This window comes from Rutidosis leptorrhynchoides, chromosome 9 (assembly GCF_046630445.1).
Source record: "Rutidosis leptorrhynchoides isolate AG116_Rl617_1_P2 chromosome 9, CSIRO_AGI_Rlap_v1, whole genome shotgun sequence".
Classification (NCBI taxonomy): domain Eukaryota; kingdom Viridiplantae; phylum Streptophyta; class Magnoliopsida; order Asterales; family Asteraceae; genus Rutidosis; species Rutidosis leptorrhynchoides.
This window is the reverse complement of record NC_092341.1, coordinates 27629809-27701897: the sequence shown is the minus strand read 5'-3', so window position 1 is coordinate 27701897 and position 72089 is coordinate 27629809. Positions and strand designations below refer to the sequence as shown.

Here is a 72089-nt window from a genome sequence, read left to right as displayed (position 1 = left end):
AAACTTGCTACCACTATCATCCTCATCAGACTCCTTGACCTCCTTGGCCATTAAACACAGCTTCTTTTCTTGAGCATAACCAGCACCATCATCATCAGTATCACTATCAGAGGAAGACGATGAGCTAGTTTCATCCCAATCATGATGCTCAGCAACTAGAACCTTTTCTGGCTTCTTACCCTTCTTATCAGTCTTAGCACTTTCCTTCATCTGAGCTTTCAGAGCTTTGTACTTGTTTTTGTACTTATCAGCTTTAGAGAAAGAGTTAGCATGTGAAGTTGGAGGTTTCCTGGACATGCACTCAGCTGCAAAGTGTCCAACCTTCCCACAATTATAACACTCAGATTTAGGACCTTTGAATGATTTGCTGCTAAACCTAGCACTTGGTTTCTTACTCCCTTTGTATGACTTGCTGGTTCTATTACGATTGAATCTTTTGAACTGCCTAGCCAGCAAGGCCATACCTTCAGCAAACCCTTCTACATCACTTTCATCATCACTTCTTTCTTCAGACCCAGTACCACTATCCACATCACTCTCAGCTGTCTCTTCTTCTGCCAGCAGCTTTTGAACCAGTAAAGCCTTTTGAGCTTTCTTTTTAGCATTAGCAATGAGAGCAGTATCATCAGTTTTAGACGATTTTGAAGTGGTGGGGGCAGACCTAAAGTTTTCTTTCAAGTTAAGTTCAAATTTAGCTTCTGCCTTCTCATGGTTCCATAAGGAGCTATAGAGAGAAGACAAGTTAAAGTTTGTTAAGGTCTGAGTGGTTTTTAATGGGTCAGTTACAGGTTTCCATTTAGCAGGCAGTGAGTCAATGAATTTGTTTACTTGTTCAAATTCTGTATACGTGACATTCAAGGTATTCAGGTCAGCAATTAGGGAGTTAAACCTAATGAAGGTTTGCTTAAGGGTTTCATTCTTGTAGGCAAAGAACATTTCATATTCTCTTTTCAAAGCTATCATTCTGTTCTGTCTTACCTCACCCATACCCTCATAGGTAACATCTAAATAGTCCAACATAAGCTTAGCATTTTCTTTTCCCTTAATCAGTTTGAACAATGTGTTAGGTAAAGTTATAGCTAACAAGGTTCTGATCTTAGGGTCAAGTCCAACACGACCTTTATCCTCAGCATCCCATCTAGAAGGAGTGAGAATAACCTCTCTGCCAGGAACAGCAGGAGTGTTAGTAGTCGCTGGTACACTGCCAATAGTCTCAGTAGGAACGAATAGACCATTTGTGGCAATATCAGGCATGAGTGGGTCAATAGACTCAAGGTGAAGCATGAATCTTGCTTTCCAAGTTTCATACTCTTCTTCATCAAATTTGGGTGGTCTATTGGATGAGCCATTTTCAAGGTAAGCTGAATTGGAATAAGCAGCCATGGGAGAATTCAGATCCAAGATATTAATTATCAAGACTGAAGCTCTGATACCAGTTGTTGGTCCCTTAATAACAACAGGAGTATTGTAGAGGGGGGGGGGAGGTGAATACAATTACTTTTCAATTAACTAAACAGTTAAACTCGATTATATATTCAAGCATGCAAATTAGATAGAGTCACAGGTAATTTTCAACGGTTATTCTTTATTGATTGAATCACAAAGAATTACAACTATCCTTGGCGGAATGATAGTTGGTTGATACAGAATACCTAGATTATAGCTAAGAGGTAAACTAAAAGCTATTACACGTTTAGGACTCTAAATAATGAAACCCACACCACTAGTTGATACAACAGTGAATACAACAATATATAGTAGTCCTATTGTCCATGTAATTAATCTATTGTCCACTAGTACATTGGATGCCTTGTACTTGTGGGGACAATTGTGTCAGAAGGCGTGCTCTCCTTCTTTCCTCTTAGGTAGCTATTTGCAGGAACACACCAATTCGGTTTGGCACTACCATTTGATTTAAACAAATGGAATGTTGTGTTCCCTAGGTATGAATAAAGTATAACACATGTCTGCACATGCGTTCCACTTCTGCATTCCCACGTGGTCTTGTAAGGTCACTTGTCAGCCACCGACTCCTGTCCTTTTCTGTTCAACTTTGTCTTCGACTTCTGTTGAATAGTGCGTTGATGTAGACCACTCTGGGAAACTACCATGCTTGTAATGGAGCATGGTTGTCTTGTGTTGTATGCTGCTATCCAGATCTACTGGTTCTTCATATGCTGAGTCACTTGATATTCTTAATTAGCTGAGTACTCATCCTGTGCTGATTCGGAGAATACATTCTACCTTATGCTGGTAGAACAGCCAGCATACTACACACTCGACACAGCTATATTAGTTGACTGTACATAAACAACATAAACAAACTTGTGCTGGCTGCACATAATGTAACATCCCGCGTTTTTCCGTTAAATTTAATTTTAACACCGTCTTTTTTTTTTTTTTTTTTTTTTTAAAACATAATCTTTCGTATTTAAATTAATAGTTTCCGTGAGTAACGTTCATTATATTCCCGCTATTTAATTTTGACATCACCCGTTTACTCGAGCGTTTTAAAAATATTTCGTTTGGTTAATTCCCGCACCCGACTACAAACATGAGGGACTTAAGTTGACAAGTGGGCAAAGTGGTGACTAGGTCAACTAGTCAACCACTTCACCTCCTCCATTCATTTTCACCAACACTTTCACCCTCTTCCTCCCTTTTTCTCTCTACTTCCCTTTTATGAACACAAAACCCTCAAACACAAATTCATCATCTAAAACCGAATCATGGAGCAAACATCAAAACAAATTGTACTTTTGGAATCCTCGTTTCATCCTCTTCGATTTGATACTAGTCTCATGGCATGGGGTAAGAATTTCTCATGAAACCCTAACTTGTTAAATTCGTTTTTAGACTTGTCAAGTGGTTAATTAGTGTCTATGGCTCGTAGGGATGTCGTGTATGTAATTTGTATGCTCGTTCTTCGTGTTTTGAAAATATGACATGAACACCCAAATGGGTCTAGCTTAATCTTGAGTTTTGGTTGCTCAAATGATGTTATAAGATAAAGTGTATGTGTTAAAAGTGTTAGTTACTTCATTAGCTTCGTTTTGATATGTTGGATGATGAAAAACTAGCTCAATAACATGAAATGTGTTTTTGGTGAATCGATTATCATTTTGGTAGGAACTTGATGCGGTTGAATGCTAGTTGAGACACTTGTTTGAATGTATGCTAGTTAACTAGTTAAATTGTATGCGTAAATAGCTTCGAAATGGTGTGATGTATGCTAGCGTTTGATTAGTGAATCATAAGTCTCATTTGTGTCGAAATTGATTTTGAAACGATAACGTGGCTAGTGATTTTGACGTAGTAAATGTTTATTGAAACTTGGAATATGCGTCTAGTTGCAATGTATGCGTTATTACCTTCAAAACGTCATATCATTTGTATGTTAAAAGTTCCCGAGTCATAAAATGCGTTTCTTTGATTTTTGGTTGAAAATGATGAACTTTGATGATGTTTTCGATTTGGAAATTGTCGGTTATGATCTATGAAAAGTGTTTAGATGTTTTCCTTGTCAAAATACCTTTCCGATGGTATAAGATACATGTTTTGAGTGTTTTCGGTGCATGAGATGTGTTAAATTGTATTTTGGTTCGTGACTTGGACCATTTTTCTGCAAACTGCATGTTTCCCAGGTATTGCGCGCCGCGCATATACCCGCGCGCCGCGCAAAACAGAAATCCCAGATATTTGCCCCCTTTAGTTGAGTTCTGACCCGGATTTACACTAGGGTGCGCGCCGCGCAACCCATAGCGCGCCGCGCATATGCCCAGCTCATTTTTGTTTTTATTTTTCCTTTCACAAAATGTTTCCCGCTTAACCGTAACTCCGATTAACATGAAACTTGGCCATTCTGCTCATAAATGATTTCTCATCATGGAAAAATTGTCGGATACCCGACCCGACCCCGTTGACTTTGACTTTGACCAAGTTTGACTTTTAGTCAAACTTAACCAAACGATTATACAATCGTTCTAACATACTTAACTACTTGTATCGTGCATGAAACTTGAAAAATTGATTCACATGCTATATTAATCGAGTCGTAACGAGCCATAGGACTAATTGAACATCTTTGACCGTTTGTGTTTACCGTTATTGATACAACCTATATGTTTAGGTCAAGACTAGCTTTGTCTTTGCACGCGTCTACTTGTTGAAGTACTTTATTAACTCTTGCACTCAAGGTGAGATCATAGTCCCACTTTTTACTCTTTTTGAACTTATATTTGGGATGAGAAAACATAAACGATTCTTTTGAACTAAGTGAACACAAGAACGGGAAAACAAACATTCTACTTACGAGTTTAGAACAAAAAGCCTCAATTCGATTATCATTAGTTACACTTGACGGGTGTAAGCGAGAACTTATGTTATATGGCCATATGGGTTGACAACCCTCATCTTTGACGGTTCGCTACCATCTACGGATGAAATATATTTTCGAGAATCAGTGTTTGTTCTAGCACTATGGATGGGGTATACAATGGATGGAATGTTAAGCTTTGATAATTGGGTGCTCGTGAATATTAACTTTTAGAATGTACTACTATTATTTCAACTTTGCAAATCTTGTGGTTCGACTTACTTTACTTTTACTCACTTACTTAAACCTATGATTTCACCAACGTTTTTGCGTTGACAGATTCTTCTATGTTTTCTCAGGTTTATACATGGCTACTTGATACATGCTTCCGCACTCTTTGATTACTTGATTGGAGTCTACCATGCATGCATACGCTAGGGATAGCATTTTTGGATTCAAACTTTTGTCTACTTACTTACGCTATTTATAGCAACTGTGGTTTCAAACTAATTATGTCGCAAGTTATTTCATTCATACTTTATAACTTTGTAAACTTAAACTTATTGTCGATCCGTTTGTTAAACTAAACTTTGTACCTTTCAAATGAACGCGACATAATTTTGGTCAAACGAGTCTCATATAGGGACTACGACCACGCAACGGGACCTAAGTTAACGACGCCGTCAATAACGGTTTTGGTCGGGTCGTTACAAGTGGTATCAGAGCGTTGGTTGTAGGGAACTAGGACGTGCATTAGTGTGTCTAACAGAGTCGTTAGGACGCATTAGTGAGTCTAGACTACAACCGGATAGTTAGCATTTGCATTATGACATACATTTGCTATAGATAGCACTTACTTGACTACCTGTGCATTATACTTGAATCATTCTTAGGAAGAATTTTTAATGGTACCCAACCTTCATCATACGAGCTCGTATTCTGCCACCTTGGTTCGGGAACTCTGACTCCATGGTTGTTATTCACCCCATCTCATCTTACTATTCATAAGTATTGTAAAGTCACCGTCACTACTCTAGATGAGTATCGTCATCACTGTTTATCGCTACGGTTGCGTACTACTCGTTATCATGACTCGTTACTCTTTTCGTACCTAAATACATTATTGTTTGAATCGAACCGATTTGACGTGAACAATCATTTATACACTTCCCACGGGGAAACGCTTCTTTAGAGTTGTAGAAACTCTTTCGATTTAATACGAGTCACGTTTGAAACGTCGTTACATTTTGTTCATTTTAGATTTTCGCGATGACACGAACTTGAAACTATGGAGTGATGTGGGAATGGAAGTATGAGTTAGCGTAATATAACTACACTCGATCAACGTAGTTATATTACGGTAAGACATACCAAAGTTCTAGTGACGTGTGATGGTGGTTAGACTCGATCAACCTAAACACCACCATGTGCCATGTACATGACTTCACCTTTTCAGGTTTGGACATCCGAAAACTCCGAGAATATTTATAACAACCATACCGGGGACACACCTTCAATTATTGTCAAATTATATTTATGCTTCCGAATGAATTACCGATTCCATTCGACTTCAACCGTATGTCGCACGGGTATACTAGCTCGTCCTCGCGCAGTCTTATTGACTAACTACAATTTACTCGTTATGCTCACATCGGGGCGGAAACTTCTCTTGCATCACCCTCGTACTTCCGGTTCAGGAGGTCCTTATTCTAAATTCTCAATGGAGAGCGACTCTTCACGTCATACAAGTATTCGCCGCGAGGGTGGATAGTCCTAGCAATCGTTTTCAAAACCCGATAAGAACTTGCCCCGACGAACGTTTTTGGAAACCGATAAATCTTCCGCGACGCAAATTTTCTTGAGAAACTTGTCCTAACAAACTTGTTCAAATATACCTTACGGAATGTACTCCGTTTCGGACCGAGATCCTCGTTTCACTTCTAGATTTTGGAGTGCCTCACAAAAAGTCTCGGGACCACGTTTAGACATGAGTACCGCACATCAACCACAACCCGACGGACCGAGCAAACATACGATTCAAACCTTGGAAACCGTAATACGAATTTGTGTGATCAACTTCAAATTTACTTGAGAAAAGTTTTTGCCTTTAACCAAATTCTCTTACAACGATGGTTATCATTCAAGTCTTAACGTCACACTTCTCGAGGACCCGTATAGCCGTAATCGTCGTTTTCTTAATTTGTTGAACCGAAGTAGGTGACAAGCGAACCACCGGACCCGAAATCATTCATGAAACAACCGGAAAATTTTTCAATTCCAAGAAAGGCTCAAGGCGGATCGTAGTCGCCAAAAGAACTATGCCGATGTTAGACGTGAACCTCTCGAATTCCAAGTGGGTAACCGCGTCACTTTAAAAGTCGCACCTTGAGGAGGTGTAATCCGTTTCGGAAAACGTAGAAAGCTAAATCCGCGATATTTTAATCCTTTTGAATTCTTGGGGTGTTTTGGACCCGTCGCTAGCCGTTTAGACTTTTCCGACTCATTTTGGGTCTCCGTTTATCCTACATTCGATGTATCAACTCAAAGACGTGTTTTGCGAAACGAGAACTTGTTATCTCCTTTGATGAACTCACTATCGACGATAACCCTCACTTCCTAGGAGGACCGGTTGAAACCATAAATCGTGAAGCCAAACCTTAAAACAACATATGATCCCGACCGTCAAAATTCGTTGAAATACCTTAGGACGTACTTCTCCCTCACTCGTAGAATTGGCAACGCAAGATCTCGAGGAAGATTCAACAACTACTACTTCCAACTAAATTTCGGGACGAAATTTCTTTTGAGGCGTGGATAATGTAACATCCCGCGTTTTTCCGTTAAATTTAATTTTAACACCGTCTTTTTTTTTTTTAAAAACATAATCTTTCGTATTTAAATTAATAGTTTCCGTGAGTAACGTTCATTATATTCCCGCTATTTAATTTTGACATCACCCGTTTACTCGAGCGTTTTAAAAATATTTCGTTTGGTTAATTCCCGCACCCGACTACAAACATGAGGGACTTAAGTTGACAAGTGGGCAAAGTGGTGACTAGGTCAACTAGTCAACCACTTCACCTCCTCCATTCATTTTCACCAACACTTTCACCCTCTTCCTCCCTTTTTCTCTCTACTTCCCTTTTATGAACACAAAACCCTCAAACACAAATTCATCATCTAAAACCGAATCATGGAGCAAACATCAAAACAAATTGTACTTTTGGAATCCTTGTTTCATCCTCTTCGATTTGATACTAGTCTCATGGCATGGGGTAAGAATTTCTCATGAAACCCTAACTTGTTAAATTCATTTTTAGACTTGTCAAGTGGTTAATTAGTGTCTATGGCTCGTAGGGATGTCGTGTATGTAATTTGTATGCTCGTTCTTCGTGTTTTGAAAATATGACATGAACACCCAAATGGGTCTAGCTTAATCTTGAGTTTTGGTTGCTCAAATGATGTTATAAGATAAAGTGTATGTGTTAAAAGTGTTAGTTACTTCATTAGCTTCGTTTTGATATGTTGGATGATGAAAAACTAGCTCAATAACATGAAATGTGTTTTTGGTGAATCGATTATCGTTTTGGTAGGAACTTGATGCGGTTGAATGCTAGTTGAGACACTTGTTTGAATGTATGCTAGTTAACTAGTTAAATTGTATGCGTAAATAGCTTCGAAATGGTGTGATGTATGCTAGCGTTTGATTAGTGAATCATAAGTCTCATTTGTGTCGAAATTGATTTTGAAACGATAACGTGGCTAGTGATTTTGACGTAGTAAATGTTTATTGAAGCTTGGAATATGCGTCTAGTTGCAATGTATGCGTTATTACCTTCAAAACGTCATATCATTTGTATGTTAAAAGTTCCCGAGTCATAAAATGCGTTTCTTTGATTTTTGGTTGAAAATGATGAACTTTGATGATGTTTTCGATTTGGAAATTGTCGGTTATGATCTATGAAAAGTGTTTAGATGTTTTCCTTGTCAAAATACCTTTCCGATGGTATAAGATACATGTTTTAAGTGTTTTCGGTGCATGAGATGTGTTAAATTGTATTTTGGTTCGTGACTTGGACCATTTTTCTGCAAACTGCATGTTTCCCAGGTATTGCGCGCCGCGCATATACCCGCGCGCCGCGCAAAACAGAAATCCCAGATATTTGCCCCCTTTAGTTGAGTTCTGACCCGGATTTACACTAGGGTGCGCGCCGCGCAACCCATAACGCGCCGCGCATATGCCCAGCTCATTTTTGTTTTTATTTTTCCTTTCACAAAATGTTTCCCGCTTAACCGTAACTCCGATTAACATGAAACTTGGCCATTCTGCTCATAAATGATTTCTCATCATGGGAAAATTGTCGGATACCCGACCCGACCCCGTTGACTTTGACTTTGACCAAGTTTGACTTTTAGTCAAACTTAACCAAACGATTATACAATCGTTCTAACATACTTAACTACTTGTATCGTGCATGAAACTTGACAAATTGATTCACATGCTATATTAATCGAGTCGTAACGAGCCATAGGACTAATTGAACATCTTTGACCGTTTGTGTTTACCGTTATTGATACAACCTATATGTTTAGGTCAAGACTAGCTTTGTCTTTGCACGCGTCTACTTGTTGAAGTACTTTATTAACTCTTGCACTCAAGGTGAGATCATAGTCCCACTTTTTACTCTTTTTGAACTTATATTTGGGATGAGAAAACATAAACGATTCTTTTGAACTAAGTGAACACAAGAACGGGAAAACAAACATTCTACATACGAGTTTAGAACAAAAAGCCTCAATTCGATTATCATTAGTTACACTTGACGGGTGTAAGCGAGAACTTATGTTATATGGCCATATGGGTTGACAACCCTCATCTTTGACGGTTCGCTACCGTCTACGGATGAAATATATTTTCGAGAATCAGTGTTTGTTCTAGCACTATGGATGGGGTATACAATGGATGGAATGTTAAGCTTTGATAATTGGGTGCTCGTGAATATTAACTTTTAGAATGTACTACTATTATTTCAACTTTGCAAATCTTGTGGTTCGACTTACTTTACTTTTACTCACTTACTTAAACCTATGATTTCACCAACGTTTTTGCGTTGACAGATTCTTCTATGTTTTCTCAGGTTTATACATGGCTACTTGATACATGCTTCCGCACTCTTTGATTACTTGATTGGAGTCTACCATGCATGCATACGCTAGGGATAGCATTTTTGGATTCAAACTTTTGTCTACTTACTTACGCTATTTATAGCAACTGTGGTTTCAAACTAATTATGTCGCAAGTTATTTCATTCATACTTTATAACTTTGTAAACTTAAACTTATTGTCGATCCGTTTGTTAAACTAAACTTTGTACCTTTCAAATGAACGCGACATAATTTTGGTCAAACGAGTCTCATATAGGGACTACGACCACGCAACGGGACCTAAGTTAACGACGCCGTCAATAACGGTTTTGGTCGGGTCGTTACACATAATATTTTAGTGTAAATAAATTACAGTTTTGTCATAATTAAATCCTTAATTATTTTGGGGACTCAACACTAGGAAATATTAAGATTAAATGAATCTTCATATTTCTTCTTCTCGTCCTCAATATTCTTCATAAACTCATCAGCTTTCTCATTCCTCGCCTTTTGCTTCTCATAGAGGTACTCGAGGTTATCATAGAGGTTAGTAACGCGGCTGCTGACTGCGTTGTTATCGTACCCCTTTAGAGCAAGCTTCTTGTTGACTCGATTTCTTTCCATATCTAACCAGAAATCAACATTCTCCTTGAGATGAGCAAGCGATTGCTTTCCCCAACGGGTGTTACGTTCTTCCTCATACTTCACCAACTTTATCTCTTTCCTTAACTCCGCATTCTCCTCCAAAAGTTTCTTGATTACTAGGTCCTTTTCATCCATTCGAGCCTCGATCCTTGAAATATGGCAAAGCAAACCATCGAAGTTTTTCTCGGTAGTCGTTCGCAGATTCATAATTTCACACATGGCGTTATGGTTATCGTAAGAAGGAGATCGGGTTCTTTTCTTAGACAGGCCATCTTCATTAAAATCATCAGGGCGTTTCCCCTTGTCTTCTATTCTTGGGGTTGGGTAGTAGTCGGGAGACTTAGGTAAAGTATTCGGACTATAGTTTGGTGAGGGAGGACCACCAAGACCATAAGGTGGGCTTTGGACTCGTCTCGAAGTTGAAGAGTGTCCAACACCTACTTCGTTGGTAGGTTGAAAGCGAGCCATTTCTTCAGAAGATTTGAAGAGATTCATTTTATTTGGTTGATTAACGCTTGAGCTTGACATCCTAACATTAGGAAGGAGACTTTGATTAGAATCTTTAAGTCAAGTTTATTAAAGCATGATTGTTAAGATTATAAGGCAATCCTAAGTGCTTTAAGTCTAAGGCAGGAAAGGTTATAGTTTTCTAGATTGCTAAGTCACCCTAGCTAGCAAATAAGGCACACATAAAGATGCAATTCTGGTTCTCTATAACAGCCTGGTTATGCTCTGATACCAATCTATCACACCCCCAATTAGGGCCTGGGTGAATGTGACATTAATATCAAATAAACCAACATATTATAATATACGAGAAAAATACTAAATGATAAAGATAAACTTTATTGAGTACGCAGCGGAAAATGAATGTCGTTACAATATTGGGAATTACAATAAAGTAATTGTTTTAAATGCAAGAATAATAAATGCGATATCTCTTGATCCTAAGTCCAAGTAGCATCACATAAGCAGTAAGTAAATAAGCTTGATCAATCGGCACCTGAGACAAACATGCTAAAGTGTCAACCTAAAAGGTTGAGTGAAGTTCATAGGTTTAACAAATAAGTTTGACCGTTGTTTTAGACCACAAGATTTAGTTTATAAAGTTGATCTCGCAGGGATCAAAAAGTTATGCAAATTCGTGATATTTAGACTAAACGTTCAAAGTTTTCCCCAATGACAAGTTGTGTCTATACTTGTCGGTTTAATTTCATTATTAAGTAATACAATGACTTGGTCAAATGTATCTGGGACGTTACTCCCGATAGGCCTACCCCCAATAATTAAGAATGCATTTAACGAGCAATTAAAAATATCACTGTAGGGACTTAGTCAGACATAGCCGGGTATAGCATAGTTTAACAGTTGGTACTTGTGTCTAAATTGTAAATAGTAAAAGCAGCATGTGTCTCACCCCAAAAAGTTAAATAAGTTGCATGCAATAAAGAGTGGGTCTATGAGTTCACCTTAGTAAGTAGGAGAGAGAGTTATTCCTCGAAATAGAAAGTTTGGATGGATGAGCAGAAAGTCAACCTAATGATATTTAAGAGTAGTTAAGTGTTTTGCCCAAGTTTAAGTTAAGTATGAAAGTGTTATAGTTCGTTTTACTAAGTTTCCATTCCTAGTAAGTTTTCACTTTTAGAAAGTTAGTGTTGAACACTAGTGAGTTGTTCTTAATAAGTCTACCACCTATTAAGTGTGAAAATAACTAGGTGTATGATTACTATAGTCGGGTTTGACATTGTGCACCATACTCAAACATCTATTCCACCACCGAGTCACCAGAATGACCAATTGTTACCGGTTGGCCCAGGATTTCTTGACCAAAATCTAAGTTTGGCATTCGTAATCCACAAGCATCCCATAGTGGTACCAAGGATCACCCTAGGCCTTAAGTAGCGTTGACGTTCGAGTAATCACACGTTATCGTGAATGACTATGGTAACCTTGTAATATAATATAAAAAATAGTATATTATATGTGTTAGTACTATTATAAGTGTATAGGTGTTAGTATTATATAATAGTACTAGGGTTTTAGTTAATTAAAGTAATATTTAATATTAGGGTTTAGTAATAAATGATTAGGGTTTAATTAATGTATTAGGATTTAGGTAATATTAGGGTTTTAATAAATTAGGGTTTTAATAATTAGGGTTAGGTTTAATTAGGGTTTTAATATATATATATATATATATATATATATATATATATATATATATATATATATATATATATATATATATATATATATATATATATATATATATATATATATCGTGTATATGTATATATATATATATAGTATTATTATTTTTTTCATATATATAAACCGTATATATATATATATATGTATGTATATAAAAATATTTTTTTACATGGTTATATATATATATATATATATATATATATATATATACATATATATATATATATATATACATATATATATATACATATATATATATACATATATATATATATATATATATATATATATATATATATATATATATATATATATATATATATATATATATATATATATATATATATATAGAAAAGCATTCATATGAGAACATTCTCATTTTTAACTTTTGTGAGAACAGATCTGTACCATCCATTTATTAGATCAATGGTTATAAATATTAGGGGCCATTTTAAGATTAAATATAATTAAAAAGGGTAAAGTGGTAACTTAACTATTAAATCCTATTAACTACTCCCCTAATATTTCGGTTATTCCTATCGTTTTCATTTAACGCTAGCAAAATTTATCTGTCTCGAATTTATGTTTTCTTAATAATTATTAAGGATGATGACATTAAATAACGAGAACTTCTCTAACAAATTATTCTAGTCATCTTTTACATGGGTTTAATCATTTGCAAACGTGTTTTACATCAATCGAGAACTTCTTTTAAGGAATATTGTTATCTATCACTAAAATGAATAATATGTTATGATCGTACTAATATGTTATCTATCATGTTTATGAATTGTCTGCAACTGAAATATCCATTTTTAGTGCATTCATATGTTGCAAAGAATTTAGTTGATGTTCTCACGCATTCATAACTCGGATGCAATTATTTGTAGTTGCAAACTTTCCCATGTTCGATCGATTTAATTGTTCATTTCCTCGAAAGCATCCACGTGTATCGTTCAAACTCTCAGTGCATTCACGTAAATCGCTTGAATTCTCGGATGCATCCAGGTTCACGTTTAAACTCAGAAGTTCACTACTTTCATAGGAGAACCATCTGATTTTGATTTTGAGGTTATAGGTTCTTTTATTTGGATTATAATATACAAAGTTTGAATTGATTTTGTTGAACAAGTTATAACTGTGAATATTCAATGATGATTTGTTTTGTAAAGAATAGAGGTCGACGTATCTTTATTGTCAATATATTACTTGAGCATGGATGCCAGACTCGATCATCCTCTTTCTTCATAAAATAGTCGTAATGTTTTTGTTTATAATGAATGAGATACACAAAGAATTAGGGAGTTTTTAACAGAATAAATCTACGGACGATCACTTTTATTTTTACTAGAAAAATGTTGAGTATTGAAAGCCTAAAAGATAGGATGCGCAAATTACTTATATGCCCATGTTCTCATTTTATATATATGTGAGAACATTCTCATGGGAATGCTACCCTATATATATATATATATATATATATATATATATATATATATATATATATATATATATATATATATATATATATATATATATATATATATATATATATATATATATCGAATATGTATATGTATATGTATATATGTATTTATTTTGTTTCCTTAATTAAACACAAACCAATCTTCTAACATTTATCTAGGGTTTAAAGATCAAACACTCCTTCTCCCCCTTTTTTTCGGTCGATACACATACATACATATTAATTTTTTTTTTCTTTTTCATGTATATATAAATCTATGTGTGTACATGTATATAATGTATATGTTTATGAATTAATCAAGATTGTATCATGAACATGAATTTAAAACAAAGATCAAAGATTATGTAAATAAGTTTTTGGGTTTATGTTATACCTTGAAGATTCGAAGATGATTAACAAAGAAAAGATGAAACACTTTGAAGATGAAGATCAAAACCTTGAAGATTGATGAACACCTTTGAAGATCTATGAAGAACTTTGAAGAACGCGAAGAACGACTTGAAGATCACTTGAAGAACTTGAAGGTGGTGGTGGTGGATTTCGATGGTGGTGGTGATGGTTTCGGTTTGTTTGGCCGAAAACAAGAGAGTGGGGAGAGAGATTTGGGAGAGAGATTTGTGAATGAGATTTGGTACAAAGAAAAGGTTTAGCTTAGGCCTCTATTTATAGGAGTGCTAGGAAAATTCTAAAATTAGGGTTAGGGTTAGGTTTACTTAGGGAACAAGTTGGACTTGGAGAGGAAGTAATAGGGGTCATGGGAGCCGAAAATTGGGAGGGGTATTTTAGACATTTCATATTTTTTCTGCTAGGCATTATCAAGGGAGGAGTTTTGAGATTTTTCGTTTTAGTCCTTGCACTTTAAATTAGCTTAAATAATCCCTAAACTTGTTTTAAGATTAATTAAGTTATATACTTTAAATTTTAATTTATTACCTTTTGTTCACGAAAATTAATTAACTTATTATTTCCGTCTGTTATTAACTTGCCAATTAATGTATAAAGTTAATTAATATAATTTATAATTCTTAATACTTAACAACCGTTAATTAAAGTTTAATTGTTAAGTTTTATTATATTATTGGGCATTTAATAAGGAAAAGTATAGAATGGAAAAATGAGGGTCGTTATAGGAACGGTTCAACGTGGGATGGAAATTGGGAATGGGTGCGTGCTCCTAGTCGTCGAACAGAAGCTGAGCTCTCGGCATTAGCTGATCAGCTTCGTGATTGTCAACTTGTTCCGGAAAAAAGCGATTCTTGGCGTTGGGAAGGCTCGAACAATGGGCTTTTTACAACAAAAAGACTCTTTTTTATTAGACTCAAAAAGTTTAATTGTTGGTCCTAACATGGTTGAAACATTGAGAAATAACTTGGTTCCGAAAAAGGTAGAAATCTTCATATGGAGAGCGAGGAAAAAACGTATTCCAACTCTAATAGAGCTCGACAAACGTGGGATCGATCTCCATTCCGTCCGTTGCCCACTTTGTGACGACGGGGTGGAATCGGTTGACCACACCTTGCTCTTTTGTAAAAACGTGTTCGAGATTTGGGAAAAGGTCTTCAAATGGTGGGATGTAAACTTGCTCTCTTCGGCTAGTGTATGTGAGATTCTTCAAGGTAGTTCAAATGTGTCAATGTCGGATTCGGGTTACAAAATTTGGCAAGGGGTGCTTTGGATTTGTTGTTATCTCATATGGTGGAATCGAAATCAAACGGTCTTCAATAAAAAATGTTGGAATCCCCCGGTTGCATTATGTGAGATACAAATTAAATCCTTCGAATGGGTTGCAAAAAGAAGCAAGACAAAGCATATCGATTGGCATTCTTGACTACATAATCCTCAATCTATTGTTTTGTAATTATTCGTGTAATTTGTATATGTTAGCTTACGTCTTGTTAGTTAGCATATTGTTCGAGTTGTATCATTGAGTTGTAATCTTTGCGAGTAAGTTAATAAAATTGTTGCTTTTCAAAAAAAAAAAAAAAAACTGGCGTTTCATTTTACCTTTGATTAGTAATGCGTGCAACAACAGGTTTCATTCTACCTGTAATTTGTAGTGTGATATGATTACATTAACCATTTTACGTACTTAGCGAACTGCTTACACTAATCTAAACTGGATCAATAAACATATGATATATAGATACTACTCATTTTGTTTGTTATTTAAGTTTATCAAGAGTACATTGATAATGAAAACAAGCTATAAGTCCTATCCAGTACAATGTAAAAGTAAACTGAGTATAATCTAATGACATTACATTATCGTAATGGTGATCAAACTCGAAACCGTACTAAATTGATTTATAATTGTACATACATATACGAACGACTATAGCACACACACAAATAAAAGGAAATTATACTTGAACATAGTTAGTGTTAATATATGCGATTGCACGCCAAGTGTTTGATAAAATGCGTACCCGAATTTCTTCTGTTTAGATGGAGTGGTGAAGAATATCTTTGCAGTGGTCATGAAATCAAGCTTATCTAGGTTTCGATATGAGTCATTGTGAGTTAATGACTTTAGTCCCGTTCAATTCTTTACTAAATATTTTTGTCTTACCCATTTGACCCGTTAGACAGTAAACATAACTCAATTGGCATGAAAGTAAATGGGTAAAAGTTGCCATCTCAATTACTCTTTCATTCTTCATATATATTGGTCCCTGTCTCCAACTCTCTTCACAAGAGGTATAGAAGATCCAATATGATTATGGTCTATTTACATCAATCAAGTGTGACCCACAAAAGAAATATTCAAATGAAATTACACATTTTGCTTGCTGTATAAGTTTATGAAGTACATTTATATTGAAAGCAAGCTATAAGTCCTATTCAGTACACTACACAAGCAAACTGAATACTACAATAATCTAATAACATTACATTATCGCATGGGTGATCATACTCAGAACGTTAGTATGTAATTTGCTGATCAATTATACACACATATAGGAACGACTTTATAAACTTTGTTGAATTAATTACATGGTATAATATAAATATTTTTTTACTATCGATTATCCTTATATAATTTTAGTATTAGTAATATTATTAATGACAGAGTTGAGATAAATATGGAATTAAATTGTTTTTAGTATACTTAAACGTAACCGTAAGGCTACGTTTATTATTATTATTATTATTATTATTGTTATTATTATTATTATTATTATTATTATTATTATAAACTCATTACAGTCATGACTCTGTTGATCGTATGCACATGTTGCGTGATCCCTTCGTGAACTTACAAAAGGTAACTCCTCAGTTTTTTAATATGGCCAGAAATTCAAAGGCATATGCAACCAGCTCGCAGCAATGGAACACCCTGTCGATGATCTAAACAAAACCCACTAGTTTCTTTGCGAATTTCGTAGCTTGTATAAAACTTTTTCAACACTCAAAGGGCTATTAAGCCGCGTCCTACATTCAGGAAATTATTCTCTCAAGTTGAGAGCCATGAACTTTTTCTTAACTCGTTTCTTAAATCAAATTTTTTTGTCCCATAAACATAATTTTATATAATACTTTTGACTGCTTAGAAAGAAAAACAATATTAAAATTACTAATGTATTGATGGACGTTTCAGTATTAGTAAACGAAACGTGAGATCTAAACTTCAAAGTCAAAGCACTCGATCATCAATAATGTGCATGTACGATTGTGAAGGCAAATTTGATCGCCTTCTCATCAACGATCACAAACTGAACGCTATGCAAAAATTTCACTAAATATAACAAAATAGTGCATGAACAACCATATATGACGTGCCACACATTTTAAATAGTCTAGCGTGATATATAAACATCTACGCTACATACTTCATTCAGTATTTTGTATATTACCATACAACTTAGAAAAAATACTGCAATAACCATATATCATTCAACAATCCAAAAAATACAACCTTTTATCTTTTGAAAAAACACATAACTTGAATCTTCATTCTTCATTAACAATAAAAAAAACCTATAATTATAGGAGACACTTACATAGCTATTGTATTTTTGAGCAGCTACCTCAACTTCTTCAACTGATGAAATACTAACAAACCCAAAACCTCTGCTTCTTCCACTAATGTTGATATATATAACCTACAAAAATAATTTATTTCATTACAGTTTTCATTTCAGAATGGTACTTTACCCTATTAAAAAATAGAAGCTTAATCTCAATATTACACTTCACTACTCACACACATAGTATATCATCAAATGATTAATAAAGATACCTTCTTGCAGCTAAACCAAGGTGCACCAGCTAATGATCTATGATTGTTGTGTTGCTACAACACATAATAATATCATTAGTTGTACATTGTTAACATCTAAATTTATCTCACAAAAACATAACAATAAACAAACCATACCAGGGGTGGCATATGCAAGCTAGCTCAATCAACAGTTTGTTAGCGGCAAGTACCGTATACACCAGGACTGAGTGTAACAAATATGATTTGCGCACAAAACCCTACCCCCACAATTTCTCCGTTGAACAGAAAATTATTCAATAAGGATAGAAATGCGATAAATAATTAAAAATCATCAAAAGGAGAAATATATGTGATGTAGGTCAATTCCATTAACACTAACATTATCATATTATCATATTATTTAAAGAACATTAGATTCATGGATTTTGAATGAAATAGAGGTGCTTCAATGCAAGTTGACCCAAGTTATGCAGAATTTGTACCTAAATCTTGAAACACATCTTCACTATTTTGAAAACCAAGCCAACATTACCATCATTATTGAGAATACAAATGGTGAATCCAAAATTAGTAAGTAGGTTAACTGGAAAAAACACTAAATCTAGTAAATAGGTTAACTACATGTATCAAACTTTTCCAGTATTTTGTTTTTTCTTTCTTTTTCTTTTTTTTCCAGTATTGTTGGTTACCCTTAACTGCATACCTATCTTTATTATAGTTTTTTTATTTTTATGATTTCATGCAGTTATTGTTAAAATACAATGCAAATTTAGAATAATATGGAATTAGTAAATGTATATGGGTAAAATATCTAGATATTAATATGTATAAGAAAATATCTAGATATTAGAATATGAGATAAAAATCTAGAAATTAAAATGTAAAGAAAAATCTAGATATTTATGTGTGTAAGAAATATCTAGATATTTATATGTATAAAAATATCTAGATATTTATATATATCCATGGAAATATCTAATTTCTAGAAACTTCCATGGAGTAGTATAAATAGGGGTGAGGATTTCATTTGTAGAGTGTGAAGTAAGTTGTGAGAGTTGTGAGGAAGTTGTGAAAAGAGTGAGTTGAGAAGTAGAGAAGAAGTAAGAAGTGAGAAGAGTGTGAGTAGAGAAGAAAAGCTTGTAAGTAAGTAATATTATAATTGTATTTTGTATTAATAAAAGTGTTCTTTGTTAAGTTTCCCGGTTAAGCCTTAGTTTGTGTTTAAGTTCTTAGTGTACTTGTGTTGTTCTTATTATATGGTCGGCTCTGCCGCCTAAGTGATATATGGTCGGTTATACCGCCTGAACGATATATGGTCGACATTGTCGCCTAAGTATTATTGTGCACTAAGGATTTATAAAATTAAAGGCTAATCAACGTCAAAGTGTTGGTGTAGTGAGTCTAGTATAGTCTAGATCCTCTATAGTGGGTGTGTTGGGCTCGTCAAAGCTTCCAACAGTTATGAATACAAATGGTGAATGTATTATTCATCTACAAATATACTAAATAGCTTAAGTACATGAATTATACTTTTCCAGTATGTTAGGTTTTTTTTTTTTTTTTTTTTTTTTTTTATTGTTTTTCCAGTATTTTTGGTTACTCTTAACTGCATACCTATCTTTATTATAGTTTTTTGATTGTTATGATTTAGGTGCCTGATTGTATAAATTACTTGTCCCATATTAGACCCTACTTGACCCATTTTGCCCGGCTTGATTATATAGATTACATAAACTTGACACTAATTGACCCGCCCATTTTGTCAGGTATTGGACAACTAATAGTAAACATTCTGTCTATAAAACCAGACCATGTATTTACAAACCTCAAAATTTACATCCATGCCGAAAGAGTAAGGTTTGTATTTACAGCAGTTTTCCTCTTTCCAGGAACTTGAAATCCAAAATTAATGTTTGATCCAACCATTCACTACATAAAAAACTTTAAAAATACAACACACTTAGGCTGCGTCAAGTTATCATTATAGGCTGCGTCAAGTTATTGTGAATGCATTTTGAACCAAAATGTGTAGTAAAGTTGTAAGTATGATTCCTAAACACTCGGATCCAAGTGTAAACCACTTTATAGAAAAACATTGTTATATTGCTGTGATATTGACAATAATTTATAATACAAATGTCAGTAAAACAGTTTTTAATATAACAGTTAATGTGTATATTCCTGTGACAATAATTAATAATACAACAGTTTCTAATAAAACACTTACTGTGTTAAAATATACTTGTGATCGACCAAAACCACCTCAAGGGAAGTTGGTTTGGATGCATTGAATTTGGAGAACTTTTTCCATACGAAGTGCACCTTCACTCTGATCTTAAAGCCTTCGTTTTCCTTGGTAACTTGGTTAAGTGGAGTGATTCCTTCGAGATTAGCCATTAATTAGAGGATTAGTGATTGCTTTTGAATGAATGTTTATATGAATGTGAATAAGAAAATGTCGAAAGTTGAATCCTTTAAATAATGTGATGCTAAACTTAGGATATCGATTTATTTTTAGATAATATATGGGTTTATTTTGGTTTTAAATTTGAGTTTGAAACTAAAATTTATCCCTTTTTATTGTGCAAAATATTATCCTAAATTATTGTAAATTATCCTAAAATTGAATTTAGCTCACCGGCATATGAATAACAAAATTTTTAAAATATATTTTAAAACTAAATTCATCCCTTTATTATTGTATATATATCAATATTGTTTATGTTTATATACTCTAAGAACGATTCTTTGAAATACATTATCCTAAAATATTATTATCCTAAAATCGAATTATCCTCGATCTTAAATAATATTCTTTCAAATTAAATAATATAAAACCTAAACACCGGCATATCATTTAAATAATTTTTATAATCCTATATATTATCCTAAAATAAAATAATCATAATAAACAATTTAATCAAATAATAAAAAACTTAGTTCAATATGGTTAATTCAAGATAAGCAATTTAATCAAATAACCCAAGTAAAATGAATAAATTCGTAACCACAAACTTATTTCAATAAGGTTTATTGATGATAAGCAATGTAATCAAATAATACAAAAGTTAAATGACTGAATTCGTAATGATAAAAACATGATTAATTGCACAGTTTAATCATATAACCGAAAACTAAAATGTTAAGGATAATCTATAGATGAAGTTAACAGTACCTGAATATGGAATCGATTAACCGTCTGTTGATCGATGAACCGTTTGTTGAGATGATGACACATTTGAATCGATAAGTTAAAATTAGGGTTATTTTGAAATGTTTTGATACAATGAAATCTAAATCTCCAATTGTTTTAACAAAATCAAAGGGTATGAAGAAGAAAACAATTCTCTACAACCCCAATTTGCATGCCGATCATTTTTTTTTTTTTTTTTTTTTTTTTTTTTTTTTTTTTTTGGAATGAGAGGAAAGAGAGGTTTTAATTTGTGTATGCTTGGTAGGGAAATAGGTTAATACATGATAACCCCAATTTTTTTTTAGTATTATTCCGGTCAATTTTAAAAAAGTATTTTAGACAACAAACAACTATTCAGGGTGTGGGTGTGATTATGAGTTCATAATGTTGATTAGAAAATTTGGATGGTGTAGATTGTGGATGTTAATCATAATAGAAGGCTAGGATTAGTGGTTTAAAATTTATATGATCTATTATTAGTTTTGTTATTATAATATAAAGAGATTATTATTATTATTATTATTATATTATTATTATTATTATTATTAATTTTTTTTTTATAATAAAACCTTGTTGAATTTCTTCAATTACTGACTGTTTTATATGGTAATTTTTTACCTTGCCAATAATATTAGTATTAGTTGACTAAAATCAAAATAATATTCGGTGATCCACATATGTACAATCTCTTTATTACTCCGTATATTTATTACCAACTAATTATGATTTAGTTTTTGGGCTAATATATGTTAGAAAATACCCCTTCAAAATCTAATAAGAAGCCCAACATGCAATTACAAAACCCTGCGTCCCTTCCCTTCTTCTTATATATACGTCTTTGTCTCATACTTGTGTGTAATTCTGCGTCTTCTTTATTACTTCGTCAAGGATTTTGGGTAACTATTTCTCGCTGTTCTTAATTTATACTTTGTTATGTATCAGAATTTTAATTTTAATTTTATTTTATAGATATAGATAGATAGATAAATTATGATACTCCGTTATTTGAGAAAAAATTAAGCATTATATGTACTTATTATGCTCCACCGTTATCACCTCAACGCCGTGTTTCTGTTTTTTTTCTTTTCTTTTCTTTCTTTGTTTTTCTGTTTTAATAATATTAAAAGTATTTAAATAATGATTTAACACACTGAACGATTTTCCCTATTTTGGCCTCAGTGTTAAATCCCAGTGTTAACACTGAGATTTAACAATGAACAACTCCTAGTGCTCTTATAATTGATCACGCTAGTTAAGTTCGTTTTTTTGATTAATTTATTTTAAGTTTTGTTCAGCCTCTCTAGAACCTTTCTAGAGGGTAGGTTTGTTGATAAATTTTTTGCCATTAAAAAAAGAAGGTAATTTTTACTTAAAATTTAAGTCGGAACTAAATTTGTATTTTTTTTTTTTTTTGGATAATTGATTGATTAGTTGTGGTTAAAGCTAAAAGCCTCTAGTCTATATAGCGGTTTTTGAGTGATCGATTTTAAGGTAAAACTTTAACGTGATGGACGTATAACAAAGGACTGTATATAATTGTAATCATTTGAGAATTCTTTAGCTATGATAGTTGTTTGTAGGCCTGGCAAAACGGGTGGGGGTAGGGTGTGGGTTAAATAGGTTTGGGTTCAAACTTGTCCGCGGTCAAGTGGGTCTTTTTTTATAATTTGAGTCAATGGGTCGGATGGGTTTGGTCAAGTCATTAGTTGTTTTCTTTACTCTTTCTGTAATCTTAAGAAGTTGATTCGCATTATTGTACACTTGTGATCATTTAACAATTTTAATAGTAAAGTCACCGTTTTATTAAACTAAAAGTTATTATGTTGAATAATCAGTAGTTATCTATACATATATAAAGCGCGTGCAATAAATCTTACATGTTACTACCAGATTCAGTTATGCTACATGTAATTACCTCATTTAATTATGCCACATGTAATCACCATAATTTTCTCTAAAATAAACTTGCCATATTTTCTTTACACCGTATATTTCTCTAGAATAATCTTACCATATTTTTCTCTATAATAAACTAACCATATTTTTCTCTAGAATAAACTTATCATATTTTTCTATAGTGTAAACTTATCATATTTTTTTTAACAATCTTATTTTAGTTTTAATTTATTATGAAAATAATTGTGTTATTAATAACACGAAAATATAACTCAGTATCTATTATTCCGTAGTATTTTCAACTCGGGGTAATATATTTCCTTTTGTTTCTGTAGCTACCACCACCCGGCCATATTATTATCCATGTTAGAAATATGATTTTATATATAATCTAATGACCATTTAATTAATACAAAATATAAAATATGATAAAATGTACTCGGTTATCAAAAAATTTAAACATCATTTGATTAAGTAGTTTATATTTATTATTACTACATAATTAAATAATTATTTGGTAAATCTTTAAATGATCTCTCGAGTAAAAATTTGCATCAAGATTAGTATTATTATGTAAATATAACTTAATTAGTATGTTTATTTAACTTATATGCTACAATTTAGTTTTGATTAAAGTGATTGATTTCTAAAAAAAAAAAAAAAAAAAAACACGAGAAACCAAAAATCAAACATCATCATGTTTTGCTAAATTTGTTGTTTTATGACTTTTATGTATCATGTTATACTTATCAATATCAATATTCTCAACTAACCTAATACGTCTCCTTCAATAAATCTAAATCATTCGCAATAATATATAACAAATTCTCAAATCACTGGCTCATAAAATGATTGTTTCTTATAATTGATAATTTCTTTAGCTTTCACGTTTTCGTGCAACGCACGAGCAAATAAAACTATAGATCAATCGCAAGAATGTATAACATATCCTCAAATCACGGGCTCATTAAACGATTGTTTCATATATAATTGATAATTTCTTTAGTTTTTACGTTTTCGTGCAACGCACGGGCTCATAAAACTAGTTAATGAAACAATAAAATTAGTTAATTTATAATTTTAACTTTTATTAGTAAATATTAAATGCATATGTTCTTTATTTCTATTACTACATATAATACGAGTACAATTATTATATATTGATGATGATGATGTACCACATAGTATTACTATAATTAGGTACCCGGAGATGGATGAGATGAAGAGGACCGAACCCCGATTAGAAGATGTTTCAGATTTGGTTCACGGCATACAATCTTTGGAGATGGAGGAGGTGAAGAGAAGCGGGCCATGTTTAGAAGATGTTGTCGATTTGGTTCACCACATACAATCTTTGTTGTCCATAAAAGAAGCGACTCGAACTTGTGTGTTGTCAAAGTTATGGAAACAAGCTTGGTATACCATCCCTACCCTTAGGTTTGATGATTATGAACATCAAGAAATTATGCACTTTATTGAGCAAACTCTCTCAAGGTATAATGAAGACAACGTGCCAATTAAAAGTATTGATCTTGGAATAACAATCGAAGATCAAGAGTCATCTTCTCTTGCTAATAAGTGTATACGAACCGTAGCTACCCAAAGATGTCTTAAAGAGCTTTCCCTCAAAATTTATAACTCTATAAGACGCAATTTTATACTTACAGATGAGATATTTTCCAGAGAAAATCTACAGAGACTTGAAATTGAGAGTACATACTCGAAGCGTCATGATAGTGTTTGTGTGACTCAGAATCCTGTGATCAACTGTGTGTCATTGAGAGTACTCAAGCTGTACAAAGTGAAGATAAGTGATGAGGTACTTAATAACTTATTCTCTACTTGTACATTACTTGAGAAGATACGCCTTATACACTGTACTGGCTTTACGAAGATCAAGATAAAAAATCTGCGTTATCTTCAAAAGTTTAAATTAGCAGCATCAATAAAAAGATATAAAATATTGGAAGTTGATGATGTCCCTAACCTTCAAAATTTGAAGTACTTTTCTTTACCCATTCCAAGGTCATTCAATTTTGATTCATTAAGTAGAGTGGTCGAGTTGAGATTATTCGATGTCATGATAGATGTTGCATTTGCTGATAACATCAAATCGAAATTACCTTTTCTCGAGAGTTTGGATCTTAGATTTTGTCACTGGAGTCCGAAAAGGTTGGATATTACAAGTGCGTCGTTGAAAAAACTGTCCCTAATGTTGCTTAAAGACAGGCAGATCGACGACTTACAAGTTTCTGCTCCTAAATTAATTCATTTGTTTTACAAAAGCCCCACAATTCCTAATCTATCGTTTCAAAATCATACTACTCCGGGAAAAATTCAGCTTGGTCGTCTCGAATTAGGGAAGCCCACGGATAATCATTGTCTTAATAAGATGAGGGAATTTCTCAATTTATCAAGCGAGTTTGACATTGGAATAAGATTTGATTTTTCTCATGAGGATGATGTACTGGACATGGATATTGATGATCTCGAAACACGGTTCCCATTTCCGGCTACAAACGTGCACAAACTATCGTTTGATATCTTTTCAGGCGAAGGCCGGGTGCACCCTTCATATTTTGATGCACTGTTTAGAATTTGCCATCCCAATTACATAACAACTAATGTATGCAATAGTTATAGTAGCTTATTAAGTGAACTGATGAAAAGGAAAACGTTAGGTTTGAAACACATCGAGCTTAAAAATCCACGTAACAATAAGTGGGAAGGTCTAACTGACACTAGTCCAGTAATTAGGTACCATGATCTTGAGTTGAAACTAAACTGGGGCTCTCTCTAAAAACATGCGTGCTCAGCTCATATTTCATGCAATTGTTTTGTTTGATTTAATGTTTGTTTGATTTCCTTTTACCTAATGGGGGTTACGTTGATTTACATTTCATGTTACCTACATACTTAATTGAAGTTTTATTTTATGCTGTTTTATTAGTTATCGAAATTGAAATTTTATATGACTGAACGATTCTTTTGATATAAGTAGTATTTCTAAAGTTTTCCTGTTCTTATGTTGTTACAAGTACATGAATGCCGATAATATATACATGGAGACCCAAATGTAGGAAAAGGTGCGTCGTTGAACATATCATTCTTAGTCACATTTTAGATGTACAAAACTGGACCTAATTAGATTAGATCTTTGATTATTTGATCCCCAAATTTATTATTTAATTCAAAGAATTTGTTGTATAATAAAAATGTTTGTGGTGCTTTGTGTCTTTGTAAGTTAAAGTTTCGTTCTACCTGTGATTAATAATGCATGCCACAGCAAGTTTCATTCTACCTGTGATCAGTAATGTGATTAGAAGCAACCTTAACTAAAATTCACATAAGCTATAAGCAGCTAAGTAAACTAAGATTGGGTTTATATGAAATATTAACTACTGATATAAGTATAATATTACAAAACCTGTTTTTAAGTAGTACAGAGTATTATTTTTAGTGCTTTGATGGGTATTTGTCAATTGTCATCCAGGCACTTTTAGCTTTACATTGGTTTTCTGCCATGCTTCAAATAAAACTTTTTGAATCAATGCAAATATGTTTTCGTTGCATTGAAGGGTTCAATGTGCGCAAGTCAGTAGGTAATTTTCATACCATGTTGTATGCACATTGATCTATTTATTATTTGATGTTAGCATATAAGGACCCAAACAACGCTAGTAATTCTGCAAGATTACTAGCCGAGTAGTGATACTATCAAGATCACTCAAACCCACTTAATGAACAAAAGATAATAAATGCGAAAAAAATAAATCGACACAAGATATAACGTGGTTATATGCAATCGTTGTGATTGCTTTAGTCCACGGACCAACTAGAGAGTGTTTATTTTCTGATTATTTGTATGTGGTGTGTTACAATTGCATACAATGAGTTCTATATATAGGAGTACAAGAACAACCAAACTTCAACTTGATCTTCAAGTGTACTAGTAATCATCAACTTAGAACCAACTAGCCATGCTTTACACCTTGTATTGGCATGATCACAGCCCTAATTTTAGGTGTAAAGTATCCAACTTTGCACCAAAAGTGAAAGGTAGGCTAAGCATGTTCGAATGTCAAGTGTGCAAGTTGACAACTTCCTGACAGGCAGGCGATGCGCCGCATCACCAAGGAATGCGCCGCATCACCAAGGAATGAGCCGCATCACCAAGGAATGCGCCGCATCCCTTTGCTTTCCACGAATGCAGATTCAAGAACTGGCATCAGATGCGCCGCATCTGAAGGAGATGCGCCGCATCTCTGCCCTTTGATGCGCCATATCAGCTTGAAACGCCGCATCCAAAACCTCCGAACCATTTTGCTTGCATAGATGCGCCGCATCCACCTATGATGCGCCACATCACAGCCCAGATTCAGTTTTCTTGTTTGTTTAATGACTCCATACTCCAACAAATCTCCCACTTGGAGACTTTGAACAAACTCCAATTATATCAATGAATTAACCTAGAACATTAAACCACCTTCGATTACCGCCAAATACCATTTGGAACACGCACGCTCAACACATACTTCGGATGAGTAGACTTTCAATAAAAGGTCTTCAATACTACTTGTTAAACTTGTAACACCATTCAAATCTCTAGCTGGGGTCTTCTCTCATCAATTCGTGAGAAGACCAATTGAGGTAATGCAAAACCTAAATTTCTCCGTCGTGACCACCTTAGTAAACATATTTGCAGGATTCTTTGTACCAAGGATTTTCTCCAAGAATAAAGTGCCATCATTTATATGTTGTCGAATAAAATGATACCTTATCTTGATGTGTTTCGTACGACTATGAAACACCGGATTCTTTCCAAGATGAACCGCACTTTGATTATCACAATACAAGACGCAATAGTCTTGTCTTTTACCCAACTTACCTAAGAAGTTCTTCAACCACACTAGCTCTTTAGAAGCTTCCGCAATAGCCAAGTATTCGGCTTCGGTGGTTGACAAAGCAACACTCTTTTGCAATCGAGATAACCAACTAATCGCCGTCTTCCCCATTGTGAAAACATAACCCGTAGTGCTTTTCCCCGAATCATCACATCCACCCAAATTAGCATCCGCATAGCCTCTAAGTATGAGATTGTTTTTAGAGAAACACAATCCCATATTAGAAGTACCTTTCAAATAACGAAGCAACCATTTGACCGCTTCCCAATGCTCTTTCCCCGGATTAGACATATAACGACTTACAACTCCCACTGCTTGAGCAATATCGGGTCTTGTACAAACCATGTCATATATAATACTACCCATGGCCGATGCATATGGAACCTTTTCCATATCTTTCTTGTCTCTTTCCGTCTTTGGTGATTGACTTTTCGACAGTTTTAAGGTGCTTCCCAAAGGCATAGAACGAGCCTTTGAATCTTTCATGTTGAACCTCTCTACTACTTTCTCAATATATTTAGATTGAGACAAGTATAGAGTACCCTTCACACGATCACGCACAATACTCATGCCAAGTATTTGCTTAGCACCACCAAGATCTTTCATCTTGAATTCTCGGGAAAGTAATCCCTTCAACTTGTTAATTTCGGACATGTTAGAACCTGCAAGCAACATGTCATCAACATACAACAATAAGATTATGTAAGAAGATTTGAATTTCTTCAAGTAGCAACAGTGATCCGATTCACATCTTAAGAAACCAATCTTCTTCATAAACTCGTCAAACTTCAAGTACTATTGCCGAGGTGCTTGTTTCAATCCATACAAACTTTTCTTTAGCTTACAAACCCACTTCTCTTTACCCTTTACCTCAAAGCCCTCGGGTTGCCTCATGTAGATCTCTTCAACAAGATCACCATGTAAGAATGCAGTTTTTACATCTAGTTGCTCAAGATGTAAGTCTTCGGTTGCAACCATAGAAAGTACCAAATGGATAGTAGTCATTTTAACTACCGGTGAAAATATCTCTTTGTAGTCAACCCCTTCCATTTGTTGAAAGCCTTTGACTACCAAACGAGCCTTGTACCTTCTCTTTCCATCTAACTCATTCTTAATTCTATACACCCATTTGCTTTGCAATGCCCTTTTATCATGAGGTAACTTCACTAGTGACCAAGTCTTGTTCTTCTCAAGTGATCCCATCTCTTCTTTCATGGCAAGCTCCCATTGTATGGATTCTTTTGTCTTCCTTGCCTCAAAGTAACTTTTGGGTTCACCATTCTCGGTATAGAGCAAGTAGTTTGCTGATGGGTAATACCTAGGATTAGGTTTGGGCACTCTAGTCGAGCGTCTTGGTGTAGGAGTAATCGGAATGGTTGGACCGGTTTCATTTGTATCCTCCTCATCACTAGAACTCGCACTATGTTCGGAATCATCACCGCTTTTCGAACCATCCCCATCATTAGCATTTTCTGACGCCTCACCATCATTTGGCAATTCATTGTTTCTCAAACTCCCACTAGAACCTGCAAGATCATCAATAGAAACATCGTCAAAAGTAACTTGACTCGGTTTAGGACTCCCCGTTTCCGGTTTTCCATAGACCGAATCTTCATCAAAAGTAACATCTCGCGAACGAATTACTTTTCTAGCCTCGTTTTCCCAACAACGATAGCCCATTTCATCCGACCCGTAGCCTATGAAAATACACTTCTTTGAATTAGCTTCAAGCTTGTCTCTATCCGCATCTTTGGTCTTCACATATGCATTACACCCAAAGATCCTAAGGTGACCATAACTCACATTCTTACCTTGCCATTCTTCCTCGGGAATTCGAAAACCCAACGGTGTTGAGGGTACTCTATTTATCAAATAAGCCGCCGTATTAACCGCATCTGCCCAAAAACATCTTAGGCAAACCGGCATGTAGTCTCATACTCTTAGCCCTTTCATTTAACATACGATTCATACGTTCGGCGACCCTATTGTGTTGCGATGTTTCCGGTACTGTTTTCAACATTCTAATACCGAGCTTTGCACAATGGTCTTTAAACTCAAGACTACCATATTCTCCTCCATTATCCGACTTCAAGCACTTGACTTTCAAGTTGGTTTCATTTTCTACCATAGCTTTCCACTTCACAAAAGTATTAAATACATCGGATTTAGCTTTAAGAAAGTAAACCCATACCTTTCGTGTGGAGTCGTCAATGAAGGTGACATAATAACGAGAACCTCCATGTGATTCTACATTGGTTGGACCAAACACATCCGTATGAACGAGCTCCAATTTCTCTAACTTAGGTGCATTCCACGACTTCCCAAAAGTAACCTTCTTTTGCTTCCCATATGTACATGGTTCGTAAAACCCAAGTTCCACCTTTTTCAAGTTCGGAATCCTCCCACTCGAAATGAGCATCTTCATACCCTTCTCACTCATATGCCCGAGTCTTCGGTGCCATAGAGTTGATTCGGACTTAACATTAACCATAGCAACCACCGTGTCTTCATCTAACACTTCAACCATATAAAGAGTTCCCCTTTTATGTCCACGAGCCACTACACAACTACCCTTAACCACCTTCCATTGGCAATTTTCAAAAGTAACCGCGTTACCTTCATCATCTAATTGACCAACCAAAATAAGTTTCCTTTTCAATTTAGGAATGTACCTTGCATTCTTCAAAGTCCAATTAGAACCAAGAGTAGTCTTCAAAACAACATCTCCAATACCCTCTATATTGAGTTTCTTGTTGTCCGCCAATCTCACCTTGCCTTGATATGAAAGAAAATTCTTCATCATGCTTTTGACATGAGTAGCATGAAACGAAGCTCCCGAATCTAAAATCCAAGACTCCATAGAATTTTCAACACTACACAAAAGTGCATCATCACTTTCCCCTTCGGCCAGGTTTACACCTTTCGCGGAACCATTTTTGCAATTCCTTTGAAAGTGCCCTTTTTGATTGCATCCCCAACAAGTAACTTCACTTCTATCTTTCGATGGATTCCTCTTCTTAGACTTCTTCCTACCCTTCTTGTCACCGCGTTCAAATTTATTACCCCGGTTGTCGGTACTTAACAAAGAACCGGACGTTGATTCTCCCGAGTTTCTCCTACGAGTATCTTCACCAAGAATCAAATCCCTTATAGCTTCAAACGCTAGCTTAGTAGTTCCCGTAGAGCTACTAACCGCGGTAACCGTACCCGACCAACTTTCCGGTAATGATGAAAGCAAGATAAGTGCTTATAGTTCATCATCAAACTTAATCTCTACCGATTCAAGTCTTGAAACGTTATTATTAAATTCATTGATATGATCTGTTGCACTCGTACCTTCCTTCATCTTAGTATTAAACAATTGATGCATGAGAAATACCTTATTTGCAGCGGTAGGTTTCTCATACATGTTAGAGAGTGCTTTCAAGCAAGCAAACGTCGTCTTCTCATTCACAACATTGTATGCAACGTTCTTAGCAAGTGAAAGACGAATAGCACCCAAAGCTTGACGATCCAAAAGCGTCCAATCGGCATCGTCCATGCTTTCGGGCTTGGTCTCTAACAAGGGTTGGTGTAGCTTCTTTTGATACAAGTAATCTTCAATTTGTATCTTCCAAAAGCCAAAGTCTCTCCCATCGAATCGGTCGATTCTAAACTTTCCATCTTCCGCCATCGTTCCCTTAACGAAACCTTGTGCTCTAGATACCAGTTGTTAGGATATAAGGACCCAAACAATGCTAGTAATTCTACAAGATTACTAGCCGAGTAGTGATACTATCAAGATCACTCAAACCCACTTAATGAACGAAAGATAATAAATGAGAAAAAATAAATCGACACAAGATATAACGTGGTTATATGCAATCGTTGTGATTGCTTTAGTCCACGGACCAACTAGAGAGTGTTTATTTTCTGAATATTTGTATGTGGTGTGTTACAATTGCATACAATGAGTTCTATATATAGGAGAGAACAAGAACAACCAAACTTCAACTTGATCTTCAAGTGTGCTAGTAATCATCAACTTAGAACCAACTAGCCATGCTTTACACCTTGTATTGGCATGATCACAGCCCTAATTTTAGGTGTAAAGTATCCAATTTTGCACCAAAAGTGAAAGGTAGGCTAAGCATGCTCGGATGTCAAGTGTGCAAGTTGACAACTTGCTAACATGCAGGCGATGCGCCGCATCACCAAGGAATGTGCCGCATCCCTTTGCTTTCCACGAATGCAGATTCAAGAACTGGCATCAGATGCGCCGCATCTGAAGGAGATGCGCCGCATCTCTGCCCTTTGATGTGCCATATCAGCTTGAAACGCCGCATCCAAAACCTTCGAACCATTTTGCTTGCATAGATGCGCCGCATCCACCTATGATGCGCCGCATCACAGCCCAGATTCAGTTTTCTTGTTTGTTTAACGACTCCATACTCCAACATTTGATTGCATTTGTCTTCACTTTTGATGAAGAGTGAGTTTGGGTAACTGGGTTTATATTGATAATAATAGCATTGGATAAGTAGAAGGGAACAAAACATGAATTCAACTCCACTGCCGGGACCACCGGTTATAAAATGCATTGGCCGGTAAATTTAGTATTATATCCATTTGATCCACTGTCAATAAGCATTAATAATTATTCTAATGAATGGGTTGAGATTGCCACTGTTGGATCACAGGTCCAATAACTAACTCAAAAAACAACTCATAAATATTGACATGAGTTATAGAAAGAAATATACGGAGTAATAAAGAACATGCTGGTGACAAAAGAAAATGATTAAAAGTTATGTCACAAATGTACACGCGGGATCGTTTTGATAGATTTATAAATCAAATCTGATATCAAACTTATATCCTTATACATTGATCATGCTAGTTAAGTTCGTTTCTTGATTTAATCTTTTTCAAGGTAATTCTTAAGTAAAACTTAAGTTGGAAATCAATTTGGACTTTTTTCTTATACTGAATGAATAATTGATTGATTGATCAGTCGTGGTTAAATGGGTGGGTTGGGTAATGGATGCATATGTTTTTCTGCATATATTTTTTTATTGGTATTACTATATACTATTATTATATCATAATCATGATCATAATCATAATTATAATCGTAATCGTCATAATAATAACAACAAGAATAATATACCTCATAGTATTTACTATAATCATGAATTCTGTAGTACGGTAATTAGGTACCCGGAGATGGAGGAGGTGAAGAGAAGCGGACAACGATTAGAAGATGTTGTCGATTTGGTTCACCGCATACAATCTTTGTTGCCCGTAAAAGAAGTGTTAAATTATTAATGTCTTTCCACACTATTCTAGAATTAACTAATATTTATTAGTGATATGATCTTAGATATTTATCATATAAATGTCTAGAAGTTAGTTAGCAAAAAGAAATCAGAATATACTAGAATAATAATAACCGACATAAGTGATGCTATAAATAGGATGATGATGTTGATGATAGATGTGGAACAACAACTAAATCCAAAAGCAATAAAAGGTGTTGCATTTTTAATACAAGTCTTTCTATCCTATTTCTCCATATTCCTACAAAACCAAACGTCCCCTCATAACATATAAATTAAAACCAATTAACTTTTAATAATTCTAAATACACAAGTATTATAACAAGTGGTATCAGAGCCAGGTTGGGCGTTTGTTCGAGTACACCATGACTACCGTTGGTGCGTATAATATTCCGGTCCCCATCTTTGATGGCGACAACTATGATTTTTGGAGTATTCGAATGAAGACATATTTCCAAGCACAAAGCTTGTGGGATATTGTCGAAGTCGGGTTCACAACTCCAAAAGACGTCGAAACTCTGTCCGCGGAAGAACAGGAAAAATACAACAAAAATGTTGTAAGAAATGCTGCTGCTCTAGGCTACATCCAACAAGCCTTGACGCCGTCTATCTTTCCACGAATTATGGGAGCTACGACAGCCAAAGAGGCGTGGAAGATTCTTCAAGAAGAATTTCAAGGAAATGTCAAGGTGAGATCCGTCAAACTACTAACTCTAAGGAGAGATTTTGAAAATTTAAATATGAAAGACACTGAGACCGTAAAAGATTACTATTCTAGAATTAAAGAAATAGTAAATCAAATGAGAGCCTATGGAGATTCTATAACTGATAAAAGGATCATAGTATGACTGAAAAATACGATCATGTCATTACCGCTATTGAAGAGTCAAAAGACATCGAGGCTCTGTCAGTAACGGAATTAGTTGGCTCTCTTGAAGCATATGAGGCTAGACTGAGTTGGCGTAGTGAAAACTCACTCGAAAGTGCCTTTCAGTCTAAATTCAAATTAAGGTCTCAAAAATCTAATAATGGGGGGAAAAGAAATTTTCAAGAAAATTCGAAAGGAGGAGATAAACCCAGAACCGGGTTTGATCAAAGAAGAAAAAGCTACCCTCCATGCGGTATTTGCAAAAAGACAAACCACTTGGAGAAAGATTGTTTCCACAAAGGAAAGCCACAATGCAATAACTGCAAAAGATTTGGGCATCTAGAAAAAGATTGCCGTTTAAAACAAAATCATCGAGCTAACTTCACGGAAGAAAGTGAAGATATACCGGAGAACAAAAATCAGCTATTCTATGCCTGCCATGTCCCAAATAAACAGAGAGACGATACTTGGTTGATCGACAGTGGGTGCAGCAACCACATGACAGGAGATGAGAAGTTATTTCATAGTATCAACACGTCAGTAAAATCCCGCGTCAAACTAGGGAATGGAGCGCTTGTTGATACTAAAGGCAAAGGTACTATTACTGTTCAAACTAATAACGTCACTCGATCTATCAATGACGTTCTTCTAGTACCAAGCCTAGCAAGTAACTTGCTAAGTGTTGGTCAAATGATGGAGCACGGATACTCTTTACTCTTCGAAGACAAATCATGTGTTATTAGTGACAAGAAAAACAACTATAAACTAATAGCCGAGGTGCCAATGGAGAACCGCAACTTTCCGCTTCGTTGTCAGTATATCAGAGATACAGCCATGAAAGTCCAAGTCGAAGAATCATGGCTATGCATCGAAGATTTGGCCACTTTAACTTTCACGCACTTAAAATCCTTCAACAAAAAAATATGATGAGAGACTTGCCAAGCATAGAAGAGATCAACGACACGTGTGAGAGCTGTGTGATGGGCAAGCAACATCGAAAACCTTTCCCTCGTGACAAAGCCTGGAGAGCGAAAGGTATACTGGAGCTGGTGCACACTGATGTTTGTGGACCAATGAGGACCCCGTCACTTAACCAAAACAGGTACTTTATCCTCTTCATCGATGACTATTCTAGAATGACGTGGGTTTATTTCATGCGTGAAAAATCTGAAGTATTTACGATATTCAAGAAGTTCAAAAACTTCGTAGAAAAGAGTAGTGGCCATTATATTAAAACACTAAGGAGTGATAGAGGAAAAGAATACACCTCTACACAGTATAATAAATTCTGTGAAGATGAAGGAGTTAAACGTCAACTCACTGTTGGTTACGCTCCTGAGCAAAATGGCGTCTCTGAACGCAAAAATAGAACTGTAGTGGAAATGGCCAAAACAATGATACACGAAAAAGGTCTTCCAAACAGTTTCTGGGCTGAAGCTGTATACACAGCTGTATATATACTAAATTGATGTCCCACGAAACCCGTAGAAAACAAGACTCCGATAGAGGCATGAAGTGGAAGGAAACCGTCAGCGAAACATCTGCGAGTATTTGGGAGTATTTGCTACATCCACGTTCCTAAGGAGAAACGTCACAAGCTCCAAGAAAAATCAGAAAAAGGAATATTCTTGGGCTACAGCACACAGTCTAAAGGCTACCGAGTCTATAACCTGAAGACTAATAACATCGTGATCAGCCGAGACGTGGAGTTTGATGAAGACGCTTCTTGGAACTGGGAAAAGGACAAAGTTGAAAAACAAACATATCTTCCTCGAATATCTATGGAAACTCCAGCCCAACAACCACTACAAGTTGAGCATTCTGAACAACAAGAAAGTACCGGTGAAACAAGCCCTGCTACACCAACTTCTCCATCAACAAGATTACCTTTGGCGCAAGACGAGTCAAGTCCAGAGTCAACACCTGGAAGAGTCAAAGCATTAGCAGATATATACGAGACTTGCAACTTCTCAACTATAGAACCTGAAAGCTATGAAGTTGCAGCAAAAGATGAAAAATGGGTGACGGCTATGAATGAAGAAATGAGAATGATCGAAAAAAACAACACATGGGAGTTAGTTGATCCTCCCGAAGATAAAGAAATCATTGGAGTTAAGTGGGTTTATAAAACAAAGCTCAACCCTGATGGTTCTATACAAAAACACAAAGCAAGGCTAGTAGCTAAAGGCTATTCACAACAACCAGGAGTTGACTACAACGAAACTTTCGCACCTGTAGCTCGACTGGATACTATAAGAGCACTTGTGGCGCTAGCAGCTCAACGAAGGTGGAAGATTCACCAATTAGATGTGAAATCAGCCTTTCTAAATGGGTATCTCGAAGAAGAAACATACGTAGAGCAACCACAAGGGTTCATTCAGAAAGGAAAAGAAAATCAAGTCCTAAAACTAAAGAAAGCCTTATATGGACTTAAACAAGCGCCACGCGCATGGTATAGCCGCATTGACAGCTACTTCACAAGTTCAGGGTTCAGGAGGAGTCAAAGTGAGCCCACACTCTACATCAAAACCCAAGGTAACTCTGACACTCTCATTCTTTCCTTGTATGTCGATGATCTTATGTATACGGGAAACAATGAGAGAATGATACAAGAGTTTAAAGAAGACATGATGAAAACGTTTGAGATGAGCGACCTTGGTTTGATGCGCTATTTTCTTGGCATCGAAATCAGTCAAGAAAAGGAAGGCATCTTCATATGCCAAAAGAAATACACAGAAAATCTCCTGAAAAAGTTTAAACTATACGGTTGTAAAACCGTCGCGACGCCACTAGTTGTCAATGAGAAGATGAGACAAGAAGAAGGATCGGAGAAAGCGGATGCTTCAAGATTCAGAAGTCTCATTGGAAGTCTACTATATCTAACATCAACAAGACCAGACATCATGTACGCAACGAGTCTGCTATCCAGGTACATGCAAAACCCTACTCAAATACATTACGGAGCTTCTAAAAGAATATTAAGATACTTGCAAGGTACCATGGACTATGGAATATGGTACAAGCCCACTATAGACTCGAAGCTTTATGGATACACAGATAGTGATTGGGCCGGATCAGTGGATGACATGAAAAGTACGTCAGGATACGCATTCACAATTGGATCTGGTGTATTCTCTTGGGCATCAAAGAAACAAGAAACAGTAGCACAATCGTCAGCTGAAGCCGAATACATAGCTGCCGCAAACTCAGCTAATCAAGCTATATGGCTAAGAAGAATTCTAGAAGACATGGGTGAAAAACAAGACGACGCTACAAAAATATTCTGCGACAACAAGTCTGCAATTGCGATGGCTAAGAATCCTGTGTTTCATGGTAGAACAAAACACATTGATATCAAATATCACTTCTTAAGAGAAGTCTCCTCCAAGAAAGATATTGAATTACAATACTGCAAAACCGAAGAGCAGATTGCAGACATATTCACCAAAGCACTACCAAGACCCAAGTTCGAGTTTCTACGCAACATGCTTGGAGTAATCTCGAAAGACATTAAGGAAGAGTGTTAAATTATTAATGTCTTTCCACACTATTCTAGAATTAACTAATATTTATTAGTGATATGATCTTAGATATTTATCATATAAATGTCTAGAAGTTAGTTAGCAAAAAGAAATCAGAATATACTAGAATAATAATAACCGACATAAGTGATGCTATAAATAGGATGATGATGTTGATGATAGATGTGGAACAACAACTAAATCCAAAAGCAATAAAAGGTGTTGCATTTTTAATACAAGTCTTTCTATCCTATTTCTCCATATTCCTACAAAACCAAACGTCCCCTCATAACATATAAATTAAAACCAATTAACTTTTAATAATTCTAAATACACAAGTATTATAACAAGAAGCAACTTGAACTTGCGTGTTGTCAACGTCATGGAAACACGCTTGGTATACCAACCCTACCCTCATGTTACATTCTGATGAACAAGAAACTATGCACTTTATTGATCGAACTGTGCTAAGGCATTACGAAGCCAACATACCAATTAAAACTTTTGCTCTTTGAATAAGAATCAAGAACCAAGAGTCAGCTTCTCTTGCTAATAATTGGATTCGAACCGTAGCTACCCAAAGATGTCTCAAGTAGCTTTCCCTAAAAATATGTAACTCTATGAGTAACGAGTTTATAGATTTTTTTTTTTTTTTTTTGAAATGGTAATAAACCATTCAAAAGTTTGAAAAATAGAAAACTTAGAAAAAAATTTGCAAACATAGTAATTCCGGACTTCCAAACTCCGGATTTCACCATTTCACCCAAAACCGGAGTTTGGAACTCCGGTTTCAGCCCTCTCTCATCAAAAGCTGCACGTTTACTGACCATAATTTGGGTGAAAATGTTAAATCCGGAGTTCCAAAATCCGGTTTTGGATGAAATGTTGAAATCCGGAGTTCCAAACTCCGGAATTACTATGTTTGTAAAAGATTTTCCAGGTTTTCTATTTTTCAAACTTTTGAATGGTTTATTACCATTTCAAAAAAAAAAAAAAAATCGAGTTTATACTTGCTGATGAGATATTTTCTGGAGAAAATCTACACATACTTGAATTTTGTAGTTTTAACTCCATAGATGGTGATAATGTTTGGGTGACTCAAAATCCTGTGATTAATTGTGTGTCATTAAGAGTACTCAAGTTGTACCTTGTGAAGATAAGTGACGAGGTACTTAATAGCTTATTCTATACTTGTACATTACTTAAGAAGATAGAACTTTTTTTATGTACTGGCTTGACGAAGATCAAGATAAAAAAACTCTGCGTTATCTTCAAGAGTTTAAATTAGTATCGTCATCAAAAAAATATAAAACTTTGGAAGTTGGTGATGTCCCTAACCTTCAAATGTTTGAGTACATGACTTATAACAATCCCAAGACATTCAACATTGATTCTTGTGTAGAGTGACAAAGTTAAAAACTGTGTCGTTGAAAGTTGGATATCACAAGTGTGTCGTTGAAAAAACTGTCCCTACTAATTTTGTTTCAAAACAGGCAGATCGATGTACAAGTTTACGCTCCTAAACTACTTCATTTGTTTTACAATAGCCCCATAATTATTCCCAATCTCTCGTTTCAAAATCATACTACTTGAAACAACCCAACTCGTAATCCACACAAATATTTTTTTTTTAAAAATATATAAACCATTAACGTCCAGTTAAATGATTACATAACGTGAAACGTTTCATTAAACCCATTAGAACAATATCGCAAGTTTAATGTTTACAAGTAAGGCACAAAGGCCCTTAATCAAATGTAACACAAGTTCGACCCGTTAAAATGATAGTTTTAATCCAAACAACACTGAGCTTGGTTTGGGGCTAAACTATCCAAAACACTAGGCCGACTTAAAAAAAAAAAAGCTTCAACGAGCATCCAACAAGGGGCAACTAGTGCCCAACAACCCCCTTCCCCTTCTCCGAACCTGCATCTAAAAAGATAAACAACGAGAGGAGTAAGCTAATGCTTAGTGAGTGCAATAATTAGACACATGCATATATAATCTATCTACTTGCATTCACTTACACAATACCGCATACAAGCTAGCAATTCAAAGGCATATCAATCTCAAGTATAACGCTAAAATCCTCCGACCACACAAGCTAGCATAACAAAGGCATATAACACGAACAATGTAATATGCTACACTACGACACACAACCATGGTTAACCAATCGTACAAGGTATGGTACTCGAATTTCCCATCGGTGTTCATAACAACCGTTAGTGTACAACAACATATATCACTAACCCTTGGCGGAACGACAACGCATTTCCGTTCACAAAACCGTTAATGTACAATGACATATATCACTATCTTGGACAACACATATCCGTTCATAATCCGTTAGTGTACAACGTCATATATCACCAACTCAGACAACTCATATCCGTACCTACAACTAAATACATCATATACATACATGTATACTTATTCCACTCACCTTATCACGCCGGTGGTGATTAAATACTTACGTAAGCCTCAAAGCAAGTACCTAATACATTAAGTACACAAATCAACATAGAACTAGTGGAATTAACCACCGTCACTTAACTCTTGAGCATTTAATGACCCAATTGCATTAAATGACCCACTTACACCAAAACCGCCCATTAATGGCCAAGACTCATTATAAATCACTAAAAACTAGTGATTATAGTCCAATATCAATAACTAGCACCATCTAGGGTATTCTCATACCCATTTCACCCAACTAGGTCAACAATCACCCATTTGACCCATTTTAATACTTATACTCACAAACTTTGGTCAAACTTAACCCATTAACAAGCTTTCATTATTTCACAAGTGTATTAGTGACTGACACCACCATTAACACTAACAAATCCTAAATTACATGACCAAACTCTAGATTAACTCCATTTGGGTTTCCTTACATCAAATTAGCCCAAGTTCACCCATTAAGTCCCCAAATGGGTCTTACAAGTCTCAAATGGCCAAACCCTAACCATAAATTAACTAAAACTCAAAATACGGAGTTAAGACTTACCAACACTATCCACTCGTAGCTAAGAATGAGGAGAACAACTTTACTTCTTGCTCCAAAGATCAAATCTCAAATCTTCACTCTCAAATCTCACTTTGAAATTAAATGGGTTTTATGTTTTGAGAGGAAATAGAGAAAGAAAATGGAAAAGAAATGAATAAGAATGGATAAGTGGTTGAGATTTAATGTCCCAATCAGATCCACACATAAAAAGACGAATATACCCTCGAACCACACCTTTTAAAAACAAATTTCGGAACCAGTTTGCCCAGACGGTCGCGGCGCGACCCCCAAATGTCGCGGCGCGGCGATTCACTAAAAATACGGGCTGTTTAACACTCCTCCTAAAACTGGTTTGTGTTGTTTGTCGCGGCGCGACCATGATCACCGCGGCGCGGCAATGGCTTGTGACTGACCATTTCGACAACTTAACTCGATTACCATATTATTCGACTTGTACACTCCATTCCCGCTTCCCATATTCACCTAGCCTTCACTAAATAGTCTCGCAAGACTTACAACACTCCTAAACCATGTGTATACTCATACAGTCATACACATCTACATTCTCATGCGTTATATATATATATATATATATATATATATATATATATATATATATATCGTACACATCAAATTAACATTATATTTTATTTAATCACATAAACAAACGAATTATGACGTACTAACGATTAAATATGTACCTTAATTTACGTGTGGGAAAAATGGGATGTTACAACTCTCCCCCACTTGAATCGGAGCGCGTCCTCGCGATCCAAGCCGCATGACAAGCCGGAAAATAAACCAAAACAAACTCTTCGGATTCCCACGTAAACTCGGAACCCTTTCGATGATGCCATTGGACTTTAAAAGTCCTTACTTCTTTGTTACGCAACAATTTGACCTTTTCATAAAGAATAGCTATCGGTTCTTCAACGTATTCTAGCTTGTTGTTCAAGGTAATCTCATCTAATGGCACCCACGTCTAGTCATCCGCAAGACACTTACGGAGATGGGAAACGTGAAACGTGTTATGGATTCCCGCAATCTCTTCGGGCAACTCTAGTCTATAGGCAACCTCACCAACACGTGCCAAAACCTTGAAAGGACCAATAAATCGAGGAGCTAACTTTCCTCGCTTTCGAAACCGAATAACACCTTTCCACGGCGAAACCCTAAGCATCACCATGTCACCTTCTTGAAACTCAATCGGTCATCTTCTCCTTTATCGGCATAAGATTTTTGTCTATCTTACGCCGCTTTAAGTCGAGCCCGAATCATCTCAATCTTACTATTCGTCTCTAGAACCAAATCGGTACTCTCGATTTTTTGTTGACCCACTTCTCCCCAACAAATAGGAGTTCGACATCTACGCCCATAAAGAATCTCATAAGGTGGCATTCCAATACTAGTGTGATAACTATTATTGTACGAGAATTCCACCAATGGTAAGTGCTCATCCCAACTATCATCAAAATCAATAACACACGCCCTTAACATATCCTCCAACGTTTGATTTGTACGTTCGGTTTGACCGTCCATTTGAGGATGATATGCCGTGCTCATTTTCAATTGAGTACCCATATCTTCATGAAACTTATTCCAAAACCGAGACGTGAAACGAGTATCTCGATCCGAAACAATAGATATAGGAACCCCATGTCTCGATATCACCTCCTTGATAAATAACTTGAACAAGGTCTCCGACGATATCGTTTCCCGAATGGGAAGAAACAAGGCACTCTTCGTCAATCGATCAACTATCACACAAATCGTATCAAATTGGGTCCTCGCCGTCTTTGGTAACTTTGTAATGAAGTCCATAGTAATGTGCTCCCATTTCCATTTCGGAACTTCTAATGGTTGTAGCTTACCATACGGCTTTTGGTGTTCGGCTTTAACTTGCAAACACGTGACGCATTGTTCAACATACTTAACAACATCAAGTTTCATGCCGGGCCACCAATACTCTTTCTTCAAATCATAATACATCTTTGTTGCACCCGGATGAATGGAATACTTTGACTTATGTGCTTCATCAAGTAGCACCCTTCGGTAATCACCCATCTTAGGTACCCACACCCTACCTTGAAAGGACAACAAACCATGCGGGCCTAAGGTAATGGACTCCGTTTGCCCCACGATTCGTTCCTCATGTTTATTGTTAACAAAAGCTTCAATTTGAATCTCACCAAGCTTTACAAGAAAATCGTTAGTAATAATCATGTGTAACGACCCTGAAAATTTCAACGTTTATTTATTAATAATTGTTATTATTAATACGTATGATTAAACGAATGTATGTTATTACATTTACATGTTACCATGATTGCCCGTACTTGACTTTTAAGTGCCCGAAACGTCTTTGTGACACCCGGAACTTTCACGAATAATATTTTTTAGATATTATTTACATTCATGATTAAATTTATTAATCATTTTAATTAACTAAGGCTATTAGTTAGTTACTTGGGCTTTAATTGGGTTTAATTGTTAATTAGTTGAACTTGGGCTTTGTTAGTGTAATGGACTCATGAATAAGACTCATAAGCCCACCCTACATCTTAAATGGGTTTATTAGCCCATGTCTTGCAAGTGTAAGTAATACTTAGAGATTGAACTAGTTAGTTGGGCATTAAGAATCTAGTTACCTTATAATCCCCATGAGACCACATCTAATATCCATCTTTTGTAAGCTTTTCAAGCAATTAACCAACAAACATTTCACTCCCCCATTTTGACAAGCAAACCGTGGCCTAGAGGGGCGCAAAGGGGATTCAAAATCTTTTTTTTTTCAATACTTGTTTACTTGCATTCACTTCTCATTTCTCACACTTCAACTTGCATTTCATTTTTCTCTTACATTTCTCTCATTTTCTCTCAAAGTCTTGTAAGTAATATGAACACTTTTCCTCTCTTTTCTTCATCTTAAAACCAAATTACATATACACATTTATCATCATTTGTTAGTTGATATTTGTTCATGTTTGTTAATTAATTACTTGTTGTTGTTTACTTACTATTTTCTAAGAAGCAAACTTGTTAGTTTGATTCTTCATCTAACTTGTTCTTACAAGACATACAAGAACATAAAGTTTCTAGCTTATGTTCTTCATTTATTGTTTCAAAAGATTTAGAGTTCATGTGTTGCAAACCATACTTGTGATTCATGAAGTAAACTTTAAAGTTTACTTTCTTAAAGATCAAACCTTGGTTTGAATCTTTAAAGTATGAACAAGTATGAACAACCATGAACAAATCACTTGTTTACTTAGTTTACTTCTTCATTTTATGCACTTTAATTTCATGTAGTTAGTTTATATGGTCAAGTACTACAAGTTAGTCTTGATCTCATATCTCTTGAACAAATTAAGTTAACTTTGAAAGTTCAAGAACACACAAATAAGTTTTCTTTAAATATAACTTTAGATCTAGAATTTTGAGTCTTGGATCTTCAAGATCAAACTAAGAACTATGTTCTACTACTTATGATCTTGATTAGTTAGTTAACTTTCAAGTTTATAGTTCATGTAAGTGTCAAACCTAAGACTTTGATGTAACTTTGGTTCATCAAACTACATGCAACTCTTAAGTGAGTTGTGCTTCATGTCTTAGAATTGCACTAGGGTTATGATGGTCAAGACTTGGTTAAGATGATGTAGATACATCAATGAGTTGTACACTTGAAGCTATATGCATCAAGGATGAGAACCATGATGAACATCAAGCACCAAGACCACCGGAACCCTTTTAAACTCACTGTTTCTGTCCAAAAGCTACTGATCTGATGCTTCTGTAACAGACCAGTAGACCTGGGCTGTTCTAACCTTGATTTTTAGATATAACTTTTTCGAGTAGATAACTTTTCATATAGGACTCGTCTTAATCCGAGTTACGGTTTAGGATTTATGGCCCTCCGATCGTTACTATGTCCTTTAACGTTGTAAAGAAATTTCTGACCTACTCACACTTAGACCGTCGCCACGGTCAAACCAAGACGAGTTTGCTTCTGTAAATTTTACCACACTTAAGGGACTCATAGATGGAGCCATGGCCACTGGTCTCACCTTAATTCAGTATGGGTAGAGGCCGTGGTGACTGACTGAAGTCAGACTTTGTTTTAAACTACTTTCATAAACGAAACCTACCTTACGCCTTTTGTTTAATGATGAAAGATGATGACCCTTAAGACCTTAAATACATACTTTTAAATCTATTAAGACGATTTACCGACTTAGTACTATTTGACTTAGGTTGAGGACCTCGGACCGTTTACTTGCACACCTTTCCCGACTACTACTTTACCGCTACATTATCATTGTGAGTTATAGCATTCCCTTTTTACTTTAAACTTATTTTGGGAACTGAGAATACACGCGGATTTTATGTTTTACATACTAGGTACGAGTACTTAAACTTATATATGTGTGGGTTATACAACGGCATAAACATTCCCTTTAGCTCGGTAACGTTTAATCATTGGTTTTTGAACCGTGAACGCGAATCTTAGATATGGATCCATAGGGTTTGACATCCCCACTCGGGCTAGTAGCGCTAGCATTTAACGAGTGTTTAATACTTCGTATACATACGCACTTGCCAAGTGTACTTTCAGGGGGTATAAACGTTAAGTTAGTTACCAAGTGCCCACGGTTAACATATACTTTATCATACTGTTTTGAAACGCTCTTTGTAGCACTGAAATCTCGTGGCCTACCTTACATACTGTTATACTTAAACTATAGCTCACCAACCTTTGTGTTGATGTTTTTAAGCATGTTTTTTTTAGGTGCTTGAGGTTAGCTTCCGCTGTGTACTAGTCGTGCTGTAGACACCCGCTGCTTAGAGTTGTCATCGCATGAACTACTTTATTTTGCATTCAAACATTCATACTTTTTAACTATGACTTGTAACGACCATTGTGGTCACATACACTTATTATTTGCTTCTACTTAGTGAAGCATGCTTTTGAAATGTAAAACATTTGATGTCGGTTGTGACATCACCTTTTTATCGTGAATGCAACTTCTTTAATTACAGCATATAGTACTTAAACTTGTAATGATCCTGTTGTTGATGATTCGTACACAATGGTTTTGTACGGGGCATCACATTTGGTATCAGAGCCAGGTTGTAGGGAATTAGGTTGCATTAGTGACTTTAAGACCGACCCGAGTAGGATTCACTAATAGGACTAATCTACAACTTGCTAGTTTACTTGTTTCCGCTGAATTTACTGCATGCTACTGCTTACTTTTTCTGCTATATGCCGTATGCTACTACATGATTTCACTACTGCATGCTATTACTTGCTTTCGATTGCATGCTAGTTTTGTACGATTACTGTTATTGCCATGCTACTTATTGTTATACATGATTTAAACTGTTGGCCTATTATTTGCTTGCTTTATGATATACTGACATGAAAAATTTATTTTTCCTTGTTCAGATGTCGGATGTTCCACCTGCTGGCATTTCGGGCAGTACAGACTCAGACCCCGTCGCCCTACCTACTGCTACACCTGCTGCTGCTACTGCCGATACACCGGCCCCGACACCCACTAGTGATCCCGGCGCTTCTACTTCCGGAGATGGTACTAGTGCACCTGCCCCAGTGTCTGCTCCCAGACCCTCGAGGTCACAGCCTCGCATTGGTGGTATTGAGATCCCCGCGTAGTTCGGGGAAGGGCCGTTTCGTAACCACATGCGCACGCCTTGCCGACGCACTCCCGACGGACGTTTAGTCATGATTCCGCCAGGCAGACACAGACAGATGTTGGCCGCCTTCGGATGCTTCGGATTACCAGCTCAGCCACCAGTGTCACCACCACACGATTCGGATGACTCATCATCCGCCGATTCTTCATCATCAGACGACTCCAGCCATGATGAGGATCCTGCTGATAGACCTATTCAAGCACCCTCCACCCCGCCGAAGAAGCGGTACCGTTTCGACGGCACCGTCATTCCAGGAGTGAATGGAGGTCGTGCTTTTACTGACGCATTTGGCCATCGTCGTAGGGTTACTGCTCGTAAACGAGTTGTGACATACCCTGCCGACCCACAGATACGTAAGGTTCCCCGTTACGTATTGACTATACCTGGAACCGTACCACCTAGATTTAGATACGGACCACTTACATCTAGGGATGTACCGTCTACATCCGGAGCCGGACCATCTACATCAGCACCACCGGCACCACCGGCACCACCCGCCCCACCTGCACCGCCTGCCCCACCAGCTCCCTCTAACGAGGAACTGATGAGGGAGATTGGGACTCTCCGAGCTCGAGTCACTGAGCTCGAGGAGCAGTTGGCTCGAGGAGCAGTTCACCCGCCTTCACCGTAGGACCTTGTATTTAGATTTCATGATGTAATCTAGATATAGTTTCATGTATTTCGTATGTATTGTACGAACTTATTCAGATGTATGAAACTTATTATTATTAATGAATGGAACTTTGCGTTATTTAAATTCTTGCACGATGTTCTATTTACATTGCTGTACGATGATTCTGTGGTATTTGTACCTAGATGCATTGTTTAATAACATGTGATGTTTTGATTCCATGTTGGTCACTATATACTGTATTATTACTACTTGCATGCTGGATTTTGACTTGGGTCAAAATTTTTGTTTAGAATACCATGGCTAACGGAAGATCCACACCTACCGCCGCCCAGATTGAGGACATGATCAACGAACGGGTCGCTGCAGCCCTAGCAGAAAGAAATCTCGAAGCTCCACCGCCACCACCACCGGTTATTCCACCCGTTCGAAATGGGTGTACATACAAGGAATTCCAGAGCTGCAAACTGCATAACTTCAGCGGCACCGAGGGACCAGTTGGTCTCACCAGATGGTTCGAGAAACTTGAAACAGTATTCCGAGTTAGCAACTGTTCGGAGGACAATAAGACCAAGTTTGCATCTTGCACGCTATCTGACGGCGCGCTAACATGGTGGAACACGTTAGCTCAAGCGAAAGGTATCGATGAGGCGTATGCTACGCCATGGGAGGAATTCAAGGCGGCTATGATTGATGAGTATTGTTCGAGAACCGAAATTCAGAAGATGGAAATTGAATTTATGCAGTTAAAGGCCGTAGGGAACGACCTTAACAGTTACAATCGTAGGTTTTTGGAGTTAGCACTGATGTGTCCGACCATGGTCACCCCCGAATTCAAGCGCATGGAGAAATACTTCTCGGGACTTCCTAAGTCCATCAAAGGAAATGTCACCTCATCCAAACCACCGAATGTTCCCGAAGCAATGCGCATGGCGCATACTCTCATGAATCAGATTCTTATTGATGAGCTGGAGAAGGCTAAGTTTGAGGCTGGTAGTAGCGAAAAGAGGAAATGGGACAACAACCACAACAATCACAACAACAACAACAACAACAACAACAACAACAACAACAACAACAACAACAACAACAACAACAACAACAACAACAACAACAACAACAACAACAACAACAACAGGGGGAGAAACTACGATCAAACCCCGCCAAGAGGCACAACAATGGTGGAAACCCTAATCCCAACAACAACACCAACACCAACCCGAACTACAAAGGAACCTTACCACAATGCAAGCAGTGCTACAAGCACCATACTGGATATTGCAATGTTGTCTGTGAGAAGTGCCAACGGGCTGGGCATATCGGAAAGGACTGCAAGGTTACCACTTTGAATGGGAAACGGAACACCAATGGACCGAAGAAGTGCTACGAATGTGGACAGACGGGCCATTTCAGAAATGCGTGCCCAAACAAGCGAAAAGACGGAGGACCACCGCGAGGTAGAGCTTTTAATGTTAATGCAAGGGATGCACGCGATAACCCCGACTTGGTAACAGGTATATTCACAATCAACAATCTTTTAGCTTCTGTCTTGTTTGATACTGGTGCGGATAGAAGTTATGTATGTAGACATTTTTGCGATAAGATTAATTGGTCATTAGTCCCGTTAAAAGAAAGTATGCTTGTCGAGGTCGCCAATGGAAAACTTGAAAAGGTTGACCATATTAGTCGAGGAGCTATTATCAACATAGCTGGTGCAGATTTTGAAATTGATTTGATACCTATCAAACTGGGAAGTTTTGACGTGATCGTTGGTATGGATTGGTTGAGCAAGATAAAGGCCGATATTATCTGTGGAGATAAAGCACTTCGCATACCACAAGGAGATGGCGAACCACTGGTTATCTATGGAGAGAGATGTACCTCGAAGTTGAACCTCATTAGTTGCGTGAAAGCGCAAAAGATTATGAAGAAGGGACGTTTTGCTGTCCTAGCACATGTGAAAGCGGTAGAAACTGAGGTGAAGAGCGTGAACGACGTTCGAATTGTGAACGAATTTTCCGATGTCTTCCCAGAGGAATTTCCTGGATTGCCGCCGCAGAGAGCCGTAGAGTTTTAGATTGATTTAGTGCCAGGAGCAGCACCTGTAGCTCGCGCACCTTATAGACTCGCAACTTCCGAGATGCAAGAATTACAGAGTCAACTACAAGAGCTGTTAGACCGAGGATTTATTCAACCAAGCTTCTCGCCTTGGGGCGCACCTGTGTTGTTTGTGAAGAAGAAGGATGGATCCTTCCGTATGTGTATCGACTACCGTGAACTCAACAAATTGACAATCAAGAATCGGTATCCTCTTCCACGAATTGACGATCTTTTTGATCAACTACAAGGATCGAGCGTTTATTCAAAGATCGATTTGCAATCCGACTATCACCAGTTGAGGGTGAAGGAAAGTGACGTGATGAATACTGCATTCAGAACCCGTTATGGTCATTATGAGTTTCTCGTGATGCCATTCGGTTTGACAAATGCACCTGCCGTGTTTATGGACCTTATGAACCGCGTCTGCAAGCCTTACTTGGATAAGTTTGTTATCGTCTTCATAGATGATATCCTCATCTACTCTAAGAGCGAAGAAGAACATGAGCAACACCTCCGATTAGTGCTTGAACTCTTAAGACAAGAGCAACTTTACGCCAAATTCTCCAAGTGTGAATTTTGGTTGAAGGAAGTACAATTTTTGGGTCATGTTGTAAGGGACCAGGGTATCAAAGTTGATCCCGCCAAGATTGAAGCTATCAGCAAGTGGGAGACCCCCACTACTCCGACGCATATTTGCCAATTCCTAGGTCTCGCTGGTTACTACCGAAGATTCATCGAAGGATTTTCTCTGATTGCGCGTCCTTTGACCGCGCTGACTCACAAGGGCAAGAAGTTCATTTGGGAACCCGCACATGAATCAGCATTTCAAACTTTGAAGAAGAAGTTAACCACCGCACCTATCCTATCACTTCCTGAAGGCAGTGACGACTTTGTTGTTTATTGTGATGCATCGAAGAGTGGTTTTGGTTGTATACTGATGCAACGATCAAAGGTTATTGCCTATGCCTCCCGCCAATTGAAGATTCACGAGCGGAACTACACTACACATGATCTTGAACTTAGAGCCGTTGTCTTTGCGCTTAAATTGTGGAGACATTATTTGTATGGAACTAAGAGCACTATTTTCACCGATCACAAGAGTCTCCAGCACATCTTCGATCAGAAGCAACTGAATATGAGACAGCGTCGATGGATCGAGACGCTCAACGACTACGATTGTGAACTCCGTTATCACCCTGGCAAGGCCAATGTTGTAGCTGACGCTTTAAGCCGAAAGGAGAGGACGGCACCTCTTCGTGTTAGGGCTCTGAACATCACCATCCATTCGAACCTCAACAGCCAGATCAGAGTAGCCCAAGTTGAGGCTCTCAAGGAGGAGAATATATCTCACGAACATTTGAACATACTTGTCTCTCGATTCGAGGTTAGGGAGTCTGGACTCCGATGTTATGCTGGAAGAATTTGGGTACCTTATTATGGAGATCTACGAAACCTGATACTTGATGAAGCACACAAATCGAGATATTCGATTCATCCTGGAGCGGGCAAAATGTACCACGACCTTAAAGAACAGTATTGGTGGCCGAATCTTAAGAAGGACATTGCGACTTATGTTGGTAAGTGTTTGACTTGCTCGAAGGTTAAAGTCGAGCATCAGAGACCTTCTGGGTTGCTTCAACAACCGGAAATCCCACAATGGAAGTGGGAAAGGATAACGATGGATTTCATCACCAAGCTACCAAAGACGGTGGGCGGATACGATACCATTTGGGTTATTGTTGACCGCCTCACCAAATCTGCACACTTTCTAGCGATGAAGGAAACGGATACAATGGAGAGACTTGCTCAATTATACATCAAGGAGGTTGTATCTCGTCATGGTGTACCTTTATCGATCATCTCCGATCGCGATCCCCGTTTTGCCTCTAGATTTTGGCGTTCTTTGCAAGAAGCCATGGGAACTCGTCTCGACATGAGTACTACTTATCATCCTCAAACTGACGGGCAAAGTGAATGAACGATTCAGACCTTGGAGGACATGCTGCGTGCATGTGTCATTGATTTTGGAAAGGCCTGGGAAAGACATTTTCCACTCGCCGAATTCTCGTACAACAACAGTTATCACTCGAGCATTAATGCTGCACCTTTTGAAGCATTGTATGGCCGTAAGTACCGATCTCCTATTTGTTGGGCCGAAGTAGGTGAAAAGCAAATCACCGGACCCGAGGTAGTCCACGAAATGACGGAGAAGATTGCTCAGATTCAAGCTAGACTTAAGACTGCCCGTGATCGCCAAAAGAGTTATGCTGATCTTAAGCGTAAAGACTTTGAATTCAATGTGGGTGATCGTGTTATGTTGAAGGTTGCACCTTGGAAAGGTGTGATCCGTTTTGGAAAACGTGGAAAGTTGAACCCACGATACATTGTTCCTTTTGAAATATTGGAACGGGTTGGACTCGTTGCTTACCGTTTGGATCTACCAGTGCAATTGAGCTCAGTTCATCCTACCTTCCATGTGTCAAACTTGAAGAAGTGTCTTACTGCACCTGAACTTATCATACCATTGGAAGAACTTACTATTGACGACAAACTCCACTTTGTGGAAGAACCTGTTGAAATTATGGATCGTGAGATCAAAACTTTGAAACGCAACAAGATTCCGATCGTCCGAGTACGATGGAATACCAAACGAGGACCTGAGTTTACTTGGGAACGAGAGGATCAAATGATGCGGAAGTATCCTCACCTTTTCCCGACTCCTCCATCTACCTCAGCTTAAAATTTCGGGACGAAATTTTCTTTAACAGGTGGGTAATGTAACGACCCTGGAATTTCCAACGTTTATTTATTAATAATTGTTATTATTAATACGTATGATTAAACGAATGTATGTTATTACATTTACATGTTACCATGATTGCCCGTACTTGACTTTTAAGTGCCCGAAACGTCTTTGTGACACCCGGAACTTTCACGAATAATATTTTTTAGATATTATTAAATTCATGATTAAATTTATTAATCATTTTAATTAACTAAGGCTATTAGTTAGTTACTTGGGCTTTAATTGGGTTTAATTGTTAATTAGTTGAACTTGAGCTTTGTTAGTGTAATGGACTCATGAATAAGACTCATAAGCCCACCCTACATCTTAAATGGGGTTATTAGGCCATGTCTTGCAAGTGTAAGTAATACTTAGAGATTGAACTAGTTAGTTGGGCATTAAGAATCTAGTTACCTTATAATCCCCATGAGACCACATCTAATATCCATCTTTTGTAACCTTTTCAAGCAATTAACCAACAAACATTTCACTCCCCCATTTTGACAAGCAAACTGTGGCCTAGAGGGGCACAAAGGGGATTCAAAATCTTTTTTTTCATTACTTGTTTACTTGCATTCACTTCTCATTTCTCACACTTCAACTTGCATTTCATTTTTCTCTTACATTTCTCTCATTTTATCTCAAAGTCTTGTAAGTAATATGAACACTTTTCCTCTCTTTTCTTCATCTTAAAACCAAATTACATATACACATTCATCATCATTTGTTAGTTGATATTTGTTCATGTTTGTTAATTAATTACTTGTTGTTGTTTACTTACTATTTTCTAAGAAGCAAACTTGTTAGTTTGATTCTTCATCTAACTTGTTCTTACAAGGCATACAAGAACATAAAGTTTCTAGCTTATGTTCTTCATTTATTGTTTCAAAAGATTTAGAGTTCATGTGTTGCAAACCATACTTGTGATTCATGAAGTAAACTTTAAAGTTTACTTTCTTAAAGATCAAACCTTGGTTTGAATCTTTAAAGTATGAACAACCATGAACAAATCACTTGTTTACTTAGTTTACTTCTTCATTTTATGCACTTTAATTTCATGTAGTTAGTTTATATGGTCAAGTACTACAAGTTAGTCTTGATCTCATATCTCTTGAACAAATTAAGTTAACTTTGAAAGTTCAAGAACACACAAATAAGTTTTCTTTAAATATAACTTTGGATCTAGACTTTTGAGTCTTGGATCTTCAAGATCAAACTAAGAACTATGTTCTACTACTTATGATCTTGATTAGTTAGTTAACTTTCAAGTTTATAGTTCATGTAAGTGTCAAACCTAAGACTTTGATGTAACTTTGGTTCATCAAACTACATGCAACTCTTAAGTGAGTTGTGCTTCATGTCTTAGACTTGCACTAGGGTTATGATGATCAAGACTTGGTTAAGATGATGTAGATACATCAATGAGTTGTACACTTGAAGCTATATGCATCAAGGATGAGAACCATGATGAACATCAAGCACCAAGACCACCGGAACCCTTTTAAACTCACTGTTTCTGTCCAAAAGCTACTGATCTGATGCTTCTGTAACATACCAGTAGACCTGGGCTGTTCTAACCTTGATTTTTAGATAGAACTTTTCGAGTAGATAACTTTTCATATAGGACTCGTCTTAATCCGAGTTACGGTTTAGGATTTATGGCCCTCCGATCGTTACTATGTCCTTTAACGTTGTGCAGAAATTTCTGACCTACTCGCACTTAGACCGTCGCCACGGTCAAACCAAGATGAGTTTGATTCTGTAAATTTTACCACACTTAAGGGACTCATAGACGGAGCCATGGCCAATGGTCTCACCTTAATTCAGTAAGGGTAGAGGCCGTGGTGAGTGACTGAAGTCAGACTTTGTTTTAAACTACTTTCATAAACGAAACCTACCTTACGCCTTTTGTTTAATGATGAATGATGATGACCCTTAAGACCTTAAATACATAATTTTAAACCTATTAAGACGATATACTGACTTAGTACTATTTGACTTAGGTTGAGGACCTCGGACCGTTTACTTGCACACCTTTCCCGACTACTACTTTACCGCTACATTATCATTGTGAGTTATAGCATTCTCTTTTTACTTTAAACTTATTTTGGGAACTGAGAATACATGCGGATTTTATGTTTTACATACTAGGCACGAGTACTTAAACTTATATATGTGTGGGTTATACAACGGCATAAACATTCCCTTTAGCTCGGTAACGTTTAATCATTGGTTTTTGAACCGTGAACGCGAATCTTAGATATGGATCCATAGGGTTTGACATCCCCACTCGGGCAAGTAGCGCTAGCATTTAATGAGTGTTTAATACTTCGTATACATACGCACTTGCCAAGTGTACTTTCAGGGGGTATAAACGTTAAGTTAGTTACCAAGTGCCCACGGTTAACATATACTTTATCATACTGTTTTGAAACGCTCTTTGTAGCACTGAAATCTCGTAGCCTACCTTACATACTGTTATACTTAAACTATAGCTCACCAACCTTTGTGTTGACGTTTTTAAGCATGTTTTTCTCAGGTGCTTGAGGTTAGCTTCCGCTGTGTACTAGTCGTGCTGTAGACACCCGCTGCTTAGAGTTGTCATCGCATGAACTACTTTATTTTGCATTCAAACATTCGTACTTTTAAACTATGACTTGTAACAACCATTGTGGTCACATACACTTATTATTTGCTTCTACTTAGTGAAGCATGCTTTTGAAATGTAAAACATTTGATGTCGGTTGTGACATCACCTTTTTATCGTGAATGCAACTTCTATAATTACAGCATATAGTACTTAACCTTGTAATGATCCTGTTATTGATGATTCGTACACGATGGTTTTGTACGGGGCATCACATCATGCGTAACGATCCTACTCGTATCGCCGGATGTTGACTCTTTCTGCTTAACGCATCCGCGACCACATTCGCCTTGCCCGGATGATAAAGTATCTCACAATCATAGTCCTTTACCACATCCATCCACCTACGTTGACGATAATTCAAATCTCGTTGATTAAAGAGATGTTTCAAACTCTTATGATCCTAATAAATTGTACACTTGAAACCATACAAGTAGTGGCGCCAAATTTTCAACGCATGAACCACCGCTGCCAATTCAAGATCATGAGTCACGTATCTCCTTTTGTGTTCCTTTAATTGTCGAGAGGCGTAAGAGATGACTTTACCTCTTTGCATTAGAACACACCCAATTTCGTTTAATGAGGCATCACAATAAACCGTCATATCTTCGATCCCCTCCGGTAATACCAACACCGGAGCTTGACACAATTTCTCCTTTAACAATTGAAAAGCAATTTCTTGCTCGTTTTCCCAATTAAACCTCACGTTCTTCCTTGTCAACTTCGTTAACGGAGAAACGATTTTAGAAAAGTCTTGGATAAACCGTCGATAATAACCGGCCAATCCGAGAAAACTTCGAATATCCGTAGGCGTAGTCGGTTTTCCCCAATTCTTCAACGTCTCTATCTTCCCCGGATCTACTTAAATACCTTCTTGATTCACAATATGACCAAGGAATTGCACTTCCGTTAGCCAAAATTCACATTTGGAGAATTTAGCATACAACTTCTCCTTCCGCAACATCTTCAACACTTCACGCAAATGGTGTTCATGTTCCTTCATACTCTTAGAATAACCAAGTATATCGTCAATGAACATAATTACCGACTTGTCCAACATAGGTTGGCTCACCTGGTTCATAAGATCCATGAATGCCGCTGGTGCATTCGTAAGACCAAAAGGCATAACTACAAACTCAAAATGCCCGTAACGAGTTCGGAAAGTCGTTTTCTCTAAATCTTCCTCACGGACCCGTACTTGATGATAGCCGGACCGTAAGTCAATCTTAGAAAAATATGTTGCACCTTGGAGTTGTTCAAACAAATCGTCAATCCGAGGCAATGGATAACGATTCTTGATCGTCACTTTGTTCAACTCCCGATAATCGATGCACATTCGCATGCTACCATCTTTCTTCTTCACAAATAGAACCGGGGCTCCCATGGCGAGGCACTCGGTAGAATAAAACCCTTTTCGAGAAACTCTTGGGTTTGATTTAACAATTCTTGCATTTCCGCCGGTGCTAAACGATAAGGAGTTTTAGCAATGGGAGTAGCTCCCAGAACCAACTCAATGCGAAATTCGACTTGTCTTTACCCCGGAACACCCGGTAACTCATCCAGAAAAACATCTTCAAATTCATTAACCACTGGAATTTCACGAATGGATGGTGGATCATCACGTGTATCAACTACATGGGCAAGAAAAACCATACCACCACCCTTAAGAAAACGTCGCGCTCATGCATAAGTGCATAATGGTACGAGCCTTCTTCGTTTATCACCATGAATAATCAACTCTCCCCCACTTGGGGTCTTTACACGAATGAACTTTTTATGGCATGCAATATCGGCTCTATAACGATCGAGCCAATCCATACCAACAACAATATCAAACTCACCCAAGGTCATCGGAATGAGATCAATTTTAAACGTTTCAGTACCAAACACAACATTACAATCCTTGAACACATCAACCCCTAGCACCGTCTTACCATCCGCTATTTCAACTTCTACCGGATGACTTAACTTAGCTAGCGGTTTGTTAAGCTTAGACACAAATCGAGGCGACACAAAAGACAAATTAGCAACGCTATCAAATAATATCCTTGCCAGATTAGAGTTAACCATGAAAGTACCTGAGACAACTTCATTGGGTTGCTTGGCCTCATCATTGGTCATCAAATAATTTCGCCCCCGAGCCGTACCCGCCGCTTTCTCCAATTTCTTAACATGATCACCCCGCAAATCGGGACACTCCGTCCTTCGGTGCCCTTCTTTGCCACAATTAAAACAAGTGAGCTTGGTTGTAGATGATGGTTTCGGACAATCACGAGAAATGTGACCTTTTTGCCCACAATTATAGCAAGTGACCACGTGACCACCGGAGACACCCTTCTTCACACTACCGACACTCTCACTCGCACCTTTACTCTTCTTGTTCGAATGACTAGTAGCTTCAAACTTCCTTTTGCCAAAAGTAAAGCCACTTTTTCTCAAGACAAGCGACTCAAAACCTTTGGCCATATTGAACAACTCATCAAAACTTTTCACCACGTTCACACTAATCTTCTCTTGATAACTATCGTTCAAGGTTCGGTAAAAGTCTTCTTTCAACATTTTATCATTCCCGACATACTCCGGGCAAAATTGGGTCTTTGACAAGAAAACGGATTTGAGAGTGTTCAAATCCATCGACCCTTGCCTCAAGGCACGCAACTCGTCCTTAAGTCTTGTAAGATCGACCGAAGTTCGGTACTCTTGGAAAAACTCCGCCTTGAAATCGTCCCAAGTAAAATTCATACATTGTTCTTCATCATAGAGTTGGATTTTTACGTCCCACCATAACTTAGCATCACCTCTCAACATGCTAGAACCGTACCTCGTCTTCTTATCGAGAGGGCATTCACAAGTATGAAAAGCCCCCTCCATATCGGAGATCCATCGGGCACTCTTAAGTGGATCCCGTTCGCCCTCAAAAGTAGGAGGTTGAGCATCTTTGAAATTCTTGTAGAAAAAGTCCCGCCTTCCAACGTTATCCTCTTGAAGGACAACCTTTATTTGTTCCTGTACTACATTGACTAATTGTTCGTCAATCGTATCTAGAAACATCTTCTTAACATCTTCTAGGAAAGCCGCATGATGACATTTCAAAATGGCCTCAACTTTGGCCGTGAACTCGGGGTCCTCGCTCGTGCCCCCATTTTCGGTGTCGTGTCCGTTTCTCATCTTCATTCTATAAAACGGAAGAGGTTAAACATCGAAACGAAAAGATATAACATATATATATATATATATATATATATATATATATATATATATATATATATATATATATATATATATATATATATATATATGCACATGTACACCTTACCGCCCCATCTTGCTCAACAATTGTCGTACATCGCTTGTTTGACACGATTTGTACCCGTACCAATGGTAGCTACTCATTGTTACGCGAGCATCCCGCATTAACTTGCTAGTACAACGTCTATCTCGCTTGATGATTACAACCACAACACAAAACAATTAGTGCAAGGTTAGATCACATAAACCTAAGCACTAACGATTCCCATTCCGACCCGAAGTCCTACAAGTCCCGCATAAAGCGCACACACAATAAAGTCTAAGTCCAGGCACCTATCTCAAGTTGCCTAAATCCCTTAGACCATGCTCTGATACCACTTGAAACAACCCAACCCGTAATCCACACGAATATTTTTTTTTTTTAAATATATAAACCATTAACGCCCAATTAAATGATTACATAACGTGAAACATTTCATTAAACCCATTAGAACAATATCGCAAGTTTAATGTTTACAAGTAAGGCACAAAGGCCCTTAATCAAATGTAACACAAGTTCGACCCGTTAAAATGATAGTTTTAATCCAAACAACACTTGAGCATGGTTTGGGGCTAAACTACCCAAAACACTAGGTCGACTTAAAAAAAAAAAGCTTCAACGAGCATTCAACAAGGGGCAACTAGTGCCCAACAACCCCCTTCCCCTTCTCCACACCTGCATCTAAAAAGATAAACAACGAGAGGGGTAAGCTAATGCTTAGTGAGTGCAATAATTATACACATGCATATTTAATCTAACGAGAGGGGTAAGCTAATGCTTAGTGAGTGCAATAATTATACACATGCATATTTAATCTATCTACTTGCATTCACTTACATAATACCGCATACAAGCTAGCAATTCAAAGGCATATCAATCTCAAGTATAACGCTAAAATCCTCCGACCACACAAGCTAGCATAACAAAGGCATATAACACGAACAATGTAATATGCTACACTACGACACACAACCATGGTTAACCAATCGTACAAGGTATGGTACTCGAATTTCCCATCGGTGTTCATAACAACCGTTAGTGTACAACAACATATATCACTAACCCTTGGCGGAACGACAACGCATATCCGTTCACAAAACCGTTAGTGTACAATGACATATATCACTATCTTGGACAACACATATCCGTTCATAATCCGTTAGTATACAACGTCATATATCACCAACTCGGACAACTCATATCCGTACCTACAACTAAATACATCATATACATACATGTATACTTATTCCACTCACCTTATCACGCCGGTGGTGATTAAATACTTCCGTAAGCCTCAAAGCAAGTACCTAATACATTAAGTACACAAATCAACATACAACTAGTGGAATTAACCACCATCACTTAACTCTTGAGCATTTAATGACCCAATTGCATTAAATGACTCACTTACACCAAAACCGCCCATTAATGGCCAAGACTCATTATAAATCACTAAAAGCTAGTGATTATAGTCCAATATCAACAACTAGCACCATCTAGGGTATTCTCATACCCATTTCACCCAACTAGGTCAACAATCACCCATTTGACCCATTTTAATACTTATACTCACAAACTTTGGTCAAACTTAACCTATTAACAAGCTTTCATTATTTCACAAGTGTATTAGTGACTAACACCACCATTAACACTTACAAATCCCAAATTACATGACCAAACCCTAGATTAACTCCATTTAGGTTTTCTTACATCAAATTAGCCCAAATTCACCCATTAAGTCCCCAAATGGGTCTTACAAGTCTCAAATGGCCAAACCCTAACCATAAATTAACTAAAACTCAAAATACGGAGTTAAGACTTACCAACACTATCCACTCGTAGCTAAGAACGAGGAGAACAACTTTACTTCTTGCTTCAAAGATCAAATCTCAAATCTTCACTCTCAAATCTCACTTTTAAATTAAATGGGTTTTATGTTTTGAGAGGAAATAGAGAAAGAAAATGGAAAAGAAAGAATAAGAATGGATAAGTGATTGAGATTTAATGTCCCAATCAGATCCACACGTAAAAAGACAAATATACCCTCGAACCACACCTTTTAAAAACAAATTTCGGAACCAGTTTGCCCAGACGGTCGCGGCGCGACCCCCAAATGTCGTGGCGCGGCGTTTCACTACAAATACGGGCTGTTTAACACTCCTCCTGAAACTGGTTTGTGTTGTTTGTCGCGGAGCGACCATGATCACCGCGGCGCGACAATGGCCTGCGACTGACCATTTCGACAACTTAACTCGATTACCATATTATTCGACTTGTACACTCCATTCCCGCTTCCCATATTCACCTAGCCTTCACTAAATAGTTTCGCAAGACTTACAACACTCCTAAACCATGTGTATACTCATACACATCTACATTCTCATGCGGTATATATACTCCATCACTAAATAGCCTTCACTAATGGTTACTTCCCTCTTGATCCTACTATATATATATATATATATATATATATATATATATATATATATATATATATATATATATATATATATATATATATATATATATATATATCGTACACATCAAATTAACACTATATTTTATTTAATCACATAAACAAACGAATTATGACGTACTAACGATTAAATATGTACCTTAATTTACGTGTGGGAAAAACGGGATGTTACACTACTCCGGGAAAAATTCATCTTGATTGTATCGAATTAGGGAAGCCCACGGATAATCATTGTCTTTATAAGATGAGGGAATTACTCAATTTATCAAGCGAGTTTGACATTGGAATAACATTTGATTTTTATTATGAGGATGATGTACTGGACATGGATATTGATGATCTCAAAAGATGGTTCCCAATTCCGGCTACAAACGTGGACAAACTATCGTTTTATGCCTTTTCATCTAAAGGTTGGGTGCACCCTTCATACTTTGATGCACTGTTTACAATTTTCCATCCCAGTTACATACGGGCAGATACTAAAACTAAAAATTATAGTGGCTTAATAAGTGATTTGATGAAAAGGAAAACATTCGATTTGAAATATATTGAGTTCAAAGATCCATGTAGCAAAAAGTGGGAACATCTAACTGACTCGTGTCTAGATGGTAAATCTGACAGTTATCATGTTGAGTTGAAACTAAACTGGTGATCTCGCTAGAAACATGCGGCGCTCATTCAATTATTTGATTAACTGTTTAATTTCCTTTTAACGAATGGGGATACGTTGATTAACATTTCATGTTACCTATATACTTGATACTTAATGATATGAAATTTTATTTTGTTTTATTAGGTTTTAGTCATTAAAAATTCTATATGACAGAATGATTCTTTGATATTGTACTGAGTAGTATTTTGAGATTTTTCTAAAGTTATCTTGTACTTATGTTGTTACATTTAGGTACATAAATTCATTGCGATAACATATACAGACACAAATGTAGTAAAAAGTGTGATCTTGAACATTCCATTATTAATTAGTCACACTAGGTATACAAAATTGGACTTAATTAAATCTTGATTATTTGATTCCCAAATTTATTATTTCAATCAGAATTTGTTGTACCTGAAAATGTTTGTCCTGCTCTCTGTCTTTGTAAGTTAATGTTTGTTAAATATATTAAAATAACAATAACTTACTTACATTTGGAAGATTACCATTTATGGTAATTTGACTTTGGATCAGAAGAAAGTTCTCTTCATCATATCCAAGTTTAGAGGGTCACAAGAAGGTAGAAGGCAGCAGCACGAGTCAGCAGCATATGCAAACAAGTCAAACGGCTACAATACTAGCATATTTCCCTTAATGTAAAGTGGTTCCAAAAGCATATTGGATCCATACTCAACTTAGGAATTAGCTGTTATAGTTTTCTTGTATAAAAACAACACTTTGTAATAGTATGAACTTACTTATCAGTTTAAAATAACTGAAAACATCAATAAAATCATTTTCCAACTGTTTAATTCAATTGAAAACAAAGTTGACCCAAAAAACAAAGTTGACCCAAAAAACAAAGTTGACCCAAAAACTGCTGTTTCGTTTGATCTACCTGTGATTAGTAAGTAATGCATGCAACAACAGGTTTCATTCTACTTGTATTTAGTAATGTGATTAGAAACAACCTTTACTGAAATTCGCAGAAGCTAAGCTAAGTAAATTTACATTGGGTTTATATTATATTTTAATTTACTACTGATATAATAATAATATTACAAAACCTGTTTTTCAGGCACTTTTAGCTTTACAATGCAGGCATGGGTAACTAGAGCAGTCCCCATATATGCACATTGATCTACTATTTGATTGCATTTGTCTTCACTTTTAATACACACTATGATATGATGACAAAAGCTGTATTATGTATGAAGTAAAATTCGATCTAAACGAAAACAGCTTTAAGAAATTGAACTACTTTACTCACTAATTTTAGTATTATACACACTATGTTATGTGATATGATATCAATAAGCACTCTTTATTCTAATAATGAATGAGTTGATAAATTTGACCTGAATTTTACTTTTTCTATCAGGTCATGATTCATAGTAATTGCCTTTGCATTCCTTGTATGTGTGTTCGAGACAACTAATCCTTTAACCGTTTAGGTACTTAGAGAACTGAAGCAGCTTACACTTATCAAAACTAGATCAATATCCGTTGGTGTGTTGTAGATAAAACACATGCTATATAAGTTTATCAAGTACATTTATAATGAAAACAAGCTACAAGTCCTATATATTCAGTACATTGCAAAAGTACTAAATTGAATATAATCTGATGACATTACATTATCGTAAGGGTGATCATACTCCGAAGCGTAGTAAATTCTAATCAATTATACATTTTTTTTTTTCTTTTCGAAAAGCAATATATCATTAAAACAGAAAATATAGGCAAAGCCTATTAGTACATCGAGAATGTATACTCTAGACTTGTTGCGGAGACAGCAACCTATTACAAAGCTAGAGAATACAGAGCCATCAATTACACACAAATAGAAGCTATACTCGAATACAATAATAAATGAAACGTACTTAACATTGCCAGTGTTCATATATGTAATTGCACACAAGGTGTTTGATATAATGTGTACCTGTCACTAAAGAGAGTTGTAGATTCATAAACAGGAGAAGAGCCTTTTCTTTCTATTATATTAGTCCAGCACGCTAGCTGCAACTTTTGTTTAGGCGGAGTGGTGAAAAGGATCTTTGCAGATATAAAATAGTATTTAGTCCATTAAATAGGGTTCTTCTCGACATTCAATAAGAATTCCGTTATTTTTAGTGAACAATTCCAGTAAACCTTACCTTTTCATCAAGGGTAGTCTGCTTCAAGCACATCTAATTCTTATTTAGTTAAATACCCATTTCTATGTCTTCTTATATACTATTATCAGTCAAGTACACTGATTTGCTTGGCCCAACCAAAAAGATATGGGATTTGGATAACACTAATTACATTATTTAGTGGAGACCGATAATAGTCTGCCTGAAATATGGATATCCAGATTGACCTCAGGGGAGTTTTCTCCCGGATCCATTCAGGATTCAAACCCGGTCCGCCTGCCCCTCTGGATGGTTAAAGGATCGGGTTCCTGTAATGCGATTCGGGCTTCCTCCCGAACGCGTGTGTGTGCAAATGATGAGTGTCGTGGAAATAAATGATACGCTGATGCAAACTTGCGGTTCAAAAAAAAAAAAAAAAAAGCCAATCCTGTTCTTTTCTTATATTAGCGAAAACTCTTTTTCCTAAAATCTTTCAGTTTCTTTATAGTTTCAAGGAAAACGGCTTTTTTTTTGGGTAGAATATGCAATACCCGTTTAAGCATAGTCGCTCGTCTAATGTTTCGGGAGAAGAGGAGAGGCGGTTTCGAGTGCTCATGTGCCAATTACGGTTTGATGCTAAATGTTCATTTTCAAACTATGTTTGTGGTTGCGTTTAAGGGGACATCTCGACCCAAAAGTTTAAGTGTGGTTACTTTGGACCCGCACTCTCCTTTCAATTGGTCATATCGGTTTCTATGTGAAAATTTTGATAAAATGGTAACGGGTCCAAATTTGTTCTTCAAAAGAAGTATAATCAAAATTATAAAGAAACTGAATTGATTTAATTTAGTTTTAAAAGGAATAGATTTAATTTTGAGTATTTCAAAATGGGTAATGATTTGTACGCAACCACATTTTATCCATACACAACTAAATATGTTTTAAATTGTTGTACTCTACAATATCGTAAAACATATTTGGTTGTGTAAGGATAAATAAAATGTTGTGTGCAAATCGTCTCCTTTTCAAAATTTACAACCTCTTACAAACGTTCGTTAAAAAGAATAGATTTAGTTTTGACTATTCCACCTCTTTTGACCTTTTCAAGCTTTCAAAGAGATGCTCAATATATACGGAGTAATACTTGTACGTTTAATAATTAATATCATGTATTTAATATTGAGAAAATATTCATAAACTTTAATTATTATTCAGATTAATTGTGGTTGAGACATGTAAAAATTATACTTAAACTTAATATACAATATTTAAGGAGCTAATGACAAGTCACATTTACAATTCTCTCTTTTATATATAAACTAGTTTTCGAACCCTCGCTTCGCACCGGGGGTTCGGTTTTCAATGTATTTTATTGCGTTTAGTTTGTAAAATTATTTCGTGGCTAACGATGATGTCGTTGAAGCGCAACTCGAGTCGAACTAAAAAGTATTATCCGTGAAATATTTAAATGTTATTTTTAAATTAATAATATATATATGTGCATCTCCGCGTTTCGTTATGGAATTGTCGACTTTTAAAAATTTAACGCAAAGTCAACGTGTATGAAAAGTACCTCAAATATTTAGTGTTTTTTAAAAAGCGTCCGTTTTGTGTATAGTTAATGACATTGTGTTCCTAAAATTATTTCGAGTTTAAAGATCGTGTCGAAAAAATTTAACTCGTTGCGAGCGACAAGATATGACCCGCTGAATATTTGGGTGGAGTTTATTTAAGATTTTTTATTAAAATGAATATTTGACACTTTACCCCCTGTTTGGGGGGTCGATTTTAATATTTGAACAAAGTATGGGATTTTTTTGGGAAAAAAAGGTGGGGAAAAAAGTGAAAGGACGAAAACGCCCCTGATTATTATTCATCATTTTTGTGTATTAGATAGTATATAAATATAAGGTCTTTACGAAAACTATATAGAACGAGAGTTGGCATTCGTAGAACGAGAGTTGGCATTCGTGGTCTTGTAGCTATCTCATTTGGAAGAAACGAAATCAAAAGGTCTTTACGAACAAAAGTTGGAATGCAACGATGGCATTGAACGAGATCCAACTTAGAACATTCGATTGGGTCGCGAAAAGATGTAAAACGAAAACTATAGATTGGCATTCGTGGCTTCATAACCCGCAAGTTTTTATCTCATAATTAGGTTTTGGTTATGGTGCTATCTTAGCATCACTATACATGTATATGTTGTTGTAGTTTTTGCTTTGTGAGTTATGTGGCTTGTTGCTACACTATGAGGTGTTCTGCTAAATTACAAATATGCAGACACTAGTTTTGTGACTTGTGGCTCTCCTCCCAAAAAGGTGGAGGCTGTTTCTTAAAAGTTGTTTAATAAATATATTGCTTTTCAAAAAAAGTATATAAATATAAATAAATATAAGTATAAAAATATAAATAGATAGATACTCCGTATATTGATTCATAATCGTCTCATATCACATGTGTGTGTATTCTTTTTCTTTTTTTGGGATACGAGGTAACTATTTCGTGCAGTTCTTAATTTATACTTTGTTATGTATTAGTAGAATGAATTTATAGATATAGATTGATAGATTATGATACATATTAGAGAAAATTTAAGCATTATATACTTATTAGAGTCTTGTTGGTCCTCCCTATTTGTATAGGGGTGAAACAGATGTACATGTGAGCAGGCCCGGCCCAGCTCATGGGTGACATGGACAAAGGCCCAGGGCAGCAAGAAAAAATGGGGCAGGAATTTAGCCCATTTTTCAATAGACTATACTCATTTTATATTAGGCCCCAGTTACATAATAATACATGTGTTGATTTAATTAAAGCCCAATCTATTTACTCCATTAATAATTTAACTCAAGCCCAGGCTAACTTAATATTTACCATATAGAATCATAAAAATAGTTACAGCATTACGGAGTAGCTCTTAATAATTTAGGGTAAATTTTTTTATCAATTTAAGATTAAACCAAAAGGTTGCAATTTTAATCGTTCCCCACGAGTGTATTACTTCTTCATCTTCCTCAATTGGTCGCTTCATTTCTTCATCTTTCACTTCTTATTCAGTATAATCAGTTTTCTAAAGAAGAAACTATATAAACATCCTCAGATAAATTATGGATTTCAGGGCCGTCTTAACAATTTAAAGGCCCTAGACGAAAATAAAAATGGACCGACATATGCATTAACATTTTTTACTACTCATAAAAAAATAATACTCCAATTTTTCTATTTTTTTTACTTATATTGTATTTTGTATTTAACTATTTAAAACAAGGAATTTTTACTTTAATTGAAAATTTTTTATTTGATTTAGTTAAATTCATTGAAAAAATATATTTACATATTCAAAATTTTGGATTCTTCTAATTTTTTTTTGCCATAAACAGTTGTCTATCTTGCCTATGCTCGAAGACACCTCTGATGGGTTTAATAGCAAGTATTCTTCATTGGTTATCAACTATCTTCACTTCTTCATCTTTCACTTCATCTTCCTCAATGGATCGGAGAAAACCTAACATTTATTTTGTTTTTTTGGTTCAACAAACGAGACTTACGTTATGTTTGCACAATTTATTTCCCTAATAAAACTACTTAGGGAATTGCTTACACTTATCAAAACTAGATCAATATCCATATGATAAATAGATAATACACATTTTTTTTACTTGTATATAAGTTTATGAAGTACATTTTTTATAATGAAAACAAGCTATAAGTCCTGTTCAGTACACTGCAAACGTAAAATACTAGAGCGTGCAGGGTGTTTAGTCGCACATAACCCAATATCCAGTAGGGCCTACACAGGGCCGGTCATACTTTGGTCAAAATTTTTGCATGCCCCGGGCGAAATGATTATAAAATGCCCCGAGCAGTTACGCAAACATATATCTTTATGAGGTTTAAACTATGGGTATTAATATTTTTTTCGAAATAATGCCCCTAACCGCGTGATGCCCCGGGCCGTCGCCCGCTTCGCCCATAGCCTTAGCCGGCCCTGGGCCTACAAAATATAGTCTAACATTAGACCATATATAACCATGCGTTAGTTTCATCCGTCAGATTACATGGACAAAATTGACAAAAACTGACGGAGCCTAACGTGGTGTCCAGTTTCGTCAGTTGGACTTACGACGAAAAAACAAAATTGTCACGTTTGCCTTCAACCAATCCGATTTTTTTTCTGATTTAATAAATACATATTTTTATAATTAATTTATTTTTTCCCAACCAATTTTCAATCAGATTTTACCACATTACCTTACCCAATATTTGACACAAAAAGTTGACACAATGGTTAAAAAATGGGAATTATAGCCAAAATGCCCATTCTCAAACTGTTTCTTGCGCTGGAGCCCAAAAAAAAATTGCCAGGTTGCCCTCGCAAGGCGCAAGTTTGCGTCCTTGCGTCTTGCGAGCTTGCAACCTTATCTGATCAGAAATACGATTTTGTGGATAAGATTTCGTCAGATATCCTAGATTTTTACGGATAATATTTTGTCCCTATATTTAAATTGACCCTGAGACTTTGAAATCACAATCTCGTAACAATTTCAAAAGTTTTCAATGCAGAGCTTATACCCACGTTAAGGTACTATTTTAACCATTTTTTCACTAATTTTTGTCATTATGAATTGTGTTAATGATGATAAATTTGTTGTCAATATATGTTGTGGGGGTTATTTGAGTACATTAACAACATACCCATATATATGCCACGAGATTGTTTTAGAATTCGGTTAAGACTCTCAATTGCGCCCGTAAAACCAATGAATCGGAGAATATTGTTAAAAAATGTTCTTAAAAGGATTGAATTCCCACCCAATGCAGCTGTTTCAATGAGATACGTTTTTAATAATCATGTTTTTGATATTACTGATGATGATGAAGACTTTCAAGAGTTTTTACAATATGCAATTGTAAATGCTCCTATTGATATTTATATTGCCGATAGAGTAATAATGCATCAGCCACAACGAAATCCAGAAACAAAATACTCGACAAACCAGCCACTACTACAACAAAACCAAGAAACACCCACACCAAAAAAACCAAAATCAACAAAACCACCAAAACACCAACCACAACAATTGTTACTACAACATGATACCGAAGAAAACCTCGCAAGTAACAATTTCTTAGTGGAAGAACCTGAATTGCCACTTCCAAACACAGAAGAGTTTGATTAGCATAACTATGGTCTTGAAAACGTATGTAAAATTAAAGAATTAAACCACCCGTTTGAGGTACCTCTTGTCGAAGATAGTGATTCAGATGGAGGAAAAGACGGAGACGCAGAATTCCAATATGAAGAAGAAAAGCAAGATCCGTTCTGGAATATGCCAACTCTTTTGAGTCAGCATGAGGAAGAGCGCGAACATACGACTGAAATACCAACCACGTATAGGGTGTCAGATTTAATTAAAGTTCGTCAAACTTTCTTGAACAAAGAAGAGTTTATAAACACCTATTTACAAAATGTCTTGAAGAAAACTTCCAAATAAAGCCTGTAAAGTCAGACAAATCTCGGTACACCGCTAAATGTGTGTTGCCAAACTGTGAGTGGAAATGTAGTGCTTACAGAATACGATTCACTGAAAACTTTATGGTAAAGAAATTGCATGACGTACACACATGCTCACGCACACTAATTATGGGAAACAATAAACATGCAACCAAAAAGGTGTTGGGTAGTATGCTTGTGGATTCATTCAAATCTGCAAAGTAGGAATATAAAGCAAACGATATACGTGCGGATATAGGCAGCCGATTCGGTGTCAGCATATCTTACAATCAAGCATGGAGGGCCAAATGTCATACATTACAGATGCTTCGTGGGAGTAGTGAAGAGTCGTACCAAATGCTTCCAATTTACCTATATAACATTAAGACTCACAACCCCGGAAGCGTAACGAATTTGATCACAGACAAAGAAAATAGATTTCTGATGTGTTATTATTCCCTTGGCGTAGTTGTAAGTATCACTATTACCATTTAATTAAAATTGTAAATTTTGCACGAGACGCAAGGGACGCAAGAAACAGTTTGCGTCTTCCTGTACCAGACGCAAAGACGCAAGACGTTTTTTGCGCCTCGAAAATCAATCGTACGCAAGATCCAAAACTTTTGTTTGCGTCCTTGCGTTCCTTGCGTATCTATTAAAAACATATTTGTTTTAACATTGTTCATTCCTGCAGGTTCGATCATTTGTTCAACATTGTCGCCCGATAATCATCGTCGATGGAGCGCATTTGAAGGCATGATATTTGCGTACAAGTTTAATTGCTGTTGTGATGGATGGCAATAATGGAATTTTGCCATTGGCTTATGGAATTGCTGGCGGCGAGACAAACGAGTCTTTGGATTGATTTTTGGGCAACCTACGAGACCATTTAATGACTTGTGGAATGGGTGATCGTATGTCAGAGCTTACTTTTATTTCTGATCGAGGTTTGCCAATAGCACATGGGGTTTCAACCGTGTTCCCCGAAGCGTTTCACTGTTTCTGCGCTCGTCATTTGTTTGCAAGCATTAAAAGTAAATCCAACAAATTCAAATATTTTGAATGGCATTATTGGAAAATGGTCAAAGCTTATCGTGCGTCGGATTTTGAAGATCATCTTAATGTATTTCGAAGAAGATTGAAAGCGTCTTACAAAATTTTAAATGATGTTGGGTTCCACAAATGGTCTAGAAGTAGAGCTGAACATGTTAGGTATTCATACCTTACTAGCAACAGTGTAGAGTCTGTTAATGCACTATACGTACATGCTCGAAAACTACCTGTTTGCATGTTATTGGAATTTTTTCGCGCTTCGGTACAAGATTGGTATTTCAAACATCGCAACCAATCGGTTAGTCTTACTTCAACTATTACTCCATATGCTGAACATAAACTAGCCAAGAGAACAAAAAAGTCAAGATGATGGCAAGCAATTCCATCGACAAACAATCTAGTGGAAGTGCGCGATGGACGAAAAATGACCTCGTTAATCTAGTAGATAAAGTTTGTTCATGTGGGTAGTGGCAGGGATCAGGCATACCTTGCGGACATGTTATTGCAGCAGCACGACTCTTTGGAGTGGCTGATGTTACTCAATTTGTATCTCATTGGTTCACGACAGAAACTTATATAAATACGTATATGGAACACATCATTCCTTTGCCCCATCGGTCTGAATGGTCAGATCCGGGGCCCAACGTCCTACCAATTGTAAACCCTCCCATTAAGCCGAAAAGAGCTCCCGGACGCCCAAAATCAACAAAACATCATCCGTTAACGGGTGAAGACACTGAAAAAACAGTAAGAACATGTACTCGTTGCAAAGAAGCAGGTCATAGCAGGGATACGTGCAGATCTTCAGTTGATCGAAGTGGTGAACCAACCACGAAAAGGGTAGTAAAAACATCGGCCTCAACTTCAAAGTCGAAGAAGGGTAAGGAGAAACTCACTAACAAAGAAGCGTTTCGTGCTTATCAGTCTCAGTTTTATGCAACGTGCAATCTAGCGATCGATAATTAGTAAACCAATATCCAAGTTTCTATTTATTTTCCTATTGTATGTTTTTTATGTCATATCGATCGTTGTAATAAATTCTCGAAGTTTATCTGTTTTATGTGTGATAATCTGTAATTTGGTTTAGCTAGAAAATACGCAAAGACGCAATACACACTTTGCGTACGCAAAGACGCAAGTATAACCTTGCGTCCAACCATGTACAAATACGCAAGGTTGCAAGATAGAACTTGCGACCACATTGCACCAATACGCAAGGTCGCAAGATAGACCTTGCGACTACATTAAAACATAAGCAAGGTCGCAAGTTCATCCTTACGCCCGTTCCAGACTACTAATTATACAAAAGATTACACAACTTAACAACTTAGTGTAATACAAATTAATTAGTATTTAAACAGTAATAATAATCATACAACCTGTGCAGCCTTTGGAGCATCCTTTTGAGCATCCTTTGTCGCATCTTTTTCCTTTGGTGGTGGCGGTAGTGTATCAAAACGTGCACGGAAGAACGTCCTTGCCATTCTGTTCCTATATTCCTGTGCAGCCTTTTTTGGATCTTCAATGTCATCACGCCCCTCCCATGCAAACACCAGTCTCTCCATATGGATGCACACCCAAACACCACAGTCACCGGTTTTACCTGTTTGCACTGGCACATTACGACCAGTTTCAATCATCAACTCCATACTCTCATTGTTTTGGTAGTAATCTTCAAGCTGTGATTCTGGCGTCTTGTTATAATAGTCAATCGCGTGCAAGTAGACGGACAGGTTTTCACACAACATTGTGACAACATGTTGTAGCTGTTCACTTGCAAGACCGGGTAAACTATCGTACACATAAACTTTCATTTCTTCTAACTTTAATGATAGCAGCAAGAAATGTTCTGGGTGTCTAAAGTGTACTGGTATCAAGATCTGAAATAGAAAGAACGTTTAGTCACAAAACCATACATACGCAAGGACACAAAATGTACCTTGCGTCCAACAGTTACGAAAATGCAAGGACGCAAAACTTACCTTGCGTCCAAGCACCTTACCAGACACAAGGTCGCAATATTTACCTTGCGCCTGTTCCAGATTACAGAAAAATAGTTTTGATTTCTAATTAAAGATAACACTGAAATGTCCCGTTCATATTGATTATAAACGTTCCATATTAATTGATTTCGTTGCGAGGTTTTGACCTCTATATGAGACGTTTTTCAAAGACTGCATTCGTTTTTAAAACAAACCATAACATTTATTTTATCGACAAGGTTAAAAGGACACCATCTAGATTATCAGAAACGATAATCTAAAAGTATCACACTTACACACTACCAATACATATTGGTTTACAATATTAATATGTTACAACAAAGTAAATCTCCAATGCGGTTTTAAACAATATTATACAAGCATGTTGACACCAAATCTTGTCCATAT

At 36.4% G+C, this 72089-nt stretch overlaps 1 protein-coding gene and 1 long non-coding RNA gene across 3 annotated transcripts; one reads left to right on the top strand and one right to left on the bottom strand.

The window, feature by feature from the left end:
• Nucleotides 1-17652: 17652 nt before the first annotated feature.
• LOC139866530 (uncharacterized) lies at nt 17653-21400 on the bottom strand. Of its 2 annotated transcripts, XR_011765487.1 has the most exons (5): nt 21200-21400; nt 20252-20405; nt 18181-19965; nt 18043-18096; nt 17655-17905 (listed from the first exon to the last, which is right to left on the bottom strand). It is a non-coding gene; the product is annotated as an uncharacterized lncRNA (long non-coding RNA). The 2 variants fall into 2 exon arrangements; XR_011765486.1 differs by having other exon boundaries at nt 17653-17905; nt 18181-20405.
• Nucleotides 21401-24323: 2923 nt separating this feature from the next.
• Nucleotides 24324-25913, top strand: LOC139867863 (F-box/LRR-repeat protein At5g02910-like). The gene has a single exon (XM_071856211.1). It carries the CDS (start codon nt 24324-24326, stop codon nt 25911-25913), a length of 1590 nt encoding a protein of 529 aa, XP_071712312.1.
• The last annotated feature ends 46176 nt before the right edge of the window (nt 25914-72089 follow it).

Bases quoted from the DNA above. Each gene is read 5' to 3' on its own strand.
- LOC139867863 (XM_071856211.1), top strand. From the start codon at position 24,324: ATGGATGAGATGAAGAGGACCGAACCCCGATTAGAAGATGTTTCAGAT.